The sequence below is a fragment of the Temnothorax americanus genome, unplaced genomic scaffold, assembly GCF_048541705.1.
Source record: "Temnothorax americanus isolate GAGA-0224 unplaced genomic scaffold, ASM4854170v1 Scaffold32, whole genome shotgun sequence".
Taxonomy (NCBI): Eukaryota; Metazoa; Arthropoda; class Insecta; order Hymenoptera; family Formicidae; genus Temnothorax; species Temnothorax americanus.
Window position 1 is genome coordinate 790,833 of NW_027509464.1, and position 72,089 is coordinate 862,921.

At 43.9% G+C, this 72,089-nt stretch overlaps 3 protein-coding genes across 3 annotated transcripts in view; all 3 read right to left on the reverse strand.

The window, feature by feature from the left end:
• The window catches only part of Ci (transcriptional activator cubitus interruptus), a 77,841-nt gene extending 74,477 nt beyond the window's left edge, over nt 1-3,364 (reverse strand). Inside the window, exon 1 of the mRNA XM_077413078.1 lies at nt 1,983-3,364. Coding sequence (XP_077269204.1) covers nt 1,983-2,242 — 260 coding nt within the window. The 5' untranslated portion in view covers nt 2,243-3,364. The remainder of the gene's footprint in view (nt 1-1,982) is intronic.
• Nucleotides 3,365-20,191: 16,827 nt separating this feature from the next.
• On the reverse strand, nt 20,192-35,528 carry LOC143901110 (uncharacterized). Its single transcript, XM_077413077.1, has 19 exons — nt 33,201-35,528; nt 32,081-32,358; nt 31,291-31,638; nt 30,882-31,205; nt 30,415-30,777; nt 29,969-30,281; nt 29,267-29,886; nt 28,806-29,183; nt 26,131-28,719; nt 25,501-25,787; nt 24,889-25,438; nt 24,514-24,798; nt 24,104-24,347; nt 23,656-23,999; nt 23,276-23,567; nt 22,855-23,166; nt 22,413-22,699; nt 21,925-22,323; nt 20,192-21,797 (listed from the first exon to the last, which is right to left on the reverse strand). The coding sequence occupies exons 1-19, from the start codon at nt 35,209-35,211 to the stop codon at nt 21,762-21,764; spliced, it is 10,260 nt and encodes a 3,419-aa protein (XP_077269203.1). The 5' UTR covers nt 35,212-35,528; the 3' UTR covers nt 20,192-21,761.
• A 166-nt stretch (nt 35,529-35,694) lies between these two features.
• On the reverse strand, nt 35,695-43,802 carry LOC143901159 (uncharacterized). The gene is made up of 2 exons (XM_077413193.1): nt 43,787-43,802; nt 35,695-43,236 (listed from the first exon to the last, which is right to left on the reverse strand). The coding sequence occupies exons 1-2, from the start codon at nt 43,800-43,802 to the stop codon at nt 35,972-35,974; spliced, it is 7,281 nt and encodes a 2,426-aa protein (XP_077269319.1). The 3' UTR covers nt 35,695-35,971.
• Nucleotides 43,803-72,089: the final 28,287 nt, after the last annotated feature.

Consider the following 72,089-nt stretch of genomic DNA (forward strand, 5'->3'; position numbering starts at 1 on the left):
TTGGCAAACATTACGAATCCGTCTGTGCACGTGTGCGTGTCTAAATATTGATATTTACATTGTGCCTCATTACACGTTGGTAAATTTAGGCAATTCTTAAGCGGACAAGCGTAACTCTGCGCGCGGATAATAATCGGTACAATTATACAGATCAATATTCTACGCGCGATCACGCGCAATCTCGCGTCCCCAATAAAATTGTCGACCGACCGAGGATTTATTAGCCGCTCGCGCTCTATACTACCTGTCCCTTTTTATCGATACGATATTGCGGATGATCGAGAGGGTGGCAACTGTTGCAATTAAATGCTTAATTGGACCGACATACTGGAGCTCCGGTGATTGCCGTACGGGACACCTGCTACAGTTGATGCCTGATTTAATGCTGCGGAAGAATCAACGCCGAGTTTTACAACGCTCTTAAAATGCACCCGTTTTTTTTCCCTCACTTTGTCGTCCCCGTTAAAATATTCATGTCGTCCGAGACGATCGAGATTAAGCGACTGACTTTTTGCATAATTGTCATTTTAATTGTGCATTATTAATTGACCACCGAGTCGGCGAAGTGTGACGCTGATTAACCGCGATGTTCCGTTAAATTAAAATGATTGAAACATCCACTGTGTAACAAATGTACATTTCGAGCAACTTTGTTACTCGTGCCTCATTTTCGATCTGAAGGTATTCGTGAAGGTATTCCGTATCCCTCAGGGATACGTCGTAGCACCTGAGATCGAGAATAATGGCGCGGTCTCTATTAGGCCTTTCGACGGGGCACCGCAATTCCACGGTGAAAATGAAGCGCTGAAAGGACGGAAACCGCGGCTTTGTTCGGTCCGCGTCGAAGCGTCTAATTATTGCGTCGCTCGCCGCGCGCCACTCCGTTTCCATGTCCGAGAGCGCCTAGCCTCGACCGCGGCGAGGCGAGGGTGTCGGGAGGAGGTAATCTCGTTGCGTGCAATCGCGTGTCGTGTTCGCGGAACGTGAAAACGTGCGAAGAGGCTTTAATTAACTCGATTAAGACGTTAAGCGGCTATTCCACCGGTAACGCGATTCTCCGCCGAGCTCCTCTCTCACCCGTGTGTTCGATTCGATACTCGGAGCGCGTCGCATGTCTTCCGATCACGTCGATTCTCCCGTTGAGAAGCTTCTTGTTAACGCTCCTTGTTAACGCTTTTTGTTTCACGCGCGCAATAACGCGACTCGTACCACCACTCGCCGATCACCGTGTATGCAAATGCAAAGTAAAATCGTTGATCTCGCGCTGTTTTCATTAGATGCAATCATGTTACGTAAAATATAACATAGTCAATTTGCGTCGGTGTACTTCGTATTTCCAGCATGTGCAAATTATAGGTGATTACGCATAAATCAACGTCTTTTCGCTCGCACGGAACAGCTGGGAGATTGTGAGTGAACTAATTATTAACAAAGTTCGATCGAAATTCCGCGAACCGATATTACGGGCTTGCCCCTTACGAAAGGGTGACGTATAATAACATGCAAACTCCTTAAATCTTAATTCTAATCGGTCGTGGTGTGCGTCGAGTTGAAAAGTCGTGTGCGCTCGGTGGATATATCGCATATCTTGATCCATATCTAATGACTTTGAATTCTACTTAAATATAGGTAGGAACAATTGCGATCACGAATGATAAACACCGAACAGCAAACACGAGCAGTTTCACGGTGAGACAAGATAGTACACAAACTAATTCCTTTATAATGATTTAATGAATATGTTAAACCGAAGAGATTTTTCGTTATAACATTTACGTTTAAATGTATATCACGGGTTCTCCTTCATGGATGTCTTTTCAAGTTTTTTCTAACGTTTCTAACGTTTCTAACGTTAAAAGACGCTGGAATTCGGTATCAAGCTCGAGCTTATAAAATAGTTTCTCGATACAACTCGCTCTCGACATTCGTCACAGCACGTCACGTATATGGACAGTTGAAAGTGAATGTAAATAAAAACTCACGGGTGATGTGGCGGTGGGTGGAAAGCTACGGCCGCGGCGGCCGCGGCCGCCGCCGCGTGATGCTCCCAAGCGGCGGCGGCCGGATGCGCCGGATGCGGCGGCGGTGGTGGCCCGTGATGCGGATGAAACGGCGGCGGGGGTGCCGCATGGGGGTGCGGATGGAAGGCCGCGTGGAAGGCCGAGTGCGAGTGATGCGGCGGTGGCGGCGGCTGCAGCAACGAGAATGCCTCCTGATGATAAGCGACCTCCTTCTCCGGCATCTTGCCGGCGGCCGCCGTCGCTGCGGCTGCTGCTGCTGATGCCGCTGCTGCCAAAGCCAGCTGTCGCGCCAGAAAATCGCCGCCCGTCGTCCCTTCCAGGATCAAGGCAGATCGCACGTCGTCCCGGCACCCTGCTTGCGGCACCGATGATGGCGATGATACAAACGACGGGCGACAATGGCGGACATAGTCCGTTCGCTTGTCTTTGAAAAAAGACACCGGTGCGATGAATGTGTCACCGCAATTGCCTCCTCGTTTGTCCTCGATCGAGATGATCGACCTGTCTCGTGAGGCGCGCTCTTCTCCACGTCTACATTCTCGTTCTCAGAGTTTGAATAGCGAAAACGTGTCCTGCGTCGCTAGGCCCGTCGGCGCTTCCGAAGGAGCCCAATCCTACGGAGTTTTCAACGACGCTCACACACAACGTTTCTCGCAGATTCTCCTTGAAACGTCTCCTTAGGATCGATCTTGATTTCGTCTGTGACTTGATTTGCTTGCGGACATTCGAATTATCCAACGGCTATTGCTACCGACGCGCGCGCGAGACTCCTTTCACTAGGCCGCCGAATACGGTGACTCAGTGGTTCGTTAATCCACGCGGGCCAGTTTCGATCGGTCACTGATTTGAACGAGTGGCAACGCGTACCGGCCAGGTCACAACGCGTATTATCGTCGCACGAACGATTCCGTCGTCGAACAGACAGATTCGTGAGGCGGTGTCGATCGATCACCGTCGTCGCGATTAACGCGCGACGACTTCCACTGATCGCACGAATCGGCAGCACGTTCACCACGATTAAACTGCTTCTGACGGCGCGTCAGACGTCCTTGCGATCGCATTCCTAACCACTACCCCCCCCTCCCCCGACGAACGAACATACCGGAGCACCGCGGGCCGATCGGCAAATAACACGCGCGACACTTGATTTATTCCAAAATGGAAACACTCTGACATTAGGTTTCACCGTTCCTGTGCCCGGAATGCAAATAATTAACCTCTTCGTCTAGGTGCACGATAAGGCCGTGTCTCCGACGGCGGGCGCGGGGGTGACGAAGTTGTCTGCTTTGAGAAAGACGCGAGTTGAAACGTGCATGCGGGCTCTGTCACGGTGCTTGTGCTTTGGCGGGTATGGCGGTACTGAAACTCCTCCACTACTACCACCACCATCACGGCCATCAAGAGGGAGCATGGTCGAGAAGGAGAGAGGTCGGGCGTGTGGCAGTGGCTGTAGCGTGTGTTCCCCGGGTAGGCGTGCGACAGAGAGGCTGCGAAGACTCGGAGAGGAAAATTCGATGTAAGAAAAGGGTGGGGAAAAAGAGAATGAGAGAAAAAGAGAGAGCGAGAGAGCGAGAAAGTTGCGAGAAAGAGGTACAACGACTTTGTGGGATGATGCGGGATAGAAAGAGAGGCGGATCGCTCGCTCGGGAATAGTGGGAAGAATCGTGAGGAGAGGGGGAACTTGTGGGCTGAAAGTTAAAGGGAGACGACTGGCGCGGCGATGGCGGAACGAGGAGAGAGAACGCGTGTCAGCTCGACAACTCAACTAGCACCAGCCGTCCCTGACTCCCACCCTCAGCCCTTTCCGATCTTTCGTCTCGTTCCCGCGCGGCTACGAAGGGAAACGCGTGGGTGTATCGCGTGTATCGGAAGAAAGACGAGTCATTCTCTCTCTTCTTCTCTTTCTGGCCTTCGGCTTTTTTTTTCTAAATGCGCTTTCAGATGAAAGTGGGCACCGAAAACTATCGTGCAACAATTAGCGTAATTGCGCTTTGACTTTTTCAAATTATTCGCAGATGTTACATCGTAATATTTTGTCGAAATAAACCACACCACGTTGATGTTAATATGACACCAAAAATTAATCATCACGAGAAAATCAATTTTAAACATCCGCTCAATATATCGCGTTATTTAGTTAAAATCCAATTCTATGTTTGTCTATAGATTATTATTCGTACCTGAATTCAAATTCCTAAACATTAACAATATGTTTCGCTCTTTCTATCTTTTCTATATATTGCTTTATTTATTTATTATCAGTCTATCGCAATCGATACCTGATCTTATTTTCGAAAAAAATTATTTTACAACTTTAATTTAGTTTTACACATTCTATCCACAATATCGTTATTCGTATTACGTATATTAAAATTCGCTTTTCCATCGAGAATATTGTTCCCTTATCGATCTCGAAAAAATTGTCGGAACACCATCGGCGATACGTGTGCGAAACACATGCGTCTGACGCAACTTACCAAAGTGCTCAGCTTCCGGTGACCCCGCCTGAATTTTCACCATATGCCCGGTATCGAGTGTTTTCCTCTTAGCCGGCCTTGTTTTAGAACGGCCCGCGCGGATTTCTCGAACGCACATAATGACGAGGAAAAAATTTGGTCACCCAACGGCGAGAGTTCTATGGACCTCGCCGCCTATCTTGCCTTTCTTCACGTTTTCGACCCTCCGGTTTTGTGTTCTCGCGCAGCACGTGTGAAACAACCGAGAATCTTATGCGAGGGTGCGGCTCGCATCTCATCGACTCTTATAACAACTCATTTTTTCCCGAGATTAATGAGCGCGCGTCTCGAAAAACCGTTTACTACCCTATCTGTCTTTATTACGACGTCAAAGTTTTTTTTTTTACACTTAGAAGTAGTACATAAAGCTTTAGTCAGCATCTTCTTCTTTGAAAACGCCGTCGAGTTTAACGAGTCGTATTTCAATAGTATTCATTAGATGTCGTCTAATATCCGATTCTCGTGACACGATGCGATTTGATATCTACAAAGTTTCTCGAAAACAACCATGGAACCATGGTGCAAATGAAAACAAAAATCGACCATAAAATGATCGACGGATGTGATGGCATTTAATAATCGTGATTATTCGTAAATTGCGAAAATGAAGATGGCATCGTATCAATCTTGAATGAGATTCCACTATATAGGACAAGCGTCTCGATAATCACCGGTGCGAGAGAGTACAAATGCATAGAGAGTCATTAACTAGCCGTCGACTCGTTGTGGTTGTCCTCTCCAACCTACTCGTCGTTTGTCCCCCCTCGGCGCATCCATGTAATTCTCCGGCGTGGATCCTCCTCATCAGCCTCGAGCCGCGTTACGTTCGCGCGGCGTTTGCCGACAAACACCCGTAACTACTCATTATTTTGTTGACTTTGCTGGCCCGCCGTCGCTCTCTCGGCAGCGAGGGAGGAGGCGAGATGCGAGATTCCGTTCCGCGGGATCTAATTATCGTCAAACGACCGGCCAATCTACGGTAGGCTTTTAGGTATCGGCTCGGACTTGCTCGTTCTTGCGAATCAACGCCACTTCAATCATTCTGCTCTCCGACATTGTTGATAGTTTACTTTTACAAAGTGATACACGCGTAATATTCGTCATTTTCCTTTTGTAAATTATTGGAACGATATTTACTTAGCAGTTCCGCATGTGTTTTCTTCCGAAATCCTTTATAAATATTCGCAACTCGCGGAAGCTGATGAATGCTTATTACCTTGAATCGCGTTTATTCATCCTCGGAGAAAATACGAAATTAGGAAACATTAATGATCATGTGATCGCGAGTCATTAAAACGTTTATCCGCCGCGAACGTACACCTTAAGATATCGCGTGACAAGCATGACTTCCTGTCTCCTTCTCGGCCGTGTCCGATCGATACGTTTTGTCGACTTCTTGAATCGCCGTGGCCGACGTCGCCGGGCTATTTAGATGGTGGCGAGGAGAACGGACAAGAAATAGAATTGTCAAGCGAGATCGCTTTGTACGGCCGGCCCGGAGTGAATGGACCGTGCGGTCGTTAAAATCGACAGAGTGGCGATATGCGAGTGCGGCTACGTCCAATCGATCCGTCTTACAGAGCTGCTCCTGAGAGAACATGGCAAAAAGCAGTTACCTCGCTTCATGGTAGTCGTGTTATCCAGTGTAAACAAAAAGGGACGCGTGTTACATGCACTATGCGAGCACAGTCGAACCGGCAACAACGCCACGCTCGTTATGACCGGGGCATAAGAGAGGATCGCCTTCCGTTTCTTCCTGCCGTTGGACCTCCTTTCGCGTAGAAGGAATTTCCAGCTCTTCACCTTGCTCTTCATCTTTTTCCACGTATTGAATATCGTCAACGGCCGAGATATATTAACTTACGTTAGTATTCCCCATAATACTTGTCTTGTTCAAAAATTGTTCGCGAGAGATGGAGATTCTGCGCGCGAGATCAGAATGATCGATGACCGTTTCAACGCTCGTGCATCGAAAGTTTTCGGGTTATGATGAATGCTACGAACATGGAATAACAAAAAAAAATAAAATAATGGTATCTCGCGCATGGCATCTCGCAGTCTCGTTATTCGCATCTCTATTCGCTTGGAAGGAGTCTTAGCGGTAAGACGTTGGATGATTGTAGAAAGGGAAGACTGGCTGACTGGAACTGGAACCCTTTAGAGAGAAAGCCCCCACGTGGTAGTGGGAGAGTGGGCCGAGCCAATGATGGGACTGCTTATGGGGGACCTCACTGGGTACCTGTTGGTCAGGTGTGCCCCACTCTCGCTGCATCTTTCCTCTCGTTCTTACTTGCTCTCTCCCCTTCGTCGACATTTCCAATCTCCTTTCTCTCGCCGGCCTATCGGTCCGTCTCCCTTATTCCAACTGTAACTTTGTAAAGATTGTTCTCCATGATCGTTATTGATCTTTCGACACTCTACCGTTCCGAAGAAGTTTTCTTAAATTCTTCGAATAGGGTTTCGGCAGAATAATTCGTATCATCTTTATCTTTGAATAGATATCCGGTATTTTTTTTCTGTGTTTCACGAGTTTAATCTTATTGATATTTATTCTCTTAGAGATTGAGCCATCGTGCATCAAAGTACGGTGAAATCAATTTACATCTTAATCTTTGAATTATCAAGAATATCAAGATGTTAAAAACAGATCGAGGAATGTTATATCGCTTTCGTCCGATTATTCAAATAAAGATTGTTCGAACGTTGCGAATTGCCAGAATCGCAAACAAGGAAAACGGAATGCGTTCTCGGTAAACCACACGCGTGCCTTTGGTCTGACTTAACGACAGAAGGCGAAGGTGAGGTAAAGAAGTGGCGGCTTTTACGCGGGAAACGTAACACGAGCGGCCAGGAGGCTGTGTGATTCGTGACTTCCCAGAAAGCCGATGGAGCCCGTTGCCTCGCAGGCCCGTTTTCAAGCCCCCCGTGGTTCTAGCTCATTAACCAGCACCCACCCTCCATCCTCTCCTACCTCATCATCCTCTTCTGCACGTCGTTGGCGTGACGGCTGATCTCACGAACGGTGCGTGCGTGCGGTGTGCGTGCGTGTGTGTCCGTACGCACTCATCAGGTAAGAAAGAAGCCGCCTGTGCCGACACGCGGGGCGCTAGGCGTTGGGTCAGTTAGTTATCGGGGACGAGGGACGGTTATAGATAGAAGAAGACAGCCGAGGTTTCGTAGCGAGCGCATGGTGAGTTGTCCAGAGTGGAAGAAAGACGGCTGGCGAGGCCGATTCGTAGGTGGGGCGATCGCGGGGAGAGAGGCCTTTCTCGTTCCCTCGACGCCCCGAGCCAACGAGCGATCCTCTCGTCGCTTCAAACCGGTGTGCGTCCGTCTGACGAGATAATTTGTTCCTCGTTTCCTGGGATTCCATGAGCTGGAGAACTCCGATACACAACGGAGGCAGAGCGCGGTGGCGGCACGACGCGGCGGTGGGGCCCCCAAATAAGGGTCCCCACGAAACGAGCCATCGATGTATGTACGTTCGCGGTCGGTCGCAACGCGGCGGCGCCTCTTTATTATTACAGGGCCCCACAACATTTGGGCGTGGGAAAACGACAGGCGCGTTCACCTGCCAGTTTCGACCACTGCTGTCGAAGAGCGGCTCGAATCGAGATATTCGGTTCGGTTGTCGAATGAAGTAACTATGTGCCGAACATGACGCCCTGCACGCGCTACGGATGACTCGGGAACGTTCAACGATGATTGAAGTCCATCAACTTCAAGGCAATGACATTTATGGCGAAACTTTTTTTCCGGCCTTTCTTACATAAAGTCTGAATATTCCGAAATGTTGTTGAAAGAAAAACTCAGACCGATTAGCGACAAATAACCGAATATTCTTTGGCGATTACGAATAAGATAGAGGAGGATAAAAGAAGGATGACGAATAAAGACGCGAGAGGTGAACCTCGGGAGAATCGGCGCAGAGGTGGCGTAAAGCAGATTGGTCTGTTCGCCACCCGGGGGCGCCCCAAGGTGGCCGATGCTCGCACGCCGGGTCTAAGAAGAAGATGAAGCGAATGGACCCTTGTTAGGGGGACGAAGAGATGAAGAGAGCCGCGGAGTCTGGGAGAAACATGGTGGCCTCGCCTCACGCGAAGACCTCCCGAAGACGGAGCTCGAGAGCCGCGCTTACTCTTCTCGACAAGGCTGCCGACATCTTTGATAAAACTCTCGCGCGCGCTGCTGCACAAAAATTTGGCGAGCACGAATTGCGATTTTCGTTGAGATAAAAAATGTTAATTGAGAGCCTCGATATCTACAATAATTAGATTATGTTCGCTTTTTCTCTATAAATTTTAATTGTAAATAGTAATCATTTCTCTACCTTCGTTTCGGGATTTACGAATTAAGGACCGAGAAAAATGTAGCATAGAGGTAAATACGGACCGAAAGAATCCTCAATTATAACTTGAATAGAAAAACGTCAAGCCCGATACACGAAAAATTACTAGACGCGTTCTGGTCGATATCGGATTATCCCTTCTTAAGGATTGAAAAATGCACCTGTCTTTTATTTATGTATCCTTTCTATGGTCGTTCGTATCGGCATCTTTGTGGAGATACCGATGCCTCTGGCGTCATCGAGGTCCTATTTACGTCTTTCTTCGGACCTCTCTAACCGCAAGCCTAATCTCATCTTTATTTCACCTTCGCCCGCTGATGATGTCTTTTTCTTATGTTAACTCGCTCCCAAGGCGACGCTCGCGACACAGCTAATTCCGACGTTTCTCGTGTGGTCCTAAAATTACCATGAATTACGTTCTACAGGCAAAAATTATTGATACCTCCACCGATGGATATCTTTATTCGTATACTCGTCGTCTACCTTTTATCTTCCCGCTTAAATTCGAAGACTCTAAAAAGTGAATCACCCTGCGCTAAGGGAAGAGAGGCGACAGATTACGCAATTATCCACTTCTCGCAAGCGTGACTTGTCCTTGGTTGATCACTAGCGTCGCATAAATATCAGGTATTACGAGGTTGTCACGCGTCGAAATTCGAACCGACGCGTTTTGCCGCTGCAGGCTGTTCCTCGCGGATGAGAGGAGAAAGATAGAAGGGGGAGGCAGAGCGTGGAAGAGACCTTAATCTCGTGGTGGACGGCGTGGTGAGGGCCCCTCAGCCGGGCCCCCACCGCGTGCGTATGTCCTCTAATCATGGTTGGGAAGGCCGCCGCGGCTTGGGATAGAGACGTTCCACGGCCTAATTGCTATATATATGCCAAAAGGGGTTGGGGGGAGGGGCCCGGTCGGTCTCGGTCGGTTATGCCGGGACCCACGGTGTTATTAAACCCTCGGGGCCCCTCGCTCCACCTCCGTCACGGGGAAACGTTCGGTGGGGCCGTCGGTGGACCCGAATATCCGGCATGCTTGAAAAACTCAACGCGCCGTGAATCGAAGTAGCCGCGCGAGCAGAGAAATTCGCTTTGAGTTAACGCCGAATAATTACTGCATCGTGATTTACAAAATCGTACGGTTGCGGGGCGAGCCTACTTCCGTAATTAGAATGCCGCGGCAGTCTGGCTCCTGCATATTTCTCATAATATAATCTTAAACGCCGTTCTAAATTCTTAATGAAATTAAAACGAGAATTATAATTACATACATTAGCACGATCCAAATATAATATTATTAATATCCGTGCCTATTCATTAATCTTCTTATAGTTTACATTGATTGAGAAGCTATATGACACGTATGTAACTACGGGATCGAATTCTTTACTGTCCGCAACGGATGTTGGTTGAGGCCAAACAGCTCGAAAGCCATAACAATTTTTTCCAGTAAACTAAGATAACTAATGACCTCTAATATATAGCACCATCTTTCCCCTCCCTATCCCTCTTTCCTTCTCTCCTTCCCTGGCCAGGTACCACGCGTGTGTGTAACAGGTTTTGAGCTCGGACTTTTGGCTCGTATCCGAAGAAGTGTCGCGCGTCGAGGAAAGTCGGTAATAAACTTATAATGGGTCTGCCCTCCAGATTTACAGCCCCATTTACCAGGTTCCTCTCGTCTTTCTCATTGGCTCGGCCCGCGTTCCTGACTCTTGTTCCACGTTTGTTCCTTTTTTTCCTTTTCCCGTATGTATAGAAACGCCGGCAATATCAAGAGAAAGAAAGAGGCAAATGCCGAAGAGGAAAGAGCCGCGCCGAAAAGTCGACGGGGGAGCGTCGACCCGCTCGCTCCATTTTCATATCCCACGCGCGGCTCCACACAAAAAGCGGTGAATTACGATTTACGACGGTACCGTACGCTTTCCAGGACACTCATTGGACTCCACCGAAGCTCAAGTCGCAGAGAAAACGCTCGTGGTTCGGTTTATCTGCTCGGCCGATCTGCACAGTGGAAGTTGAGACATGTTCGCGCGCGCGGGCATGAGAGAGAGAGAGAGAGAACTCTCTATCTCTTTTCTGTATCCCATGGTACGCTGCGTCTCTGAAAGAGAAAAAGAGAGTAACGGTGTCGGCGAAGGGCGCCCGAAATGAACGAGGGAATGACCGAGAGAGCGAGAACTTACCACCGAGGTGTCGAGAGTTAGTAGCTTGCTCCCAAGTGAGATTCCGAGATAAGATCGCTCACGAATTAGCGAGAAGCCGAAGTCTTGGAGAAGCCTCGTGAAATTCACGCTCCATTTGATCCGCATGCACCACGAAATTTTAAACGACAAGTTCACGAAAACACGAAGAACGCGTTCGCACTTGCTTTCCAAATGGCATGAATTTGAACGGCTTTGTCTATTCTACTAAAAGCCGAAGATCCTTTTTCCTGATATCGCACGGAGATTAATTGCGAGAGGAGCTCCGAGGCGAAACGCAGAATCTCTGGTTTCTCGAGACGGAGAACGTGAAGGAGAACCCGTTGGTGCATCGCGACGGTAAAAGCGAGAGCAGCCTAGTCAATTTCTTGTTGTCTTCATGGCGAATCAGAGAGGCCGCGGAGAGAGAGAGAGAGAGAGCCCGAGCCTGATCGGGCCGCCTCATTGTTTTTCCATGGTGAGGCCCCTAGCGGGCTTTATGAGCGCTGAACGGGCCCCATGACGTTCAGGAGCGTAAGAAGTCGCCGTAGGGGACTTTCGCAAGTCACCCCGGAGGAGGCCTTTGTTCCTTGTTTGCTCTATCTGCCGTTGCTTCTTGTAAGGGTTACAATGATGACTATGACGACAACGACGACGACGACGAGGACGAAGACGAAAACGATGACAACGAAAACGACGACGATCGAGAGGACGAGAAAAACCAAAATTGATTCTTCTTTGCTTCTCGCCTTCGCCGCTACCTGCTGCCTTCGTTCTACCTACCATCGTCGGCACGATCATTACGTGCGCGAAACGGACCGCTAATCCACCGGAAAGTTAGGCAACCCGGGCACCAGCCTCGCCGATGAAGATAAATTATGACGTTGGGGGTCCGCGGTTGATTTCCTATTGGCGGTGCTCTCATCCCTCATTTCGCCGACTTCTCCACGCTCTCTCGTCCTTCCTTGTCCTGCTTGCGAACTCGATATCGTAATTATTACCCGCACGTTGTAGTAGCAAAAGGATCTTCACGCTACTTGCCGTCGCGCTTTATGACCGACTCATCTCATTATCCGTAGCATGCGAGCACAACAAACGCTTTTCGACCGTCGATCATCGGAGATTCGTGCGTCTGTCTGGTATCCGCAAATCGAATGAAAGTAAATCAATAAATCCTGCTCGAATAATGTATGGGTCTCTCGCTTCTCAGAAATCGCAACATTTGCATACGCGTAAAATCTGTAGATTTATCTAGGATAGGATAGAGTTCGTACAAAGCCAAGGATATTAGGAACTGTCGGTTTCCTCGCACGTATAATGAAAACGGATTATATATCGGAGAGAAGGGAAAGTTAGGGGAGAAATACGATTTTTCATTTTTGAACGGACGACGGCTGTGCCAGGATCCTGCCGTAATCATCTTGTTCCCGACACCCTGCGAATAATATAAAAGGACCGACCTGGCGCTAATTAGATCGCCATCCGCTTACACACGATACGGTGTAGCGGTTGTGGTAGGGACACGTGAAGGGAAACGTTTCGATGCCACTGTAACGAATGGGCCGGGTTGTAAGGTGTACGAGTCAACGTTCCGAGGAAATTATCACCGTTCGAGAATTCGAAGCGGTTCCCGGACCGTTGTGTCGTAACGATCCGGGCGTGAAAATCGAGGGGAAACGAATGGATCGTATAGATTCTGTCACGCCTACGGGCCCTACGATTTCCCGGCTAATCAGCCTCACCAGATACGCTTCGCTCTTACGTACGTCTTGCTCGCGACACGTTTCACAAGTTGGAAGGAGAAACAAGAGAGAGAAAAAAAAAGTAGGTAGTATAAATAGCGGGCACACGGGCCAAGAAATTCGACGTACACAAAATTCGTGAGGTGTTAGGCGTTACGTGACCGTGGAAAATCGGATTTCGTCGGTCTTTAATGATTTCATCGATGACATCTTTGACGAAGGACACTTGTCGCATAACATCGCAAGGAAGATTAACCTTCCCGATCGAAGCGTAGTTTATGCTATTCAAATTTTTTATAGCAGTTAAGGATTACACGGACATTGTATCTCCAAATTTTTCGTGCTCCGTTGTGTTATATTACTATCTGATATCTCACTGAATTAAAAACTATTTTATGAACTTAATTTACAACAAAACTCTTTATGGGAAACAAGATTTTTTTTCATTATTAGCGAGCGTTTTATTATAGCCTTTATGATCACGGGCTGTAAATTCGTTTCCACTACTAATTTATCGTGGTTGATGCATTCTACCGATTTTTATCTCGGCTAAATTTATGACGTTTGCGACCACGCGATAGATTTGTCGTGTTCGGTCTCGCGATGGAGGCTCGGGTATTTCCTGTTTCGATCGGTCGACCGACCGAAGGACCGTACAAGTTTCTTGGAAATCGGGCTACGCCGCCAAAAGACGTTCCGATCGGTTAGGCGATCGTCGACCACGGAATCTCGCCACGAATTTAATTAGGTGTGGGACAAAGTTTCTCCTACACGACTTTACGGCTGAAGCGTTGAAATATATTGACACGTTAATCGTCAGGATCATCGAGATTGTTTTACGATTTTCGAAACGTTACGATGTGAGAAAGGCATTTTATGCTTCGTTATACGTCTATTTGTGTTTATACACAGACAGCATCTCTCAAAATTTAACAGTAATGATAACAGTAGCAGCAGTTTACTTTATTCCTTATGAGTACAACAATATTAAAATTCTTAATATTTGCAGGCAAAATATAAATTAATAAATTTTTTCTATGATATTAATTCTTATGGCTTTTTTTAAATTATATCTTCTGATCACGAGAATTGCTGTAAGTAAATAAGTACTAAGTAAAAGTGATATCACTTCATGTTGCTACAGCTGTTTCGCGATTAACATTTTTGCGCGAAAAAATTGGACGAAGTTGACGAATCGTAGGGGATACCGATTAGATGTAATGTCCACGACGGAAGCGATGAATTGCGTGCCGGGGCGGATCTGTCGGCTTTACCGCTGGAAGAGGGGCTGCCATTTCGAGCCTGACTTGCGACGTTTCACGACGGGGGGAAGGACTAAATGTCATACGAAAAAAGACCGAAAGGCAGGTAAATCCCGCCAAATGACAGGATCCATCCGGCTAATGTCCCGTCTTTGTGTCATTCATCGCTCGAACTCCACTGTGAACATTCGCAAATTGTACGCATTTTCCTTTTGGGAGCTGCGCTATGACATGAAAAATATGTGAAAAATTTCGTCGAGCTCGTTTTTTATCCACAAAGTCCCTCAATGATACTGCATAGTAATGATTATATTTACACTAATACTGCATAGTGTAATACGACTACATTATTACGTACAGTAGATTCCTATACAACACGGGTTCATATCGATATAATATGACAAAAAAATTTTAATATTTTTTTGTTTTAAAGTGAAATCAAAAATATGTTACTGTTATATCTTTAATATTTATTTTACATTTTTTTATAATAAACCGTTACATCTTTTATAAATATGTGTTTTCTCATATGCATACATAATTTATATGTATAATATAATCTATGTGACTCGTATAACACGGAACATTCCCCATGTCATACAGGGGTTTACTGTGGTAATAATTTAATAAACTACTTTATTCTTTACAAAATCAATAAATCTAAAAATCGGTAAATAGTCATCATCAGTTCTCATTAGTCAGCATTTATTAAAGCATGCAAAGACTTTGTGTTTTGCATTTGACTTCGTCATGGTCATATTCCCTTTGAGACGCTTTTCAAGATCTTTTCAAGAGAAAATAGGCAACTTTGCCTTCGTGTTAAACAATTACACGGTCCTCATTATCTGGAAAAATCTCCAGAACACGCAACTTCTCTCGTGCCATACCACCTTCAATTCACGCCGCTGATTCTCAAATGTTCAGCTTCTCTTCGCCGGGGTCGTAACAAGCCGCACTTCTCTGTATATCCCGGAGCGACGAAATGGGCCTAATGAAGACATCTCGGTAACTCGGCAGAAAGAGGGAAGGCCTCTCCGGTCTATCCCAAGGTCCCAAATCACCCGCACAATGGCCGACTTCGCATCCATTGTCGACACGGCAGGGCCGCGACCGGATCGGCTCTGCCTATAATGGCAGGCAGCATCGGTACCCAGCATTGTGCCGCTTCCTGAAAAGAGGATAGAGGGAATCCGCCGTGATCTATGACCACAGGACCTCGTGCTCTCTCTATCGAATGGTCTCTAAGGACTTCGATACAGGGTCAGAGACTGTCGGCCGTCATCGTCTTCACCCTCGCTGAAACTACCCATCCGGCCGTCAATGTCGATCGTCCGCGGAACCAATCGCGTGAAAAGGATTTCACAGAAAATTCAAACACGAAAAATGTTGTCAGTTTATGGCTATACTCGGGCCGTTTAACCCGCGAATATATCACGATGAGCAGTATATTTCTCTCTTCTCGAATTTATTTTTTATTTTTCTAAAGGCATGCTTATTAAAAGCATGCGTAAGTCACACGTGAATGGATATCTTACGATTGTACTTCGATGTATAATTATTGTTTATTTAATCATGCAATTTATATAGAATGACGAATATATCATTCTGTCCTCTTCAAATAGGACGGAAAGATTTAGACATTCGTCATTTCAAATAATTTCATTATTTTTCATAATTATATCGATATAGGCCGTCCTTATCTCATTCAGTTACACATATATATCTATATTTGAAAAAGAGAGAAAGATAATTGTTTCGTCAAATTATGCAAGATGTGATTGATTAAGAATATTTATGCGAATGCCAATTTAACACTAGTTTTATGCATTCCTCTAATAGAATACCTTTCTGTTCTAATATTCTATGATAAATAAGCTCGATGCGGTATATACTTTGACGGGTGAATAAGCATAGCGCGAGATAGCAGGCCAAGACGATCATTATGAGTAGTTGATGGGCATGATCACGCCTGGTTTACAAACTATATGACTATCACGAGGAACGATATAATGGAGCGGTTGCGACCGCCGCGCCTCAAAGATTCGTCCGCATCGTTGTTGCTGCGTCGGAAATACTGGATCGTAATAAATCCAGGTGGTAAACATGTCGAACGCGAAGTCACGTGGTGCGTGATAGGTGGTAAACTGGTGACTGGATGACCCGATGATTTGTAACTGGTAGCCCGCCGGCTCTCGGCTAATCCCACAAAGCGAGCCGACCTTAGAAATTTCTGGACAATTTATTCCGTGGCATGCGATGCGTAAAAAGGACATCGCGTTCATGCGACCGGTGCGGGTATGGCGACATTGTGATCAACAACTCATAGAATCTAAGAGCTAAGTGAGGAAGCTTGAAACATGAACGTGTACAGAATTAAATGTAGTACTCCGATTCTCTATTGACCGACAAATGTATATAACGACTATTGTTTAGATAATATCTTTGCGGTAAATTAACCCAAGAAAGATGGTTTTTCAAGATCACAATAACGCTTCAAGTGTTTAATAAGAAAAGGATTGGAATTGCATTCAGTAGACGAAACATCTTTTCTTTTTAAAAATAGAAGTAATTTAACAAATATATAAAGAATCACTTCGCGAATGATGCACGCAAAGGCACAAATAAGGCCAAAGCCACCCGCGAAATCGACGTTCATTTATGTTATACCGCTCGCGGATGCGTCCCTGGCGTTAGCGCCGTCTCCGTCTTCGCCGTTGCCTCCGTCCTCTTCGCTATTTCTTCTTTTTTACTCCTTCGCCATCTCTCTCTCCCTCGCATCTCAATCTAGACCCCTCATCATGTTTTAATTTCACGGCCGGCTTTCCCCTCGCTCTGGATCCCTTCCGGCGCGCTGCCAGCAGCCGGCCGGTACCAGATAGAGAGATGGAAAGCAAGGGCGAGAGAGAGAGTGGGAAAAAGATGGAGGACGAACTCTCGTTGGTAACGAAGACGGGATGTAAGATGTGAAGAGGTACAGGCGCAAGGAAGATAGGATATTTAGCCCCACCGGTGGAGGACTCGCGTCCAGGGGGGCGTCACCCTGATCTCCCTACCTTACCGACAGAGAAACTCCCTTTATCCAAACGTCGATGACTCGGCGGAAGCGGCGGGGTACCGTGAGACAGGGTAAGGTGTCTTGAAGAGGGGGACCAACGATCCGAATGGTAGCAGCGGCTGGTTCACGCACGCCGCGAAAAGTTTACCCCCACTATTTCGCCCTCAACGTGTGCTGTGCTCCTATTGCGTTGCCTGTGGTCGCGCGTACTTACATTTTCTTTCGGTTATCCAAAGAGCCGCGATAAAAAGACGTTAAATAAAAAGCGTAAAAAGACCGCTCTGACAATCGAGATAAGAGAGTATAAAATTTTTGATTAAAATCCAAATTGATGTGTAAATCTTGACGACTCATTTCAACGGTATGTTTCTCATTTTAATATCAATACACGTGCTTCGCCAATTTTTACGTGATTATACGAACGCTCGTGCGACTGAAACCCCACTGTGAGAAACGTCTGTTTTTAATCTTGCTTGCAAACCGAATTTCTCGCTTTTAGCGCGCAAACCGGTTTTAAAACATCGAGGAAGACGTGAAATTTGAAGGAACATTATTATCTATACAAGTTTTCAACATCTGTTTCTCTAATTTTCTGATTTAATTATTTCCTTTTATATAATTCTTAATTTCTGGATATATAAAAGGGGTTTTTAAGATCATGCAATATTTATTTCTTTATAACATTTTTTCAGTATCTTCTATAAGATGTTTTTCTGTTTCTAGGTAATTTAAAAAAAACCTTTAAAGCGCTATCTTTCGATAATGTTTAATTAAAAATCGAAATTATTCTTCTTTTATCGAATTTCTGCCAAATTTAGAAAATCGTGTATCCAAAAATTAAGTTATATTAATTGGTATTCTTATTTAAATTGTTAGCCTCAGAAAGCACATATGTTAGCTGATGAGCTTTTCTTGTTTACCTGAACAAAATTTATGAACGATAATAATGGTACATGTCTCTCTTATTATCTTACCGCGTTTTGTTGACGAGTCGACAAAAACTTATTACTCCAGCACCCATCAGAGGATTCTTAAACACAGACGCGGAGCGATTATCTCGCGACAGTGTGTCGCGAGAGCGTCACGGTTGACGGACTTTGTGAGAATGACGAATAATAAGAGTTCGCGCTAAAAATTAAGTCATTTCAGGTCGTTGCGTGGTAAAGAATTCTTTTAGTCATTATTCTCTTATTATCTCACGTTTGAAAAGGTGACATTTGTATGTACTTTTCCGAGTGCGTTCAATTGTTCTTTTATTCACATGCTGATGAAGTACAATATTCCATTCTAGTGTAACGTAAACTGTATCGAATTTAACTCGAGACTTTTAACATATTTATCGTCTCGAAACATTATATAGTGTATGATTTCTTTAACTCTCTTTGTAAATTAATGTATACAACTTTATACATACGGTTTGAAATAAAATGTATATAATTTGGCACACCTTATATCGGGTTACAAAAACAGATGGTTAACCGAGAGAGCAGTCAACGTGAGTTGAATAAGACCGTGGTTGAATTGCTGTCGCGATTACCACGCTTGGAAGAGTTTTAATAAGGGCCGGTAGCATAAATAATGTCATTTGCAGTAGGTGCGCTCATAAGTTTTGATGAATCAAGTCTTATCAAGTCGTCCAGTATAGTTAACTGGAAATAAATCGTTTGGTAGTAGATTTAATAGCATATGCAACTTCTCGTTCACGCAACAAGACTCTTTGCAGAGTCTCTTTCTCTTTCATATATAGCTTCAATTTTTAAGTTTTCTTAGTTATACGGATCGTAACTTAAAGTAGACGATCGTTAATGACAATCGCGTGACAACGTGTCTCATCGGCTACAAGAGAGTTAAACTGTTCACCGCGCACTAAAGTATGATGCTCGGGAACAGGTTTAACTCAGGCTGAATTATTTTCCCGATGAATTCGCGATTACGACGCGGCTAGCCGCCCTAATAAGGAGTCCTAATAAGGGTTGAGAGTATAAATAAAGTCATTTGCGGCAGTTGCTGTCCTGCCCTTCGTCAGGGCCCTTCGACGAATTGGACCTTTCGTCGCGTACGGGGACGCAGAAATCGCGCAGCCAATGATCGCGTCTCGAATGGGACTACGGAGGATCGGTTTGTTTTGCGGATTAGGCTCATGTTTTAGTCGCGGCCCGCGACGAATCACGAAACGCGAACCGGCGCACGTCGCCGCTTTTTCTCTCAGCGAGAGTCGTCGGGCCGTCGACTCTCAATGCCACGACGGGGCGAGCCGCGAAGGGCTACGTCCGAAATTGCTTCCATAAATGTTCAGCGCACATAATCGAATTTGCGAAACAATAAACCCGCTGATTGGAAATTAATCAAGTCACCGTTTACGATTTTACGGTGAGCCGCAGAAATGCTCTCGCCGTCGACGAGTATGTATATGGCTGAGAGAAGGTTGAGACATCAAAACTTACACGTACAACGTTAAAAATTTATTATAAGAATAAATAATTAGTATTTATATTATCTACGAGATTTACATGTTTTAATGTATATAAAAACGTTTTAGAGAGTAACTTAAATCGATGAATGCCTATATGTAAAATAAATGGTAGTTCTTTACGCACAACGGTTAGAGATTAATCTGTAACATCTGTAACATAGCATTCGGCTAGTCGTACTTCATCATCGATGACGCTTTTATTTCTCTTTTCGTTTTCGATTGTTCTCTATTTTTTTAATATCTTTATCCTATAAAAAAAAAACAACATTTTTTCAAGCTTATTGTTAATGTTTCCAATTTATAACAATTTTCATTCTAATAAAATTCAGAGGACTTGACACATCTTTTTATATAGGATGTCTTATAATAATATGTTACAAAACTTCAAAGTTTACACAAACAGATGGAAGTTAGAAGAAAAGTTGGTTAAAGCAGATAATTCGCGCAATAGATAAGATCTCGGGATTACAATAATAATAATGCATAAAAACGCGGATAATATATCTAGCGTGTTGAAACATTGTTAATCATCAGATCAACTTATGTACTTAAGTTGATTATAATTTCTTGAGTATGACAAACAGGTACGTTTAAGACATGCCGTTATATTATTGACTTTTATTAAAAGTACGTATAAGTTTACATGCGCTAAGTGTACAAAATTACAATAGCATTACGTAGAAGAGGTTCCGGTGGAAAGAGTATGTACAACAGGGTAATATATCTATATTTATATGTATCTCTATGCGTATATGTATATATATGTATAAGGAAAGGTTCATTTTTGGATGTAAAGAGGACAAAGTTAGTAACGAAACTTAAGAGTATATGAGCATCGTCATCTTCGTTTCTTAAATCGGCAGAGAATTTAATCCGTCTCGTATAATCTTTCGATTAAGCGTGGGCTTACGAGAGGATCTCGATACACCTGTCCTTCGTTACACCTCCGCTTACGCTATTTATTGAGCTAACAGTAAATACATCGCGAGCTTAACGCGTCTCGTTTGCTCTTTCTCGAGTTTGATATATAGCGACGTTGCCGCGGCTTCGTCCCCGGATGAATTGGAAGACACAGTATGTTTCTCGAATGTAAAATGTTAAAATGCAATTCTCTTTTGCAATTTTTTTAACATATTAATTTTTACACTAATTGCTGAATTTATTTTTGTCAAAGTTACCATTGGAATTAGAATACATTGAAAGAGTACAGATTTAAAAATATTCTGCAATATGCATAACACAAACAATTTACATTCGAGCAAACATTAGAATAGAACGATACTCATCAGACGCAAGTTCGATCACTCTGAGACAAGTCTTGCAACGAAGCCAGGCAACATGACGTGACTTATCGGAGAATAGACTAAACAAACAAACAGTAACAACAAAAATAAAAAAAATATTCTCCTTTCGTGTATCAATGTAAGCATCGAGCTATCTTGTCGTACTGTCGGCACGACGATTTAGCGTCATTCACTATTTATGACACTGTTGCACCATGCTTGCATATGCACGGTAAGCTGCGATGATCGAAATATTATTTCCAAATTCGAATCTACATGTGTAATATTTTTCCATAAAAGTTTATCTGTGAAGAGATACTGAACTTGATATTCTCTTGATGAGATTTAATTTAAAATTATTCATTATTCGAATTGTTGTAGTTAATTTCTTTAACTAAATATTCTAATATTTCGATCAGCTGCAGCGACGAGTCGCTCGATCTCGTAAAAAACGATAGAGAAGACAAAGAGCTTCTTCGAATGTCTTCCCTATATCATTGGTTGTATTTTGGCACGGGGTTGAGTCACGCGCGCTTATTTTCCGCCTTGACGAAATTACGCGTAGAATTTTAATTTGAGAAATTCAGGTATCGAATTTAGAAGAGTTCCTCTAATAAAAGGAACGTCATTAATTTTTATGAGCATCAGGCTCTATAAAATCATTAATAAACACATGGCAAGTAAATGTACCGTAATAAGAATAAAAACTAAAAACATATAACAATCGCGATAAATAAATAAAACGATATGAAATGAAATATGTTCTTTCGCGTGTTTTGATAGCGCTAGATTTCGACGTACAATGATTCCATAAATCTAATCGGAGAATACCGTCCAGCGGCTTCGTCCACAATCAATCTTCCCGTCGTGACTCGTTCTCGTTTGAGTGTTTATAGAGAATCGAAGTTGGATTCCCGATCGCTAGTCTGTAAAAAGTATCAATTAATAACAAGTATCAGTTAATAACACCGAAATTGTAATTTCAGAAAGATGTTAAATGTTTGTGATCCGTAAAAAGTGATTTAAACATAAATTTGTGAGGCACTATCTTACCCTATCCGGACTGTACAATGGCGGGTGTTGCGCTGGAAGTCTCAATGTGCTGCCTAAGTCACGCTCAGCCATGGTGTGACCCTCGCTGGCGCTGTCTCTGGTATCCCTGTTATCTTTGACGCTGTTTCTTCGGGCGGCGGCGACTTTTGTCGGCGGTTGGATCGTCGTTTCGCCGCACGATCTCGCCAGAGTGGAACCAGCCTCGCCTAGGTCCAATCTAAGGAGCTTCGTCGGAGCTTGGATGGTTGTCTCGCCGCACGAGCGGGCCAGTGTCGAGTCGAGATCAACCTGAAGATCTCCGCTCCTCAGTACCTTCGTCGCTGGTTCCACAGTGGTCTCGCCGCATGAACGCGCCAGGGTGGATTCAGCGTCCATGGTACGAGTCACCGTCGCTGATACCTGTCGATATAATTAAAACTCCATTATGTACTTTCTTTACATTTTCCAAACATCTTAGATTTGTCTTTGAGATGAAAACTGAACTGTACCTGAAAACCAGCACTCACGAGAGCACCCGTGGGCATCATCGGGTTTCTCGCGCCTTGCAAATCAGCTTCCTTGCAGTCCTTCGTGCTAGATATACTTTGTTTCCTATTAGCGGGACAATGGCTCGCGCCATTGTCGAGATAGCTCATGAGTTTGTGTTCCTCAGCGGCGAACGTACTCATGATGGTCTTATTGTAATTTTGCGGTGATTGCGGCGCCGATCGATATTTCGCGCGTGGGATCATTACCGTCAAAGAGCGATCACGCTGTTCGTCGTTGACTGGCATTGCTGTAAACACGTAAAATTTATTGAACTAAGTATATGGCATGTGACTTTAATATGTTATCTTTGCAATCAATATTATACAAATGTTATAGAAATCGTGCACATGAAAGAGATAGTTTGGAATATAATAAATGAAAAGTATCAATAATAAAACATACCTGCGGGCACCATAGTAGCTTTTCTGGGTGGATGACGAGGTTTCGCGTTGATCTTACGAACAGGTCGTTTGTTCGGTGGCAAGGGAGCTAGCATTTGCGGCGGCGGTGGCAAAACGTGGGGTACGTGATGAGGTATCGCCAAGTCAGTGACGCTACCCTCGCTGCTGGTATCACCACCTGTTCCGGGGATCATTGCCCGTCTATCGCCGGTTTTCCGATCGCGTCCCGGATGACGGAAGCACGTCATTCCCACACAGATCGCTAGGAGACCCAGCAGAATTGCGCCGGTCGTCACTAGAGCTATTAACAGCACTGAAAACATATGGAAATATAATTGTTTAAAAGCTTTGTTTTTCCCGCAACATTGGTTAATTGACTTAATTGCAAAATTATTGCGCTTCATGTAACATAATTTCTTCACCTTTGAGATTAACTTGACATCGTTGACCGCTGTGCCAAGGGAAGCACTCGCATACGTCTTGACCGAGAGAATTGGTGACGCAATGACCTTTATTATTGCAGCCAGCACATCCCAGTGGAGCCTGTGAGCACACTCTTCCGGGATATGCTGGATTTTCCGATAAATCAGCCCAGCCTTCTCTACATGAACATTGATAGGATCCTCGTAAGTTGAAACACGCCGCGTGGGGCGAACAGTCGTGATGCGGGCCGCCCTCCTTGGAAGCGCATTCGTCAAAATCGGCCGCCTCGATCTAAATTAAATTACAGGACGAAATATTAATGACAGAATACCTTAAACACTATTGCAGTTATCAATTTATATATCGCAATTCAACTGACCGAATCAAGATTCTTTGAAGCGTAGACCTCTGTGCCACCTAAGCTGTAATTGCTTCCGACTAAATATTTCCGAAGGACCTCCTTCAATCTGGTCTCGTTAGCGTTATCGCTCAGCTGCACGTGAAACTCGACCTTTGTAGGATCCGGGATGAATCCAGCGATCTTGAGGCCTCTGTATACATCTCTCAAGTCGCTCTGCATTAAAGTTCTATCCAAAGCATCCTTCGTCGGAACTACCATACGTTTGTAAGTTGCCGACGTAGAGTCGTTTAAGGCGGTGTCATACGCCACGAATTCATGACCGATGCGATCCAGACCGACGCGCAACGTGTACGTGTAGGTCGCTAAAAAATTATTACAACTCGTTAACTCAAGCATATTTGAACCGAACAATATATTCGCGAAACAAAATTTCAAAAATTGTGTACAGATATATCTGTGAACTTACGTTTGCAAGGGCGATCCGGGAACATTCTCGCGAACCCTGGCCGACAGACGCACCTCATCTCGGTTCCTACTTCGGCGCATATCTCAGATTTGGTGGATTTACACTCCGGTGTGCATTGGTTCGCAAATGGCGTGAGAGGTACTATCGGCGCGCCAAGCACTCCACCCGACAGTACTCTGTGAATTTCGTTGCCCGTTGGATCCTGCTCGTCGCGAGAAACTTCTTCCCCGTATTCAGCCTCCACCTAAAATTCAAGCAAAAAATGCCGTCTATGTAATTTTTATATTTGATAAGAGAAGATTAACTCAAGAAACCGATAAATCTGTGAATAAAACGCGCTTAATGAAAGGGGCATTCTGTTTATTATGACGTATAGCATATATATAATATTATATTTTGTGAATCAATACCTCTTCTGCTCCGGGCGCAGGTGGGTTCTGATCGCTCATTACGACAAATATGGAGTCATTATCCGCTACATTGTCGTACGTCGAGGGTACTCTCGTAACGATTGGTTGTAAAATCGTCGAAGTTATCGTGGACACCACGCTTGTCGGACGCAGCAACGTTTCCGTCACAGTCTCGACAGTCGTCGTGGTCATCGTGTGCGTGAGTAAAAGCGTTCTCGTCGTTGGCGGTGAGCCCAACACCGATGTTTTAGTTCTCGTCACTGTCGATGTTTTGAATCGTGTCACCTAAAATTTATGAGCATTAATATATAATCAGTACTTGTGATTATTTAAGAAATAATAATTATCCTAAACTTCATATCGAGACACTCGTACCTCTTTTGGCTTCGTACGTATAGTGGCGTTGGATTGATCCCTGACGACGGTACTGGGGGTCTTTATAATGTTCTTCGCAAACTGCGTGGTCGAGTTGCTTGCCTCGGAACGCGTCTTGTTGTCCGGCATTGGTATCAACGTACTGGTTACTTTAGTGATCGAACTATCGACTCTAGTGACGACCACGGATGACTCTTTGTCCGCCGTTTTATTCACGATACTGTATTCGGTTACTTGCGGTCTTTGCGTCTTGACGTTCGATATCGTCGAATGCTGGTTTTTATCCGTTCCTACGATGAATGTCAAAGACTCGGTAGGCTCCACTCTCGTCGACGGCAGAACGCTCTCGTGGCTGGATTCCAAGAATACCGGATGTTCGGGTCGCTTAACAGGATTTGGTGGGATGTCCGAAACGTACGTTCTCGTCGGATCGACATCGCGATGGATCGTCGATGATCTGCTCGGGTGAATGTGATCTACTTGAGGTGGTCGCAGCTTTGTCGGTATTACTATATTTGTGGACAACGTCGATGTCGATTGAATGGGGATTCTAAAATGCAACAGTCGAATTATTAATTCTGCTCGTAACAGAGATTTAAATAATTTACGTACCTAGACACGGGTCTTGTATCAAACGGTCGCACGGTGTAAATGCTAACATGTTCGGTCCTTCGCGTTTCCACAGACCTGAGGATCTCGGGGACGTCGACTACGACTGGCAGGTCGACGGTGCCGTGAATAATTGGTATTTTTGATTCGATGTCCTGGATTACCGGGATATGAGACGTCGCGACGGCAGTAGCTATCTGTATGGAACCGGAAACCGCGACAGCTGGTCTCACAGTAGCAATCTCGAGCGGTCTCGTAGTTGTCAATATCGGTGGCGGCGGCACCATGTCCTAGAATGTAACACATATCGTTAGATTATGTTGTAAGAATAGATATCTTGCATATACACAGAAAAAAAAGAAGTGTCAAATCAACACTGATATACTTGTACATATGCAAGAATATATAATTTTATTATAATAATTTCAACTTTTTTTTCTTAATTGAACCATAAAACTTCGTTTAACTATATAAATGACTTCATTCAAGCAAGTTTTCTTCGTTTAACGCAATATAATCTCATTTCAAGATTATATATTCTTGCGTATATGCAAGTATATCAGTGTTGATTTGACACTTAATTTTTTTCTGTGAAATCTTATAAACCACGAATCAAAAATTTTTAAGTTTTACCTGCGACAGTAATTCTACGAGGAAAGGTCTTGTGAGCGACGGTCTCGGGTTGGGCGGAACCATATTTGTGCTAGGTCGTGCAACCGCCGTCGATTCTTTCAAAGGTACATATTTCGGCGGCTTCAAGCCTGACTCATCGGTCGTCATTAAAGCGAATCTGTCCTCTACCGGCACATGAGTTGTAGTGATGTCCACCGGGGGTGGCGACAGTCCGAGCACGTCGCTCGATGGCGGTGGCGGTGGTTTAAGTCCCTCTTGATCTTTTTTCTTCGATTGATTTGATTCCACGTTCAGAGGCGGCGGCATCATGGTTCTAGAGGGAACGTTCGTTTCCTTGATTTTGTCCTGCTCGCCTTGAGAATCCGAGGAGGCAAAGTTCGTCTGGTACGCCGTGTCCAGAGTTTCATCGTTCTTTTTATTATGCGGTGGATTATTTTTCGTGACTAACATACTGGGTGGCCGCTCGGTTTGCGTCTTACTGTCCACTTCCTCGCCCGTAGCCTCGACCGACATGGAGAACTTGTTCGGACGACCGTGCGTTTCCAGTCCCGCAGTACCGCTTGAAACGATTACCGGCTCTGGCACTTGAGGCTTCGGTTTCGTCAAAATGTAAGGATATTCCGGGTGCACCCTCGTGAACGTTCCATGCTCCGGTCGAACGACGCTTGGACGTTTATTGCCGACAGCAGTCGGACGAGATGTTGTTCTATTTTTATTCTCAGCTGTTTTCGTTTCGGAAATCCGGAAATCATGTCCGGTCGATATTTTCTGTTGAGACTTTCCAATATCCGGGACCGCTACGTCTACGTTCCAATTATGAAGATCATTATTTAATTTTATTCCGTGATTCAATGTTTGATTGACAAAAATTTCCGCGGTATTCGGTTTGACATTTTCCGGACGTTTTACACTGTAATCGGGTCTAACTTCTAATTTAATCGGCGGTTTCGTTAATATCTCTGGTTTGATCCGAGTCAAACCGGGTCTTTGATCAGGCCTAATCGGTCTAGAATACGGTCTTCCGGGCCTATCTACTTCAACGCCGAATTGAGGTATAATCGCCGGTGGCTTCAAATCAATAGTATCGTCGCGTTCGAGTGAGTTCAGTGTCGTGACTTGTCCGCCTTGCGTCTTCTTGGTCGTAGTTAGTTTTGCATCTTCATTATATGGAGCGGGTATACCGTGAACTATTTCGTAATCGGGTTTATTGCCCTCTTGTTGCTTGTATCCGTAAGGAGTGGCCGGATCCACGTAGCCATTGTAAACACCGAAAGGCTTGCCTTGTATTATGGGCAATTCGTAAGGTCTCGTGTTGTAGGAACCGTGAGGTCCTTGCAATAATGGTTTTCCGTTTGTTTCGCGGTCGTAAGTAACATCATGTTCTTGCCCGACTTCCAGCGGTTTGCCTACGACCGTATTGATGGAAACAACTGGTCCATATAAGGTTTGCGATTTCAGAGTTTGGTTAACGCTCTGAGAATCTATCATGCCTTTTTTATCCTGACCGTCGGTTTCTTGACTCCTATTTCCTTTTCCGTGATAATGATTCTGATAATTGACGTATTCCGAGGCACCGATGTCAGAATCCAATTGCTCTGTATTAGTCTGCCACTTTTCATGATTATCTCCTGGCTGCGTTTTTGTAGCGGATACTTGAGAATGTTTGTTTTCCTCTGATATCGGATTTGGATGTAAAGGATTGTGATATTCTATCGCTCCAGTAGGCACATGATCATTCTGCTCAGTTGACGAAGTCGGCGACGCGACATTACCTACGTTTTTATTCGGATAAATATGCGGTGGTCTGTTCTGATTGTCAGTCTGAAGATTGAACATATTAGACGTAATCCGAGTAGGTTCCTGGGATTGAGGACTCATTGGTGGGCGATGCGGTAACGCAAAGGTGTTGTGCGTTTTCACCGGAGGCCTCTGTGGTCCAGAATACGTTGGTTTCCTAATCGGCGGATATCCAGTAGGTCGTTCCACGAAGACGTGTCTATCTAAGGGACGATTGGTCGTCGGTCTCGGTCGCGGCCTCGGTCGATTATTCAGAGCGAATCTGATTGGCTTCTTGTCGGATTTCCAGTTGGTGCTTAGCGTTATCTCGTTTCCATCTGGCTTTCCCAGGAATATATATCGATGCGGAACTTCGGTCGGCGCGACTTCCACGCGCCTCGGTGGAGCTTGGTTCGAGATTTGACCATTCGAAAAATGGCCACGCACTGGCGGTTGGTGGGCTGAATGTGCATGAGAATGGGCAGGCGAATGAGGAGCGGATTGCGGTCGAACGTTTATTGTCTCCGGCTTGTGATGTACAAGAATTTCTGTATGAACGTGGCCTTGACCGGAATTTCCGGATCCGTCAGGTCGTTTGATCAAATGAATCTCCGATGGTCTCTTATCGGGTCTTAGTACAGGCGTCTCTGGCACTTCCTGCGGTCTCCCGCGTATAGGTGACAACAGAACAGCGTGCGGACGATTAGAGAATCCTGGTTTTGTAGACGAAGACTTGAAGTTGGTAGATGGTGATGGGGGAATCATGTAATGGGCTGGATTCTTCTCATTTGAATATTGAGGAAAATCTTCGCCCTAGACATATACAGCGGTATAAAAAAACGTAGTTTTATACAATGATATGCTAATATTATTAATATTAAATTCAATATCAGACATACCTTTTGGATACCAACGAAACCTGGTCCAACTTCAGGTTCTGGATAAGGCGATGGATCGTCAAAATATTGACCACTTATATGAGGTTCGTTAGTATCTCCGAAAATCAGAGCTTGTGTGCCGCCTTGAGGAATTACGACATTAGCTACTTGACTGGGTTGAATGTTGACTAATAAAGGTTGCCCCGTCGATCTATCAATGACATGCGGGACCTGATGGACAATCGGCTCGGTAGGAATCGGTTTTGGCTCTGAATTCTGTATGATGATAGAACTCTCCGGTAATAGAGGATCTTTTTGTGCCCATGGCGGTCGTTTTTGTTCTCCCGAAGGTATGATCGAAGTCGGATGTGGTTTTTCGTTTGGCTTGTCCGGATGAATCTTGAAATAAATTATCATTTGTTACGATGCGCACACATATACCGCGCAAATAAATGTATATAAATAATACAAATGGAACCTACTTCGTCAAGTCTCGTAGGTGGCGTTAAGGGATCTTTGGCGCTCCAGGGTCTTCTATATTTATCCGGATTCCATTCCGGAATTTTGTGATTTACATTAGGATTCGCGTACTGTTCTACGTTTGGTCTGTTGGGTGGCTTTAGCAAGGGATCGTTCTCCAAAATATCCTGTTTCGACGTGATTCTTTTAGGCGGTGACGATTGAACGGGAAGCAGTTTTTGAGGCTGCTTAGGACCTGTCGGATGATTCGCATCGAGAGGAATGGAAACCGGTACTTTCAAATGTTCCTCGTAAACCTGATGGGCCGGCAAAATCTGCACTTGCGCGTCTTGCGCGGTTTGTTGAGCTTGTACGTCGTCATCGTTCTCCAGGACCTCTAATACAGGATGTACCGGAATATTCGGTACCGGTATCGGCGGTGGTTTCATGCCGATGTGCCCTTCGTCGTTTAAAAACGTCTGCGGCGGTCTCGGCGCCATTTTGCCCGGTTTTCCTATGATAACATCGCTGTTTGCGGTGATTACTTCACCCGGAGATATCGGTATACCGTCGGCGAGACTGCTGGTCACCTTGTGGCGCGTCTCGGCGATATAATTATGATTGAGATTTGCCAGATGGGCAGCTAGAAAAGACAACCGCATAGTATTCGAAACGCGCTAAACCGAACATTAATAACTATTACGAGAAAGAAAGAGGATCGTTACCGATGTGTTGGCTTTCAGCGGTTTCTATATCACCGTCAGCAAATTCTGCGACGGGTATGTAGATCGGTGATCGTTGCGTTGTAACTTCCTGGATCTCTGCGACAGGCACGCTGTCGTTTCTACGAGTAGCCGCGGTTTTTCCTTGCAATAATCCGGCCATCGCTGTGATTACTGGTCCCAAAGCGGATAAGCTGTTTATTCCTAAGGAACCCAGACTAAGGAGAGGCTTGCTAACTGATCCATCGTCTCCGGATTGAGAACTCGGCCGCTTATTTTGTAGTTCGTCACTTGACAGCGTAGTACCATTATTATCCTGTATAAAAATTGCAAATCTCATTTACACGTAAAATATTCGCATAACTTGATATGTTTTGCTGTGATAAATATTTAAAAAGTTGCTTCTCTTAATTTACCGGCAAAAACTTTATATATAAAATAAAACATACCTTTTTATCAATTGAATCTTCTGACTTTATATCAGAGTTAGCATCCTCCGACGCCGTTTCCGTTGACTTGTCCACACTTGTCGTGTTCGTAGGACCTTTTTCGTGCTTTTTTATTTCCGCAGTAGAGGTTGATTGTGGAAGATTCGTAGTCGCGGTTGCATCGATCTGGTCCTCCTCGTCAAAGAAGATAATTGTCGAGCCCGTGACGACGTTTTTCACCGGATCGGAATGATGTGCGGTCGTCAATAGGGCGTTCATATATCCGGCGTCTAATAAACTCGGGGCTATTGACTCCGTCACAACGTTTTCAACGATATGCGAACGAGACGTCACGGTCGTTGACGTTTCACCATCTGGGCCAGCCTGACAGGAGAGAGATTTTTAATGTATGTAGGGCAAAAATATATTGTATTACAAGTAGTAATAATACAAGTAGTAATAAAATAATAAAGTAATAATAATAATACCTGTAGTAACGTCGTGAAGTAAGTGAATGTAGTAAGGTATGTTTTAGTAGCAAAGATCTGTATAGGCTCCGGCGTAGGATTAACCGGAGTTGTTTTCATGGTCGTTTTTCGCACCGGCACTTTCTCCAGTACCACGTCGGTTGACGTGGCTACGTTCGTGCGAACTACCGTGCTACCTTTCTCCAAAAATGTATTAAAATACGTGTACGTGATGTAATACGTCTTAGTCATATCTGTCACGCTACCGTCGGTGTTATCCAAGGCAGTCAGGGTAGTTGTGACGCTGGTTGGTCGCGGCGGAGGTGCTGATTCTGTCACTATCAACTAAAAATAGAAATCGAAGAAGAAATAATATAATGTCGCGGTGAGAATACCGACGTAAAAGTTTGCGGTAGGAAAATAAGCTAACCTGGGTAATCGTGTCGCTGACCGTCTCTGTTTTCGTTCGACCTTCTTCCATAAACGTCTTTTCTAACACTCTGGTACTGAGATATGTATTGGTTTCCGGTCGCGGAGCCTCTGATGGCTCGAGAATCATGTCTAGGTAATGTTGCGGCGCGGTAACCGTGTTCGTTATGACTTTCGTACTACTTTCTAAGGCATCATTCACATCCGGATGATCTGTGTTCAAAGTCAGATACGTGTAGGTCGTTTTAAATACTTCTGTACGTAGAGTCGGAGACATATCCAGAGTCACGGCTGCCGTTTCGGAGCCAGGTTTTCTGTGCCGTTCTTCTGTCGCCGTGTTTGCTACCACCTAAAAGAAGTAACAAAATTATTATACCAATGAGAATTTTTGTATGATATTTCAAATATATTCATTGTCGACTACAATATTTCCATTATTATTGACGATATAAAAAAATGTGTGAAAAAAGATAATTAAAAAGAAACTCAATGTCATAATCAAATCTTTCTATAATAATTTTTCTTGATTTGAAGATTATCAGATCTTTTTAAAAAAAATTTACATTATATGAATTTTACTAAACCTAACGCATTGTATAATGTATCTTCTTTACACATGTAATATCTTCCATACAGTAATTTCTTTCTTACAAATTTATATTTTGAGCGATTAAGTTATAGACGAAACATTCTGTATAGTTTAAAATTACCAATAAATTGTAAGAGAGAGAAATAGAGTTAAAGTGAAGGTCTTATTTGGAGAATGTATACAGATATGTTTGCGTAAGCACCTGCTGCTCAGTGGAAACGGTAGTCGTTCCATCCTTGGTAATTGTGTTGAGGTACGTGAAAGTTGTTGTGCAAGTTTTCGTGACAAACTCGTTCGGTTTATCCTGTGGCAGGAGCATGACCATCGCTTCTGACAAGGTGAGGGTGGGTTGTGGATTTGAGTTTTCCCATCGTAGAGCCGGAGTCGGCCCGGCGACAATGACTTCCACGCCATTCGACATTACGCGGGTCGCTAAATTGAACCTGCGCCCCTCTTCCTCATCCTTCGCCACGTATTCTCCTGTCGTTACAATTCCATAAACAACGATTCGCAACTTGTTGCAGACATATATATATATATATATATATATATATATATGTGTGTGTGTGTGTATAAAAGAAACTTGCTTCGCAATAATGATTTTATTACTATTTTTTTTAAGATATTGAAACAAAATTTCTTAGCGACGTAAAAGGTACTGTCGGGAGATTGTAAGCTTACCTGTTGTTGACGTTCTTCAAATCAACACTCAAGTAATATTTGTGTATTAATATACATATAATTAAATTAAGAAATAATTAAATATATTCGAATTACAATCGAATATAGGACGAATTTTTACAGAAACGATACAGTTGATAAAGTAATTAATAGGAAGAGATTAATATTCGTATATATATCGTACATAAAAAAAAACGCAAATTTAGATATGTACAGCGTCGTTTTGTCATATACAGTATTTACATTTCATACAGGGTTGTAATGTACAGGAAAAAATTTAGAATACCAGAAGCCAATTGACACAGTATTTAATACAGCATTTACACAGTCCAACAGTCCGTTTCGTATAAGTCTAACCGAATTCGCGTAATCAAGAAGTCTAGAGCGAAAAAAAAGTTTATTAGTCTAAGGATTATATTACATACGGCGATCACCGTGTGCACTTTACGTTGAGGAAATGGTCAATTATCTTGTTATTCTTTTCAATAAAATTACGTATCTCAGTCAATATTTCCTTGGTGAAATATGTCATATGTACATATTTCGCGTACACGGGTTTAAAAATTTCAACGTTCTTAAGAGTGTGCACGGTGCGATCGTCGTGAGAGAGAGGTCTCAGATGGGTAAAAGGTACTACTCACCGGCAACGGGTACTGGATTATACACAGATGATACGAAGCCGGCTGACCGGGCTGACGACTCCACGGTAGGAGTGACAGTCACCGTGACCGGCACCGTCAACGTAAGTGTCGTCACTCTCGGTCGTACGGTCGTCGACGATGTCACTTTAGTCTCCAGTCCGTTAAGTTGCGTCACCACATACGTATACGTCCTCAGTCGCGTCGACGTTACTACCGTCTCCGTGTAATAGACGCTCGTGCTGGGCTCCAACGCGAGGTCCGGCGTGGATTTGGTCTCTAGATCGATCGTGCTCGACTTCGACGGCAAGATCTTGGGGAAATCGAGACGAGACAACGACAGATAGAGATCATCCGCTAGCCCGGCCTCGATCTCCTCCGGCGTAGGCGAAGCGATCTCGCTCGTGACTTTCGTCGCGGGGACCGACGAGGACTTAGTTCCGCGGGTATAATTTGCGCCGAGGGGTATCACGCTTGGTACGTACGAGTCGTCGAGATAATTTGACGTAGCGGTGTCGCGTGATTTCGTAGTCTCGAGCGGTATAACGCTCTCGAAGCTGGGCGCGATCGCGATATCAGATGGGACGACCGTTCCGATTGGAGAAATCTGGGTCGAATTAGAATCAATTATGACATCCGGTTGAATGGGATGCACGGTCGGTATCTCTTCCGGGTTCTCACTGATCGTTTCGGGCATCACGTTACGTTCTGTAGAATCTTCAGGAGCTTCGATTGATTCTTGTCCTTTACTTTCTAACGTTTCGGTAACTGATGAAATATGCTCTTCCGTCGTAATGTTTTCTTTATCGGGGAGGCTCGTCGATTCATCGGACACATTTGTAGTGATGTCCATGAAAGTAGTTTGCTCTTCAAGAGTGGCAATGGTAGTGGTTTGCTCTTTTGCTGCTAATTTATCGTCACCATCTTCTTTAATACGTGTAAGTTCGGTAGTTGGTACCGATTCTGTTATACTTATCGACGCATTATCGGATTCTTGAAGCGTTTTTATTGTCTGCTCCTCGGACGGTTTTGCTGACGTAGTTTGGCTGATCGGTGTCGTTACAGTAATATTGTCACTCTCAACATCGCTCTTATTAGACACAATATTGTCTTCGTCCTCGGGAGAAATTGTGGGATGCTCGTCTTTCATTAAAACTGTAATTTTATTTGCATTTTCAGTCGTGGTACTTGTGTCATCTTCGTATTCTTCATCTTCCTCGTTGTCAGACGGAGGAAAGAAGAAATTGTCGGTGATAATCACCGGCGTGTCTGATGTGCCTTGTTTAGATACGGCAGAGCTGGCATCCAACGATACAAGACTCGCCTCCTCGTCTGGTTTGTTGTCAATAAGGTTCGGCGTTTCTTCGAGACCGGGCGTAACGACGGAATGATCTTTTTCTTTAACAACCTCGTACTCTTCTTCATTTGAATACTCATCGTATTCGGAAGAAGGCGCAGTGAAGAATCCAGTAGTGATAACGACAAAAGTCGACGTCGGTTGTATCGGACGCACCGCGACTAATTTCTTTCTGGTAACTCTAACTTTATTTTTGCTTGACATCGGCGTAGATTGAAGCTTTCTACGCCTTGTTATGGTTACTTTGTGCCTTCCAAAACCAGTAGGCTGGTAACTTCCGTATTCTGCCGGTGCGTCGGTCGGATAAATCGAGCTGCCCGATCCGAGAGTTCTGACACGCGTCACCACGATTCTTCGTGGTGCATGCGTGGTAGACGTGACGCGAGGTGTCAAGGGTCTACGTCTAACGACCGTAAACTTATGTTGCCTGGCAGTTCTGCTACGCACAACGGGTACTCGAATTCTAACACGCTTTCGCGGTGCCTCTCCAAGAGATTCGTCATCATCGTTGATCCTTCCGTTATTTATATAATCCTCACTTGTGGACCATGTGTCAACGATACCTTCTCTGTTGAGTTCCATATTCCTACTTCCGTATTGCACCGATTCACCGTAGAGATTACCTGCAAAGGCGTTCCGCTCATCTGTTCGAATCATATCTCGCCTTGTATTTAAGTTCACTCTGCGATCTAATGAAAATCTATATGATCAAGCAGCGATAAAGCCATTCCTGGATGTTGCTTTCGTGATGCGTTAATCGATTGGAGTTAATGCTCCCATCTCGTGTTTTATTTTTTTGTGTGCTCGTCCGATTAGATTTTGTCACTTTGCGTTTTAGTAACGTTACCGGGCGGTTGTCTGTTTGTAATGTTGTTGGCGAGACGGAAGAGTATCATGTCCGATTTTGTCGTGTGGGCGCGCGTGCGGCGGCAGATTGAGGCTGTGTTAGTAAAAGGAAGATGTGGGACGACGCACGAAGAGGATACTTTTAAGAAGGAAATAGAGAAGATATTCAAGAGAGAGAGAGAGGTCGGGAGAGAGCGAAGTGTGAGCAGAACGGACACACAAGACGGCCATCCTCGCGAATGGTTCTCGTTTCACTGAAGCTGTCAACTACCCTTCCTTTATACAATTTCAAGGAAAGGGATTCCGGCAGTCTCTCGGGATTGTCTATATTACATACGCAGCAACTTTGATTTTCATCGACGTTGCTCGTTTTTTTCCCCACTACGACGTGCCCGAAGAAGCTGGACCGACGCTCTCCGGATGAAAGAGATTTGGGAAAGGCGGTTAGCCTCTGGGGCGATTTTAAGTGGGTTTTAATAAAATTATGGACTTATAATATAAGGACGAAAGAGAGAGAAAAGAGGGTGAGGAGCGCGGGGAGGGATTTTTGTATAACAGAGAGGGGATAAGATTAGGTATAGATGGACGTGGAAATGTGCCGTCCGACGTCACCCACTACGCTCTCGAGACTTTGTGTTGGTGCGTGTGAGTCGATATCTTCGCTTCCCGCCAGAATGGCAACGGCTACCGGTCCGGCGTGCAACGACGGCGGTACGGAAGGTCGGACCTCGACCGCTCCTTCCGAAGCGTCTCTTCGTCTTCTGGACGCGGTGGCGGAATCGTCGATTTTCACGGTACTCAGAACAGTGCTGAATTCCCCGGGTCTGCGGCCGGAAACGTAGAGCGTCACCACGCTAGATTCAGCTTTTGACTTGGCTGCGGAGGCCTTGGTCTCCTTCTTCTTGTCGTTTGATTTACCGCGCCCGCGTGGCCTGGATGACTTCTGATAGTCTTCCACGTCGTCCTCCTCGTCATACTCGTAGCTGTCGTGCCTGTAGTCGGAATCGGCCGGCTGATGTCTTCTCTCAACTTCGCCCGGTAAGGTGTTACTCTGCGTGAACGGAGCAGCCGCGAACAGAGGATCCAGCAATGGATTGGAGTTCTGCGGTTGCGTCTGCGGTTGTTGCAGCAACAACAGGAGGGAATTTATGTTGGCCGCCGGTATCGCGACCGTTGGGGTCACCACGACGGTGTCCGTGATGAATTCCGTCGCGGTAACGACGTCGGTCGAGGAATCGACCAAAGTCGTCAGAATCTCCTTTCCGCGAAAGGTGAGGGGAATGATAGTGCTCTGATGTTTCGTTATTGTAGTGACGTAGGAGGTGGTGCGTGTGTTATACTGCGTGGTGGGTGTAGCTTGGGTTTGTAACAGAGGATTCGGTTGACCTAATTGACCCAGAAGTAATTGCGAGAGAAGAATATTGGCGAGGGGAGCGTTGCCGGGCAAGGAAGGCTGTACCGTAGAAACTATGTTCTCCACGGAGTATACCGTCGTGGGTATAATAACCGATTGAGAGACGCGACGGCCACCGAGGCTCGTGAGGGTGTGCGAGATACGAGTGGTGGGTGTCTCGTGCAGCAAGAATCGTGTAACCTCGGCCTGGCCTTGAACATTGGTACCCGTTACTTCGCTAACGATCACCACGAGCGGCTTTCCGTCTCCAACTGTTACCGTGCTATACTGAGAGGGCCCGAGGACTTCAGTGCTAGGTTGTGCCGTTACAATATTTCGATGTTCCGTGACGCCGTTGTTCACCACAGGAATTGTTACCTCTGTCGGTACATAATGCGTCACAGTTATGGTGCCGTCGTAGTTCGGATATACGGTAGGCGCTTCCCGAATGTCCTCGTAAGATCCTCTACCTCTTGTAGAAACCCTCCTGTTGTTTCCGTTTCTTCCGTTCGTCGATCTTGAGCGAGACGACGATACTCTTCGAGAATTCGTTGACCCCGTTGATTTAGAAGATTCATTTCGGAGTCTCGGTGGCCTCACTCTTCCGTTTTCAGGTTTACTTGTAGATCTACCGTTCGTTCTCGGACCGGTAGTTGGCCTCTTGTACGCTGATCTGTTCAAAGATGAGTCTTTTTCCCTTAATGTAAACTGTCTTCCATTATTCGAGGCCGGTGATGGTTTTATTCTAACAGATCCATTTCTATTTCCATTAGGCTGCTTTGATCTAGTTCTGGGTTTACTCTGCTGATTCGATAACTCCGACGTTTCCGCTGTTTGGTCGGGACTGTTAGATGTCTTCTGCGGTTGTAGAGACGTTAAACTTCGCGCGCGATTATTATAACGAGCGGTAGGTTTTGCTACTTTTATAGTGTCTTCTTTATTAGCTGCGACGTCAAATGAATCAGATCTCTCTTCCGCTTTTGCAGAAGAGGACTGAGCGGGTCTACGAAAACGGCTGCTGTATGCCCTCAACTGGCTAGCCTGACGACGAACTCTTCTTGTTCTAGCTCCGAAAGGTCTAATTTGTACGACAGGTCCAGCAGCTTTTCCAGAACGACGATTCACATTCGCGTTAGATCTTCTGTCTTCATGTTCCGATCCTTCGTAATCGTTGTCCGATATTTCTTCAACCGGCTCGTCCTCGAAACCTTCGTTACCTTCGGTTTGTCCCTCATTCGCTTCGGTTGGCTCTTCGGTAGCTACTTCTTGCTTTCTGCCGAGAAATCCACGTGGTGGGAACAAACCTGTATTACTCGGTCGCGTTCTCGTAGATACCGGAGGAGTTGCTCTGGTATTCGTTCGTCCATTGGTTATTCTAGGAACTGTTGGCGCGCTTGGCCTATTTAAATTTCCCGATCGTCTCGGAGTTGTAGTCGTCGGTGGTCTTGCGGTAGTTACCGTTCTGCCGTTGCTGTTTAAATTAATAGGTCTGCGGAATCTCAGGAGCGGATTCGTCGATCTTCTAGATGATTCTGTCGTAGTTTGCAGAGGAGTGGTAACGGTTTCACCTTCGAAGTCTTCTGTAAACGGCGTCTCATCCGTTACGAGCGTGGTCGTGGTGAATTCATTCGCGTCGTTCTCTTGATCGTCGTGTTTGACAGTAGGTTGCCCTCTCAGTAACGTCGACGACGGTCGAATACCTGAACGGTATCTCGACGAGGCACCGGGAAACGCGGAACTCGAAGCGCGAGTTGCAACTCTGGAGGAGGATCCTCTCACCGACGTGGGACCGCGTCGATTGCTTTGAAACACGGACGACGGGGTTATTCTGGGTTGTACTCTGCCTCGGGTACTGCCCGCTGGAAATGCCGAGCTCGAAGTAGTAGTGGCGGTTCCGCGTCTGCCTGAAAATCTTCTGGAAGAACCTGACGGAGATAACGTCGAAGAGTACGGGCCGATTGGCGATGTGACGCGACCCCGCGATGATGCGAACCTGTTGCCCTTACCGGCCAAAGTGGCAGTTATTGTCGGAGTTATGTCCGTTCTGGTAATAGTCGTCGCGGCTTGCGCGCCTTTGCGTTTCGGATTGAAGGTCGGTCTGTTCCTGGAGGCGAACGGCCTTATCACAGGTGTGAAAGTTCTCTTTCTCGTGGAGAATGTCAATCGTGATTTCTTTTTAGAACTTTGTCCGTCATCGTCTTCCTCGCCCTCCTCATCATCTTCCTCATCCTGACCGGAATCCTCGTCTTGATCAGCAGAATCTGTGTGTTCTTCAGATAAAGAGGATTGAATAACGGCGGGCGAAGGTGATACTCCCGGAATACCTGTCGATTGACTCGGAGGTAGCGTGGAAGTCGGCGCGATGTTCGCCGTGGAACTCGGTACAAAGAAGCTAGAAGTACTTTCGATAATCTGAGCATATCTTCCCTCGATGCTCGTGCCAATCACTTTTGATTGATAAAACGTGGTGGTACCGTTATTCTCCATCTGGCCTTGAATCAAGCGTACGAGGCCAGTTCGGTGACCCTGAGTCGGCGGAATACTCGCTTTTCTTTCCTCGTCTATCTTCGTGCTTGACGTACTTTCGATCACCTTAGCGTAGGTACCCTCGAAAAGCGTGCCGATTTGCTTAGTCGTAAAGTAAACGGTGGTGACTTCGTCGGCATCTACCACGCTTCCTTTATTCAAAGATAGAACTCCCGTAGGAAGAACTGGCGTGGCTATCGACGAAGAAGATAACGGCGGAGTTTCTAGCCTCGTCGAGCTCTTCACCACTCGAGCGTAATATCCATCTATGTAAGTACCGTATACATCTGTCATGTAGTGAGTCGTGGTATCTTGGTGTACTTCGCTCGAACGTATCGTCGAAATCAAGCCCGTTTTCAACGAATCGGCCACCTTAGACGGTTTCACGGTTTTCTCGTCAGTATTTATTGTCTGAATCGACGGATACACAGGTCCACCGATCGCGCGGCCAGTCGCCTGTTGCGTCGCAATGTCTGGTATCGATACGCTAGTTACTGTCTCCAATCTACTGTTCAAGATCGTCTTATTTCCGACGTAAGATGTAGTGAAGTAAGTGAATGTAGTGTAGAAGGTCGTGGGTTCGGGCGAAATTGACGAAGCGTTCACGGCGCTCTGGTTATCAGGTTTGGTTGCAATCGGTTCGTTCGTGATAGATTTTTCAGGCGCACCGTTGCCCAGAGGTGTCACTTCGTTATCAGCCGTGATCTTGGACTCCTCTTCGTTAGCTGATTCGTCCTCCGATGGCGAATTTACAGTCGGCATGTAAGTCATTATCACGCCGAGCTCCACTGTAGGTGTGGGCGAGACGCCCGAGGTGACAACGTTGCTGACTGTCTCCTCGCGACTAGTGGTTATGGTATCACCACCCTTGTAGAACGTCGTCCAATATGTAAAGGTCGTGAAATATGTTACCGGCAGTGTGCTGGTTGGAACCGGCACCACGAGGGATGGCCTCAAAGTTTCCGTGACGACATTCGTAACTGTTTCCAAACGACTGGCGACATTCGTCTGGTCGCCCTTGTACATTGTCGTGAAGTACGTGAAAGTCGTGTAACTGGTCTGCAGAAGCAACGTCGGTGCGGGCTCTACCTCATGGTTATTAGACTCCGACAATTCCTGATCCTCAGGAACGATGTTTCTCTTGTCCACGTCTAAAACAGTGCCACCACCAGAGCTGGAAGAGGACACGACGTCCGTGATCATGGAGCCCAGAACTTCTACGTCGGTCGGAGGATTGGGCGTTACTTGTGCGCCTACTTGGAAGTTGCGGAACAGACGCTCAGTGGTGGGCCGATCCTCCAAGGTGGTAGGCACCTCTGTCGTAGTCTCGGTATTGCTTTCAGTAGTTTCGTCAGGACGCGTTACTTGATCGGTGTTAGCTTGCTGGACTTTTTTGGCTAATAAAAGTGCCTCTTCTTGCGATTTCTGACGTTGAAGAGCTTCTAGATAAGCTAAAATTTCTGGCGGAGGTGCAGGCTTATTTTCGGCCGGTTCAGATCTCGGTGACGTTGGCCGAGCCGTTTTCTGCGGAGCCGATTGAACCTTGGTTGGTGTTATAGTCTCCGTAACGACGTTAGTGAAGACTTCGGTTCGCGTCTCGATTTCTGTCTCGTCGTCCACAAAAATAGTGGTAAAGTACGTGTACGTCGTATAATACGTCTTCACCTGTTCCTTTACCGCTGCGCTCGCCATAGCTGGAGTGGGGCTCGGTTCTAAATCGGTGGTCCATCCATCGGACGTCTCGTAATCATCAACAGTCGTAATGGATTCCGTTGGAACGTTCTCGTTTACTGTGGTATCCTGTTGCTGAAAAGTAGTTAGACCTCCTTCCGTCGTCTCGTCAGGCTCGGTGCCTTTGTTAAACTCTTCAGGAGTACGAGCGTTCGTTATTACCGACGGCAAGATATTTTGCGATATCGTCGTTGGCGATATTAGACCGGATTTATCTTTTCCGAAGAGACTGGCGACGACAGCGGAAACACCGTTTGGCCCAACAGTCTGCGTGATAACGTTAGTTTCAACAACTTGCCGACTAGACACGCTAGATGTATTTTCTTGGAAGAACGTCGTTAAATATGTATACGTCGTATATAGGGTCTTGAAAATAAGCTCTATCTCCTCATCTTGTTTAGTAGTTTGCTCTTCTTCGATTTCATCAGGCAGGCTCGGTGTTCGGTGCCTTGTGCCTGACGGCAAAGAAGTAGTAGAACGAATCAAATTTTTGGTCGAGGTAGGTCGAATTAATTCTGTCAAAAAAGTTACCTCGGAAGAGACCACCTCCCGAGAACGTATTGAAGTCGTAGTCTGATCGCTGTCGCCCGGAATGAAGAAAGTTGTGAAGTACGTGAATGTCTTGTAGACGGTGGACGGTAATAATTTAGTAGTTAATGTCGTTTTCTCTTCCGCGTCTGAACCAGATCCGTGCTTAAGTCCGGGTCGAAGATTATTTTGAGAAGATCCGCCTTTGATACTACGACCCTGAGGATCTCCTGGCACGATGTCGTTAGGAATTTCATCGTCTAAAGTCGGTAGCACCGATTCGGTCGTTCCCAATACTCTTCTCGCGCTTTCTAAGATGTCCTTCAATGTCGTTAAGACACTATCGGTCGTGCCTCTCAACGGCGTAGTCAGTTCATTCATCTCGTCTTCGCTGGTCGTGATGGTCGTCGGCGTGGTAGAAGGCAATTCGACCGTAGTATCCTGATCGTCGGATTCCGTTTCGGTCGTACCGTAATCCACGGTTGTGTCATCACCGTACGTTGCGGTGGCATCATCCGGGAAGAAGTACACGTTCGAAGATGTGTGAATGATTTGCGCATAATTCGTGCCAATATACGTGCCATAAATATGGCTCTTATAATGAGTCGTGGTACCGTCCGACGAGGTAGTGGAATCGACGACTTTCAGAAGACCCGTCGGCTTCAACGATCCCGTCTCGACATCGGGCACCAGCAGCAGTGGTTCCGTGGATCTCTTGGACGATTCGGCATCGATTTCCTCGGTGACGCTCGGCTGAATGTTGCCGCGATTGATGGCGCTCAGAAACTGATCGTCCGAGCCGTGCTTCCGATCACCCTCGTAAGGCCGATCGGTTCTCGCATGTTCCATCACGTTGGTAGGCCGGATCTTCGATACCGCGACACCGTCATCCGGACGAAGCGTGGCGTCGCCTTTGATCGTGGTGGCGGGACGTCCCATGGGCGCCGGCGACGTGCTCGGTGAAAAAACGATGACGGTGTCGCCGACCGTGGTCGTGAAATCCGCAAAGCCGTGGTAGGTCACCGTGGCAAGAGGCTTTATATCCAGCTTCCTCGGCGGCGGAGTTTTCACCTGCGGTTTAAAGATCTTCGGCACTCGCGGCTTGAAGGTCTTCGACTGCGCATCGTCGAGCGAATCAAAGTTATTCGACACGTATTCGTGTTTGACGGTGTAAGTGGGCAGATTATCGGCTGGTCGAACTTTCGCCGGTTTAAATCTCTGCGTGTCCACGTTCAGCTCTCTTTTATTGAATATGTCATTTTCCTTGGACAGTTCGTCCAGTTTCGAGGTATTCCCGGTTTCCTTTTTCTTTTCTGCGTCAATGTCGCCACTCAGCACTTCGATCTCTTCGATAGCTCTGATTGGCGCGTTGTCAAGGGCCACTCGAAGCCGCCAATCATTTTCCGGCGCCCTCGACGGGTAAACGATGTAGGGACTCGACGGATCCGGCGCCGATTCTCTATCATAGAACACTCTGCTGGACGTAGATAGAATTCTCGCGTAGAGGCGACCGTTATCCAATGTCGTGCCCAGAACCTGAGTGGCGAATTCTGTACTCGCACCATCTTGCACGAACGTTCGTGCCGTTTTTGTCAATATTCCAACAGGTGATACGGACTTTCCAGGACGTGCCGGTACCAAGAGGACCGTGGTCACTCCTAAGTAGCCAAGTCCGAAAGCAATGTACGACGAGTAACGTTATAACGGCACAGAAACACGTCGCGTCGATGATTTGTCAATAGAATCGTCGGAAACGAACAAACGAAGAAATGAGGGAGAAGCGATTACATTAACAAAACGGGACATCGAAGTTATCGAAATGTGATTGAGTTGGAATCAAGCGTAAATGTGTGCATCGAATTCGATTCGTTCAGTCGCGTTTCACGTTTACAAGCCCGTCCGTGTCATAATCGTCGTACCGAGTATATACGTCAGCGTCGTTCGTTTGCGTCGGTGGTCGATGACGGTTCGCGTCGTAATATTTTCATTTTTATTTTATTTTTTTTTTGTTATCGTAATGTAGGTCGTCGGAGAGACGGAGTGGCGGACGGACGTTGGAGGCAGACGGCATCCGTTGTTGAGAAGAGTTGAAGGCGGGGAGCAGACGGGAGCAGTAACAGAAACAGAAAAAAAGAGACAGACGATCTTAATAGACGAGCCTTCTTCTTTCGTAGCCTAGGAAACTTGTTGCAACGCTATCCGCGGTACCCCGCTTAATTTGCATCGTTACCCTACTTCTCGGAAAAAAAATGCTGTTCCTAGAGAATGAGAAAAACTAGGCATGCGTACGAGAAAAAAGAGAGAAAGATATTTAGCTAATAAGTTGCTTAGTTACTTAAGATATTAGTTAAGTTGCTTATGTACAACCCCTAGGTCCTGAAAATTCTAAGATCACACACATTGAGCGGTATTTGCTATAAAAAAAGAAAATGAAAATATTTAAAATAATATATTCAAATATAAAATAGTTTTTTTTTATTTTAATTTATTGTTACTTCATTATTTTTAATTTTTAAAACAGTGCTTAAAATGTCTAAAAAGCTTTCCGCGCAGCATGATGAATTTTCATGGCCTGGGGAGGAACATCTCGCAATCAATCGTATGACAAACCTTAAAGCCAGATACCACCGAAACAGAGATGACACATACATATTGTAGTCAACTCGGCGACAGGAAAATGTATTACCCGCTTGAGAAATGTATTTACACGGCCGCACCTCGCGTCAACACGCACATGGATAATTGAGATACGCAAAATGATGTATCGCGAGAAGAGATAAGTTAGAGAGCAGAGACAAAGAACAAAGCGGAAAGACCATTTGATGTTACAGATTTGCACTCAAACTTTAACGCACAGGAGCGTTAAATCTAAACTACAAAAAATAAATATTCGAGGAAAAGCTTAATTTTGAGTGCAATCCTTGTCTGCGTGTATCGGTGTGATTCAGGTGTCGTAAATGTGTCACGACTAGCATACATTTGTTAGACACGTTACGTAAACATTTACGAAGAGACTTACCCTCTAGATCTCTTTCTATCCTGGAAGCTCTAACATTATTCGATAAAAGTCCATCTGCAAGAAAAGAAAAGAAACATTTTTTTAACGCGCATGTTTTTAACTAATTAATTTAATATACCTAATTTGCATATGTGAGCGAGACACAAGGTCGCTTTGATGCGTTCGGCAGAGGAAGCGTGGGTGGTGAAAGGAAATTATTGAAGGATGTCACATGATAGTAGGAGCTTCATTTGGTCATCGTCATAGTTCCTCGCGAAATAATTGCTATGCGTCATACGGATGTCATCATATTGATTTTTTCACATTCGCAGAAATTTTTTTATAGCAACTTCCCTTTCGATACGTAAAAACACAGATATGAAAGTTTCAAGTATTCATAAGGTTTTTTCGGGGATCTCAAAGGCTCAATTGCGCGTTTATTCGCAATTCAAGGGGGAAAAAACCGAGAAGAGACAAACAGGAAAAAAAGCGAAGGCAAATGTCGTGTCTAGAGAGGTCTGCATGCACCTATGGGAATGGGCATAGAGAGAACTCCAGACGCCGATGACACTGAAGATGTCGTCCGGAGGCCGGGGCGTACAGTTATCTGACCGACTCCTTTTCTCTACGTCGTTTTCTTCCCGTGTGCACGTGAGCGCCTGTGCACTTGCGTGTGCACGTGGCCTGCACACGCTGCATGTCGATAGATATAGCTATGAGCACCTTTCCGTATTACAGCATATATGATATATGATTGTGGCAACAGGTTGATGCACGCAAAAAACAGTCAACAACAACAAATTTAATACATCGTGCGTTATTCTTGAACACTCTTTTGTAGTGTACAATCGTTTGGAAACATTTGTCAGGGAAACATTTCCACTTTTGAGAATGTCGAGCCCATACATCGCGACCATTACCCAATGATCCAGTGACGTTGAACTCGCGGAGCTGACCGGGGCAGGTGACATCCGGTTTATTCGACGACGGGCATTTCTCGGTATCGTGGCAATCGGGACCGACGTACCGAGGTCATACTTGTCCCCCGGACACATTGGGTCAGCTGGTCGACTTCGCGCGTCGCCCTTCTTTCCCTGGCGTCTGGCCTCCAGTCAGCCGAGCCGTTTTGCGGCCCCCGACAAACCGGTCGTCGCGTCATGTTACCCAACAATCGGTAACGATCGCGGTCGCGCGCTGACGTACGTGGGAGAGAGAATTCGTGTTCGACATCGTGCACCTCGTGCATCACGTTATTTCAATGCGGCTTGAATTGCGTTATGAAATGCACCGACGTCGTCGCGATTACGCCAATAATCTGCCGCGTCAGCTCATCATGCATATTAAGTCTGGGATAAGATTTCGAACAAAATTGTATAAATTTATCTTTTTATATAAACACATTCCTTAACGAAGCCTGTAACACGCTACGTAACAGGATTGGTACGTAGCAGAACTGTGAGCGAACGTTGAATAAGATTGCGAAAAAACGTTCCGGATGGCAGTGTGACATGACGTGTCGACGAACCATTTCTGCTACTTTCGAGTTGCATGGTGTTTCACGCATAATTTTCCCCGCATAGTTTCCCGCGCTCGCACGATATCGTTAAGTTACAGCTTCAGTGCGCGCGGTACTTATTCGAAGGCGCGTTTAACTCGCGTTTGTAAGTCGGTAAGGAGATACGCGGGGCCCACACCTGACGATCGACTTCCACGTACGCAGCTGCATAATCGCGGTTGCATAGGCGACGGCTACCTTGAGCTCGTTTTCTTGTACGATACGCGAGCGGGGAGAAATCCTCCGAAGGATTACGCTCGTTTCGTAAGAACAATTCGTCCATTCATGTCGCGCTATATACGACTCGCGGCTAATGCCCCGAAAGATTTTTTCTCGCCGTAAGAACGATGATTGGTCCCGGCCAATCTCGGTGGCGTTTAACGGCGACGACAAGTGGTGTGTTGCGCCAACGAGATTCCACAATGATGGATAGGGTCATCAACATTCCGCAATAAAAAAAGAGCGTTGCAAATCTATAAATGCATTCGATCTTACCACTTTTTAGAGATTATAACTTTAAAAATTGCGCCTTTACTTACGCAATTCAAGCGTATTTTGAATTAACAATTTTGATTGGATTACTTTTATATTGTTACGAAATTATTTCATTATCCAAAATAATGAAGAAATTATGGTGTATTTAGCGAACCTGTTCATTCGATGGATGTCCACGTTAACCCTGACAATACGTGTCGTAAGTTTTAAGTATCGTGCGTGAGAGCGACGCGGATATCAAGGTAACGCAGTCGTCGACCAATGCAAGACACGATTTTAATCTCACTTTCAATAGTGGGCGACATCATACATTACGGACCATACACCTAGCCAGAACAATACTATAAATACGCAAGACGATAAAGAGATACAAACAGAGACTAATGAAGATATATCTCTTAAAACATTTAGCGAAGATAAGCAATTGAGATTCTTGATTCCAAGTTAGATAAAGATTCTTTATGCTTATTTTTATTAAAATTTTTTGAATTTGCGTGTTTAATTTCGCGATGCTTACATCAGACAATGACGAATCACATTAACGTCGTCGTCACGTTTTCCGGTGAAAGCCCCTTCCCAAAAAGAGAGAACAATGTACGATGAGGAAGCAAACGGACCCACGCAATTTGTCGAAATCTGATTTTGCCGCGGCGCGGCGGCAGCTATGAATTAATTTCTCACGTTGCGAGCAACGAGTTAACTGGCCGTGTAATAGTCGACGCGGCCACTCCGGAATGTGTTTGCTTTGAGTCGAGACGCGCGTAGATACATGTGGTAAACCGAGAATAATGATGATTACTTTCGCTTGCTCAATGATTTCTTGCAATACCGACCCGGGCAATACCTGCGACGTTCCGCGTCGGTTATATACTTTCGTTCATCTTCTATCACTTAATTGCATTTAATTGCATTCGCAAAAAGTGCCGAGGACTCGAATTTCACAAAGGGACGATTTGCTTCTTGGTGTAAGCATGCGATTGGAAACCCAGTTGCTCCAAAGCCGTGTGCGCAATATATCTTCGCGAAATTTTCACAGAGAAGACGTTTCAAACGATCCACAACTCTGCCGGCGCTATTGTCACGCGTTAATTGAGAACGTATCGATCCTCCACGCTAAATCGCGTAAGCAACATAAAATCTCGCGCTTCAGGCGCCACGGAACGGGTTCGAGAGAGAAAGCGTTCGCGGATCGTGGGAACCGGTAACCGGTGGCACCAACGGATACGGTCTCGCGCAGATACGAATTCCTTAAATTATCACTTTGGCCACACGCCAACGGCGATTTTCGCGGGTGCACGTGTACGTTTAGAGCGATGCATTTTAGACAGGTTAAAAATGTTCCCGCTGTAATAAACGCTAATATTTCTTATGGAACTATTTTATACGCGTGACGCTTCTTACGCTTTTGCTGGAACGATCAAATTACCGCGGGAGAGAGAGAAAAGTCGGCGTCCTCCGGAAGAAACTTGCAGAAGAATTTGCGTAGTATAAATACTGGTTCGGTATTCGTTGTTATTCGTTAAAATCCCCTGTCATGCGTAACGTCGCGTTTACTTGTCGTTTAAGCGACAAGTCCACGGTGAGATTCGTGAGTTCAATATCCATCGGGTAGCTATGTCCAGTCAACCAACCGGAAAATGACAAGTTGCTTCCGCAATATCCGACGTCTTTCTTGCTCTTTCACATCGTATAAATGTCTCTTGACATGGCTAACATGGGTCGCGCTCGTGCGAGCGTAAAAGAAAGTAAACCGACGGGCGAGAAAAGAGAGGTACATTATTCACGTGTCATTTACATACCGCACAGATTATTTATTTTATTTAGTAAAACCGTGTTTCGTCTAAAATGAAATAGGAAAAGATGCGATCTATTTATTTAAGAAAAGTATATCTTTTCGTTCTTTATAATTATTTTACAAACTGTAATTATTAAAAAGTTATAGCGTTCAGAAAAATTAAAGTGTTTTTTCGGTATATTTGTTTTCTGAGAAAAAGAGATAATATCTTTATTTCTCTAATTCTCATTTCTATGTCTGAAGATTCTAAATTTCTATGACGCGATTGCATATCTCTTGATTCTTGATCAATGAAAAAAGAGAATATACATCGATACCCAGCTATCATCCCGCCATCGCAAAAATGATGTTAGAAACAAAGGCAAAAGGCGGTGGCGGCTTCTGCAACGACTGCTAGTAACGGTATTGCTTGTTACTCCATTTCGTATCTGCTTCATCGAAGCCGATAGATCTTCTTTCATGTCTCTGAAACGATCCGATGATGATGTGCAGCGTGCAATGTCGACGACATCTAGTTCACTATTCCATTTCTATCGTTTTTTAAATTCTATATGTTTAATAGTGTAGTAGTATCAATACGTAATATCAAGAAAGATACATGGGAGAGACGCATGAATTAATATTTATCACATATGGTGTATGTTTGTATATGTATAATAGATTCTTTAGGTTCATACTAGTATCATTTTTATTTCTGTTCGGAATTCATTTAACGGAGCAATCACTTATCCTGTTTATTCAGTGACATTTATGTCACAACGCCATTGAAATTTGCGACACAATTGCTAATTTGAATTGTAATACTAAAACAGAATTCTGAAGCAATCGATCGATACTGCATATATATATGCTTAAATGAGAGAATAGCTCTGGAAAAGACCCCGCGCTAAACACGTTTCAACCTTAAGAGAGATCTTTCATCGGTTGCATATGATACACTATACTTTATTTCGAACTATCATTTTCTTATCTCTGAGGCTAATGATTATTTAATTAATTTATTACATATTCACTTTCACATAATTTACAATTCTTAAATATTAAATATTTATTTGTTATTGATTTTCATAGAGAGCTCAGGTGATATTAATTTTTAATTTTTAATATTCGATTAATTATGTCTTTTGATATTTAAATTCTCTGTATATTATATCAGAACCAGATATAACTGATATTTACAAATCAGTTATTAATGACAAATTTAAATTGTCATATGCAAATTATTTGATTTTTTAAAATGAAATTTTGTGTTGATTAATTAATTCTTCTATTTAAAAAGAATTATTAAATCTAATTTAATAGAAAAAAGATTTGAAAAGAATAGCGTTAATTTTTTCTGTTAAAAATAAAAATAATTTTATTATATATTATTATTCTTTTTGTTTTTCTTTTACATTTTGAGAGGAATTAAATAGCGTGATTTTAACATTTGCATGTTTTTGAACCCATTGTGCTCAATTAATAATTACACAATTGTAATTAACTTCGTATTTCAATATTTGTTAAACGCGTATAGCATTAATTGACATTTGAAACATCGGTGATTCATTGAAACTTCTTGAGTTAACGTGACGCTTAACTGTGAGACATCGAGTAAATCGTATATAGCTTCCTGCGATCGTATACTTTTTCCGCATTCGTACTCTTCCTTCCGTAGTTCCGTCACAATACGGTAAAGCGTGTGGCATGCGATTAACGACGAGGAGTGCCGTGCAATTACCGTATTCTGGATTCTGCGAACATAACGTGACTAACGTGCGAACTTAATTAACTGTTTTCGCGATTAAGTGTTATGTAAGTGTAATGAAAAAACCTGAAAGGAGGGGGAAGCCTGGGAGGCATCGGGCAACAAAGTATAATAAATAAATTATGGTTTACATGTTATTTATTACTCGCAAAGTTAATCTGTTCCGATTTGAATACCCTCGTTATCTTTATACTCGAATTGTTTTCGAATTTATGTAATAATTATTTATATACACATTGAAAGATAGATTACTTGTGAAATTTCATAAAAGCTTGTACTTTATTAGCAGAAGATTTTTGGTCAAATATATATAATAATTTCATGAAGTGTTTACTGGGAAAACAAATATAGAAAATTCAATGCAATTATATTTTAAAGTATTATTTATTTTGGATGCTGTATAATTTATATTTTTTATTTTACAGATCAACGAATGTGTTACAACTCCGCTGCTGTGTGTCAGTGAGTACTGAATTGCCTTTTATTTTAATCTGAGACAATGGATCGGAGGCGGTGAATGATATTGCAGAATAAATGCAACATCTCTTTTATACAGATTCATTGCCTTGCATTAGCTACGGTAGATTAGCGTAAAACATTTTATCCTCTGTACATGAGATATGTCTATCCATTATGTATTATCCATGTCGGACGTGTGCTAACTAGCTAACTCATGTGCCAGCGGGCATGCGCTAGAAAACTTTTTGACTAAAAATTTTCAACAAAAAATGTAAGGAACGATAATATTAACAGATTTAAAAACACTCGCGATTTTTCTTTCCTACACCATATATTATATCATTACTTATTATTTTTTACTAGACGTATTCTGATTGAAAAAAAAATGGATAGATGAATTATGATTTCAAATTTTTTCATTGGAATTTTGGTTTTAATCAGTCTCCAGGAAATTGCTATTAAAATATTGTGCGACATAGTTGTGAGATACCATGTACACGCGCGTTATCTTCTAACGCACGCCTGCTGCCACGTGAGTTGGCAGTCGGACGCACGTGACCGACAGCGTGTCCGACAGCCAAGAGAATGGTCGGACAAACGGATATACGGTTCTTGCTGTTACAAGGACCACCTTTTACATCATTGTACATACTGCTTGATGCTTTGCGTCATATACCTGCGTGCGAAATATCGGCGATGAAGTAAGAAAAACGGACACCGCGTGTTCGAAACATATCTATCTAAACTTTGTATGAGAAAATCAATCCGCGCGCGAATTTCTAAAAGTCTGTTCGATGAGAGTAAATACGGAAAAAGTGAAGAAGTCACGTATCTTATTTGCTTTGTAATAAGGAGTGATTATATTAATAATTTCTCCGTTTCGTATACATCTCTTAAAAGGTGAAACTACACTTAAGAGAGACATATGAATCATCGTAACTGTATATTCATAAGAGCATCAGAAAATAACTGTAATTCTATATACATCATGCCAAAATTCGATAAATCATGAAAACTTATATGAATATCTATACCTTTTCGACAGTATTAAAAGGTAAAATAACGCAATATATCTCGTTATTATAAAATACACTTTTATTATTCTATTAGATTCCTTTCATGGCGACTATACTTAAAAAAAACGTTATTTATTACTCTATTGTTAATTTGTTACAGAACATACCATTTTCTATTGCTGTTTTTTATTAGGATATTAAGTAATACCGTAAAGATTGCGAAAATTGTCTAAGAATGTACTTCTTGAGACTTTTTCTAAAACATATAACTTTATAACGCAATAATGACACTTGTCTTTAAATTATAATGATTAGTTAGAATATTATTTTCCGAATGTGAAAGCGTTTCGCATTCCCGTCTTTCGCGCCGGGAAATTTTTATCGAATGAACGTGGCTATATATCGCGTCGCAGAGTTTTGCTATATATCATTACAATCAGTGCTAAACAATTTTATAAGCATGCATAAGTTTCAAAATTTATCTCAGAATTTTATTGAATTTAATCTTTACTAAATGTTATGAAACATTACAATTAGTTAGAGATAACGAATGGTTCATAAAATTAAAACTTTTTAATATTTGTGACATAAACAATTTTTAATTTCTAAACGGACTTGTTTTCAAACTACGAATGAAGACAACCAGTTGTGATGAAATGGAATTAATTTGCCGACGCGGTTAAGATCGTGCCTCGACTACATAGCATAGACACGTACAACGTAAACTCGCCCTAACACTCGAGTAAAAGTGTCGTCCATTCGAGAGTGAGGGTGAAAGTGCGAGAATAGCGAGAAGTTTCGACCCCGCCGCCTTCCCATGAAGGTAACGGGGAAACGTTTCACTTCGTTGTTCGCATATTAATTAATCTTTCGTCTGACATAGCTGGCGAGTATTTATTGCTGTATAATTATATAAGTGATTTTAATATTTCACATATAATCCCTTACTGCAAACAGTCTGAGAGGTCTTGATTTAGTATAAATTTTAAGAAAAGTTTCCTGAAGATAACTAGAAGACAGGTATTTAATTGCATTGCATACAAATATTAACTGCCTTTATCTACTTAGTACTCGGATTTAATTAGCAACTTGTGAGATAAAGTATAACATATGTTACCGCAATATTCATTATTATTAATACATTGTTGGCTTATGCTAACGATAATCCCCCGGTGAGGTGATCGATTAAACATGCGCTCGGCAATAATTGATCGCAATGATAATTAATACCGCAACATTATGCCGCTCTCGCGCGGTGTTATTAACACCGCGGGCTTTTTATCACGGTTATAAATTAATCATTGTGCTGGTAGAGTCGGTCTCTCCACGACCCAAATGTCGGAAATTCACTTTCTAATTCCCTAAGAGGATCCATCGCTGTTGGCGAGTCGCCGCGAGGGAGAGAGAAAAAAGCCGCGTGTGCACGCGGATGGCGAAGGATTATTAATGAGCCGTCTCGTCCGGTCGAACTTTGCCGCGGAGATCGCACTCGATATCGAACCATTGTTTTCCGGAGGCAACAGAGCCATACTCGATGTTTCTGTAGCAGTGAAAATCACCGATGTGTAATAGCTCCTATACCGAAGTACCGGTCAAGGCCGGTACCTAATCCATCCGTGGAGCGGGAGAGATTATTTTTATATTCGTACTTATTTATATAACAAACACACCTCTCTCTTTTAAATACAAGTAAAAACTCGATAAATGGCAAGTTACTAACACTGTTAGTAAATGGTATTAATACTTCCTCGTATATAATCTCGTAACTTTATGCTCTAACTTTGACGGTTTCGCAATTCAGATATGATATAAGCAGATATAATTGCGCGATACCAACGATCCAGAAGTAATCAATAACAAGTCCGGTCGATAATAATGATAACGTCTCTCGAGCCATTTTCTCTTTAATCATAATTCTCTTAAAGGGGAATTAAGAGCCCGGAAAAAGGAGAGTAAAAGGTGCCGTTGGCTCTAAGTTGGATACGCTATAATCTTCACATCCCCGACTATTTGTGTTTTACCTTCTAAACAGTATTACGTGCATTACGGGAAAATTAAAAGGTAGCATGCAAGTAGGCCGAAGTTTTACGCGCTCGTAACCGGCTTACAATAATTTTCTAACATTACGTTGGCTATTATACACATCGCACGGGTTAAAATGTTGGCACCGATTTTGCTGCATTCCAAATAAAATTCGTAATTGCACTATATCGGTAAAAAAAACTCAAACTAAACGATTCTAAATAAGCTTTGTCGGTTATTATCTTATATATAAACTCATCTAATGAAGCCAATTAATTAATATCGTACGTCTCAGTCTTTGTACGTCAATTTTTCGATCGTAAATGATAGCGATATTCAGAATAATTTAGGCTTGTAAAATAATTGCGCCTATTCTTTCTCCTTCAAAACGCATAATTGTCTCATTGTTTCATTGTTGCTCCTCGCTCGGAGGTTCCTATTCCAAGTGGATACACATAAACGGAATCCCGCTTCCGTCGTTGCACTCGGCACTCGTTCGTGCGCTGGATACGTAACGTACCGTGAATTAATTTTTCACGTGGCGACGAACGATGAAAAAAGGAGACGGCGAGAGAGACCGGGCAACGATACCGGCCAGAAAACGAAAGAGGAGTTGAAGAAATGCGCGCGCGAGGGAGATGCTCTCGAGCGATATTCACGCTCTATCGCACCGCCGCGCTGCGCCGGCCAACTTTGAAATAATTCGCCGTTAAGTGATTCGTTAATAATTTACTGTACTATAAACGAAGTACCGGTGATCGGAGATATACACTGCAGAAATTCGAATGCACCGTCGATATTGCGAGCCCAGCTCGCTGAAACGATCAGTGATGTCACTTTTTTTAAGATTATTACAAATCTGTATCATGCTATACATTCATATAACTTAATTATTATGATGCAGCATCTTAATTTTCCCTTCATTAGACACAGGCCTATCGTTCTTAAAAAAAAGTAGCCTGAATCTGCACGTAACAACCATATATTATGTATATAAAAGTCCTTTTCCTGCTACTAATGATATGCAAAAGCGAATTTTAATGTGAACTGTCTTATTCGACATATTCTCACAAGTTGCACGGTCTGATTCTCACGCGGTATACATCTAAAAATAAAAACTGACTCTCTTTTGCGAATAGTATTTACGGTTAATTTTATATTATTTGTAAATTAAATAATGGCATGAACTTGAAGGCTAACGTCGCGAAAGCTCCGGCGCGTTTTTTTCGTTAAGACGCCAAGTAGATAATTCCGCGAGTAGTCAGACAACGGATACAAATATATTCCCGCGCCGAGGCGACTTTCCTCGCTTAGAACAATCGGTAGCGTGTCGGGTGTCAACGAGCATGTAAACATAATGTTTAATGGGACGTTTACTTAACTCGGTAATTTCTTCCGCCTACTAGCCTACTCTCGCTAATTTCGCACGTTGGGAACTGAGGCCGGTTAGGCACCGAGCGACGAAACGTGAAAGAATACAGAATTTTAAACGTATGCATATGCGCATTTGGTCTTTCATCTGAAATGGCAAGAGTCACGGTCGTCAATAAAGCCGTGCGGGATCGACTTTCTTTATTGCGAGCAATTTAGTACTTTGTAAAAAAGTTCGAAATTGCTCGTAACCGGTAGAACCGCAATTGGAGCAATCATATATCGGTGGACATCGACAGATGTGATTGCTCCAATCTTCTTTCGGGCGCGGAAGGTGCGCAGATTAATATAAAACAGGCGGTGAAAAGACCGAGTGTCAGTGCAAGAAAATTCCGTTTCGCGTTTAATGAAGAAGGAAATATCTCGCCGTATCTCGAGTAGGATGTATACAGCTAATGAGATGTATCGAGGACAAATTCTGATATGCACGCGGGGAACCAGTTTATCTGGAAAGTTTCGCATATTGAGATCACCCCGCGATTGGTCTATACGGCGATCATCGCCGTTCAATGATTTAGGCCTTTCGGTGAACTGTTATCATTTTCCGAAATCGTCACTTCACTTCTCGTGACTCACTTGTCGAATCGTCGCGTGCCCCATTTTTCAGCGGAAATTTGGAAATAAAATAGCGCGTCTAGGTCTATCCGTTAAGATGATTGCAAAAACGAATGGACGGAAACTCGCAAACTATCCAATCGAGAGTTGCGAGAGTAGAATTGGAACGCAGAACGGAAACGCGAAGCGGCTTATTGGTCGCGTCTCGCGTGCATAAGTGTCGAGTACGCGCCGTGATACTGATCGTAAAAAAATTGATATTCGCAATACTTTTGCTTATCAGGAGATGTTAGATACGACACATAATCAACGGAAACACGCGTATAATGAAGTGGAACGTCGGATTGCAACTGACGGATAATGTCAGATTTTTTGTGGGTCTTTGAACTCGATACTATTTCCTATTACACACGACGTAAAGCGAGTAGATAACAGAATATCAATTTTTTTTTCATTTCACTTTCCGGACGAAATCATATCCTAATAGAATTCTAATTAAATTGATCAATATATGATAAACACAATTCTCGCGTCAACTTACATCGTCGACCGAGTTTCTATACCGTCACGGAATTAGTCTCGCGCGAGGTTGTACGGATGCTAATTATCTGTCGTCCCGCACCGCTCGAGAAATCGTCTCCATCTCAATTGAACGATTTTGCTTTCGATTCCGCATCGTACCGCGCCTGGACGCGGAGAAAGCTGCCGCAGAAAGCGGGGTCCCGTCCACGTGCCATGGATTACCATGCCGGACGTGGATCTTGGCGCGATCGAATTGATCTCTGGCCGCGATCTAGCATTTTTGTTAAAATATTACGATAGAGTCTGGGGAGAGAGCGCGTCGTATCGAACTGCGTGAGAATGACAAACGTTTATTCGTGCATCGGGGGGGGGGGAAACACGAGGAATCTTTTAGCGAGCTGCGATATGAGTGGGCAAGGTGTAAATATTGGCATAAAGCAATTACCGCGCGAGAAGGAAGCGTAGCCGAAGAGGGAGTTAGTGTGCCGATCCGTTATGGGCCTGAGGCTATCGGGAATTTGGTGGAACAGTCGGCCCACATCCGGGCCTCCCGTCCATCGTTGGATGCGCTTCATGAGCGCACGTGGGTCTTATGCAGGGCCGAACCGCAGTACATTCGATAAATTCGGGAAGGGGGGGTACGGAGATACGCGAAGGAAATAGCGATATCTTAAAGACGCTAGATTGTTGTTTCCGACACAACCAAGGTCAGACGAATCGCATCTTTCGCCGATGGGAGGAGAAGAGGTCGTTTGCATATACGTAGCGCCGAGCGCGTCTCTCATTCTCCTCCCTCTCTTTATTCCCGGATCCGATCCTGGTACAGGTGAATTGCCGGCGCGGAGGAATGGCCGATGGGCCTGCGAATTGGGTCAGCGAATCGAGCGGGTACTTAGACTCGTAAAAGAACAATAATCAAGTTCGCCGGGCCTCTCCGAGGCTTTCACAGCCAATTTTGTTCGAAAATTTTGCACGATGACGGCTCGTTAACGTCCTAATTGGATCATATACCAAAAAGATAGTATAAGGAAAGAATTGGAAGAAATTGAATCACTGTGGAAAAAAAAATAAGAGAAGAAAGGAAATCTCTATATCCCCTGCCTCTATATCCTCGCATAATTAACGGATAATTTTTAAAAAAATTTCATAAGACAATTATTAATACACAATTTTCTTTGATCGCGCGCGATTTGCCTTTAAATTGCGTAAACGTTCGCGCTTGTGTTGTTGAGTGCTGCTAAAAGAATGTTTAACTTAACCTGTAATTTTCGCAAATTTCTGAGTGAGCAAACCACATAATGTAATAGCCATTATCTCTAATGGCATTATCTTATAAAAGTTAGTCTTATAGAAGTTTAGTTTGCAAAAAATCACTTTTAATCTTTTGCAGTTAAAAAATTGTCCATATTTCAGTATTTGTAAAGAACAGATTAACTCTAATAATTGCACAAAGAATTTATAAGCGAAGTTTATCAGATAAACTCTATGCACATGAGTTTCATTATTATATTTTCTCATTCAAGCGCATTCTTATTCGCGCTCGTTGAAACCCCGCGGCCCGCGGAAAAACGTTGCGCATATAATTTCGCTAGGTTCGCATTAATACGCCCTTTTCACGTTTCCAGAAAGAGGCACGGCCAAGATGTATCTATCGAAGACTTTTCCACGATCCCCCTATGCTGTGTCTATGGGAAAGGAACGGACAAGTCGGTGTGTGGACTTTCATTCGTACGTTCCCAAGAAGAAACTCTTGCCTTCTCGCGCGCGCGGACGCAGGCGATGGCAACGTAATCAAGATGTATTTTCTCGAGCGTGATCCAGCCGCCGATGAAAAACGAGACGCTGTGCCCTCTTCTCCTGTCCCCCTTCGCGGCGCGTCGCGCGGGCACACAAGAGGCGAGAGGTAGGTGATACTTTTCTCGAGGCGCGCTGGAACCTGTGCCATTGAAACGCCGGGCCCGACAGGCAAGTTCGTATACGTTCGTTACTCGCGCGAGTAATACATCGGTGTAATGCAGCGATCGGTCAGAACGTAGAAAGGCGCGGTATCTGTGTCAGTGGGTCGTCCATGGACCAAGCCCATAGAAGTCCCCCGGCATCTAATAGCATGATCTCGAGACGGCGACCGATTGCCGGATCGGCGTCTCGAGATTTCCGCCGCGCCGCGCCGCGCGCCGGTGGAAATTTCTCGCCGGTCGTAATCGACAATCTCACCCGGAGATGTTTTATTTTTCCGGAGCGGAGATTAGAGGACAACGAAAGCAGTGAATGCGCGGAATGTGAGGAGCGGAGAATATTCTTCGGAATTTTTTTCGTGAAATTACGATCCAATAATTAACACACATTTAAGCGCCATTTAGATTCTCACCGAACGGAAATTCCGAGATCAATGTTTACGAGACATTTCACGCAATGACGAGCAAAGTGTTTTGCTCCAGCGAGGTGGTATCGATAAGGATGATGTTGCAGGAATGTATAGATTCATCGGGACTTCCGCCCGCGCGTTTGCAAGCTATAGTGTATATACAATTCGAGAGTGATGCAAGGCGGAAAAGTGAAAGAGTCCATAATTTTGGATCCCGGAAATAGATGTTTGCCGACGATGATTTTCCGTTATATCGTTGCTCTTGTCCGAGTAAATTGCCACTTTCGCGTATGGCGCGGCATGCTCGCATGAGCAATGCACACAAGTAAGAAGTTCAGCTACATTGACATTTGGATCTGAGAAGCATGTTTCCACTGAAATAGAGATTCGTTTTAGAGATAGCGAACGTCTCTTCTATCTCGTTAAGGAAGCCATTTTCTCCGCAATTTTAAAGCGTCCGAAGACTAGTCAACCAGTGTATACGGCGGAATAAGCTCCGAGACCGTCGATTCTTTTTAATTAGAAATGCTGGTGGCCGAGCTTGGCGTGCTCGATTTCATTATCATGACGTGCCGCGGTTGTGCATATTAGCCGAGTAAACCGTGAGCCAAGCACTACCAGAAGTGAAAACGCTTTCTATCAGGAATCATTTAAATTCCACGACCCGGGATCCCCCGATCACGGTGTCCGTCCTCTCGACGGAGCCGCGATCTCGGCTGCGAGGTTTTTACAAAACAACCGCGTCCTCTTCATAGCCGTTCTCGGTTATAAACGAAATTCATGGCATACATACTCATATTGCTTGCTATAAAGTGTGTATTTTTAATGAACTTGCGTACCGTTAGTCACGAACGAGCCGATAAATTTACTCATAAACTTAATGTAATTTTTATATATATTATATATTATATATTATATATATATATATATATATATAATATATATATAATATATATATATATATATATTATATGTTATATATTATATGTTATATATTATATATTATATATTGTAGAGATTATATATATATTAGAGATATATATAATATATTATATAATATAATTGTTTATTATATTTTTTAAATATATTTTGGTATGTGTGTTGGTAAAACTAATATATTCACCGCTTTCTTTACTGTGATTAATCGGACATCAAATTTTTATGAATTAATTTAAAAATACGCCATATTCTATGCAGTTTTACAGAAATGCATTATCACGGATATAATTGTGCAATCCAGCTTTATGAATTTTTGTGTGAGAAGCAAACTGTAAAGTAGTACGGGATGCATTCATGCTTAAGTTTTCTCTCCTGTGTACACCGCCAAAGGTCGTCATTTCTCACGGCTGAGGAGATCGATCCTCGTGACGATGCACGTGCTAAGGTACAAACCGCAATCATTAACGGAATAAAATGTCAGACGTGAGCGATCAAGACGGTTTTATCTCGCGACCACTTCTGAATACCGTTCGTTTTACAGATCACGCATTACGAATCAATATCAGCGGAATTATTTACATGCATTGAAACTGATTTATGATGGACGTCTGTACAAAGACCTCGGAAGAGGCTTCGAATTCTCTACCGAGCGACGTTCTCCATGTCCGCCTATACGAAAAATTCCACCGGCGCCTGTTCTCCGAATAGCTTTTTTCTGAGATAAACATACTTCTTAATAGCGAGAAATCTCAAATCGTGAAGATGTCGCGTCCATTATCCGTCAGCAAAAGTTTTGTTCGACTCGTTGCTTTCACGTTCGCCCGGAACTTTCTCGCTGGTTGAACTTTGTCTCGATGCGACGTCGATGGCACACGATGTGCACATTTGCGTACATCCGAGTATGAGATTCTCGTTGATACGACAGAAAAGGATACAGCTGGTACCACTCGTCTCGGTTGTATAAGCGGTGAATATTTTACCGATACGCTGGAATATCAAGGCAGAGAAACATAGTAATTATCGAGCAGATGAGGGGCAATGTCTTCGTTGACAAGACGTGGGGCATGAAAGCGCGCGAACCTTCTCCGTGACGAACAAAAATCGTTTCAATACCGTATATAAGAAAACTTTGAAGGAGAGAAAGAGAGAGAGAGAGAGAGAGAGCTCTAATTAGAATTTAATTTATTAATTTTGCAAATCGAATTATTCGTGAATGTGTATTTGTTAGTCGCATTGTACGATCGATCATGAGACTTTTTGATTGCTAAATAGCGTGATAGAATATTCTTCCGGGAAGTACGCAGGTACAAATCGCAGCAAATTATGAAAAAAGAAAGTATATGCATACAACTCTTAATTAGACTAACTTGGACAAATACCAACTTTTACTCTGCACAAAACATGAGGTTCCCAATGACGATTATAATCTCCTTATACTTTTTTACATGTATATATATATATATTCTTATTTTTGTTTTCCACGTAATTTAATGCAACTAATTATAAGTCAAACCGCGCGCTGCGAGTCTCAGGAATACGAGAGCATAACCGACGACGTACGCCGTACGAATCGCGATATATACAGTTTATTGGAATTATATACAATGGTTATATCCATGCGAATAGGGGCGTGGACAGACAATGGGGAAAATTACGAGTTTTAGAGATCAGGCAATGTATTTTATATTTAACTCGCTCCCGGACAAACGTTTATGGCCCGGCAGTGGTAAGATCGATTGGTTGGAACACGGTGTAGAAGCCAAAGGATTCTGCGTTCTCAAGCCTGCCTCGCCTACGAAATCGAGTTTGCAACAACACTCGCATGGAATTCGTGACGAACATCCAAGTGAGAAATTCCCATTGGCGATTCCAGCGGTGAGCGGCTCGATGTTGGTGAAATATCAATGCGTCCGGCGATTTGTAAGCCACAGATCTTTTATGACCCAAAAAGCCGTCATATTGTTTATCTTCAGTTCTTTTTGAACAACATTATGCGTACATTGTGTTAATTTTTTCACGGTGCACGGTAGTAAAATATAACTCACGTTCAAGAGTTGCTTATATATATATATATATAAACAACGGTTTACTTTCAAGTTAAAAAAAGTTTGTTCTAAAGGGGGGAATTAGGGAAGATGAGTCTTTCTCTTCAAAGAGAAATTCCGATTAAAGTTGCATTAGAATGTTACTCCATTATGCCATTTAATATAGCCTCTGTTAGCGGATCACTGATCGAGTGTAAAATCATGCCACCCATCAGCCGACTCACATTTATACGCCGTGGAATCAGAGGCTATATCACGTTCACATTTCGCGTCCGCGAGAGCTCGAGATAGACGATGGAAAATGTCAGTGGCAGGGCGTAACAACGTGAGACGCATCCCCGAGGATCGTGCACTTGCACTTTCGAAACGCATACTTGCGAGAACACGTAAACCCCTTATTCTATATATCTTTCTGCGATTTCAGTCGAATGCCTCGCGTAACTGCGCTACAATCGTCGTCAATTATGATACCTCCATTGTATCGTGCGCCGCGCATATGGCATATTATCCCTGCCCGGGTTTCTAATTTAAACGCCTCGAGCGCGGTAACGGGAATCGGCGCATCGCCGAGTTTATCGCGACGTTTGTCATCGTCGTGTTTTCCACCGAGTCAAGTTTTCAAATATAAAGAGAGATTGAAACGGACATTCAACCCGACGTTCGCAATTGCCGAACATTTGCAGCAGCGGTGCCTTATTCGAAGAAGGATGATGCCTCGAGGGAAAGCCACGGAAATTGCGTCATCTCGTCAGCTGCGGATCCTCGCAGTTTCCCAGACACTTTCTACGCGATCTTTCATCCCGAATTATGCGTAAGCTTCGCATGATTAAGGGCCCGTAATAATGCGCGCGCGAAGACGCGGGACAATTCCATTCAGGAGGGGGAACATCGGATTATACCTCTCTCTAAATTAGCTTAATCTCCATTTTTTTACAACGTAAAATGATAGGTCGAAACGGCGGTGGAAGAGAAAGGTATAACGTTCGAGCGAACGTTATACCATTGTGTTGTTATGGACATTTCACACGTGCTAAATGTATTCGCGTTAACAGTAATGAGATTACTGTTCTCCGAAAAGGTAATATTCGAGAGCGTTACGTCGCTTGAGGTAACACCGTGCGTATAACTGGAATACTGAATTTTAGATCAGTATTATTGGTTATGCGTTGCACATAAAGTGCTTTCGCCCCGGTGGGGTAACCAAGCTGCGTGACATAAAATAAAAGATTGCTCGCGGCGACGTGATTGTGTCGATCGCCCCCCAATCGAACCGAGCATTTCTCGCGGACACACAAGTCGCGAGACTTTTCCTTATTAGGCTCGAGCTCTTTCATCCATGAAATTAATTTACTAATTTACGCCGCGAAATTTGATTTACAAATTTAATTCGTTATTTAATTTTATAAGCTAAAGTATTACATGTAAAGTAATTATAATTAGCAGTTATTGATGCATTGATTCTAAAATATATATAGCTGTAAAATACGTTAGACAACAGAGGGAAAAGAGAGTATTTCTAAAATATATTTTATTTCTAAAAACTAGAGCAAGAATAGTTCGTTGCGAAAATGGTAAAAGGAATTATGCTCATCGCGCGCGCCTGAGTGAAGATTACAAGACTGGAATGCCTGCACAAGCAACGGTACGTGATGTAGCGGCGATATTGTTTGCGAAACGACTCACCTGCGAAACTATCGAAATGTGTATCATGAACATCGTATACTTTCGAAGCTTCAAAATTATGCTTATCACGTCGGGCAAAAATTTGTTGGATTAGATAACTCCGTTGTGGTAATACACGATATTGGACGTTCGCACGCTTAGGCACTCACCGGATGGAATTTAAAACAATGAGGTTTCGCAATTATAAGGTGTGGTACTCACTTGAAACAGAGAGAAAGAAAGAGAGAAAGAGAGAAAGAGAAAGAGAGAACGCATCTTTTTAATTAAAATGGGTTATTCGACAACAATGCGTTATAAGAAAGGCAGTTTTCATCCAAAAAGAAAGATCTCACGGTACCGAAATGGTGGCTGACGTATCGGGGAAGCCTATAAGAAAAACGAAAGGAGGCGCGGTGATGAAAATAAAAGGGAGAAGCTGCGAATTGCGAGGTACACGCGTAGCATGCGATCTCGTGTTTGCGTGTAAAACTGTATTTACACGGCTCGCGGAGCACACGCGGGAGTATCTCCGCGATCTTATCGAATTCATCGTGCCGCGCTCGCGATCGTTGCGCTTCGCGGATTTCTGCACTGATAGATCGGAGAGAAAAAAAAGAAAGAGAAGAGTCACTACGCTCTTCGCAGTCACTCTTTTTCGTTTCCTTCATCGCGGAAGCTGTCCGTCTCGATCGATGGTTAATCGAATTGATCGAGCAGATTGATAGACAGATTTTAAGAACGTTACGAGAACGCGCCTTTCGAGAGAAAGCAGCGCGTTTCGTAATTTCTATTAACGCATGACATTTCTCCGACATGTGTAAGGAAAAAGTATGTCGGAAATTAATTTCTACGTATAGAACTTATTTTTAAATATATTCATAGGCCGGTATTCATAGTCAGATCTTATTTCAATACCGTCTTAAGTAATATCTTAAGATGCTGATACGACTCTGTGGCCGGTATTCATAGTCGGTTCTTATATATTTAAGACTGTCTTAAGTACAATCTTAAGATGTCATTAACCAATCACAGAGCCGTATTAGCATCTTAAGATATTACTTAAAATAAGATCCGACTATGAATACCGGCCATATAGTAAAGTAAAACTTTTTGTCCTTATTATCGCAACAGTTCTTGTCCAAAGTCAAGTGACGACACACAGTTCGAGAGTATTTCTTTTGAAGTTTGCGCTTAAATTTTGTATTTAGCCAACAGATTTGTGGAACAATAAAATTTCCGAGAAAATCGTCCTTCTTTAGAGGTTTTCCAGATTCACTGAGAATTCTCTGTTGAGTCTGAACCGAGCGGAGCATCAATGGCTGCGAGCTCGTTGCAATAATCCACGGCGTTTCTCGCGCGCGCGACGAGGTAACACGCGTTGTTGAAATAATTGTCGTAACCCCACACGAATGGCAATAATCAGTATACACATTGTATAATGATCAATTGTGCCGGTTTCGTGGCGAGTCCCACGGTACCAGCCCGAGATGGCTCACTCATTACGGTCTTTCGAGCGAAGAAGAGCGTCTCTCTGCGCGCCACGTAACCGTTATTATTTACTCAGTCAGTCGCTACAAGGTACTTTCATCCTTATGCAACGGGCAACGGGTCTAGATGCTATCTGCTTTCCTCCGCTTCCATCGCTCGCGCCCGCTTTGCGAAATCGCCGACCCGCTCCTGGGAACCGCGTCCGCGGATGCTTCATCTTCTATTTTTCGATCTAATTTCCAATCGTACAACTCGATCGCGAGAGCGACGATCGCGAGGTGACCTTGCATGCCTGCAGCGCAAATTGATTCGTCGAACCAGGGTAATACTCTTCTTATGCTAGATTTGATTATATATACGTGCGCCATATAACGCAATCGTTATTCCGAAATTGATGGAAACAGGTTGATCAATTAGTCTTCGTGACTGCCGATCGCGACTTTTTTTTTGTGAAGTAACTATAATAATTTTTCTCAGAGTCGAGGAGACACGTATCCGTCTCGATTTTTACTCCGTATGTATTTATGTACGTTAAGGAATATTTATTCCCTTATATTGTGCAATAATCTTGATATTCTTTGCGTGTCCCTATTTTCTGACTGACATGACTTTACGATATACGCTTATCGAACGACACGACCCACTGGCTTTGGCGCAATAATGCAATTTTTACCAATGCCGTGCCAATGTAGAATAAAGGCTCGGTCCGGTATCTAATTCGGTATAGCGAGCGGTTTTGCCGCGTGATTTTTGTCAGCCGTTAATCGGTTCGTTGCCGATTTGTCCGCTCACGTACGTATATAGCTGTCTCGAGGCAACACCCACGCTCGCCCAGACCAGGTTTGTCGAGAAGTGCGTTAATCATCGCGTAAAACACGCCCAAAGAAGGACAGAAGCGGCACATTTCTCTGTGCTTTCACCGGTTTCCGATTAGGCTTCCTGGTAAGCGACTTAATAACGAATAATACATCCATTACGCGATTCTTCGACTATCGTTTCTAACTGCATGAGTAAACCTTCACGCTAATGCGGTGCAATTTTATGCTCACTCGCCGTGACGCGCGCATTCACGTGCGCCAGTGTTCAATTTGCTTGGGAAACGAGAATTTTTTCGTCGAAATGTGTTCATTTAACTCACCACAATCACATAATTGAACGATCGGCACTTTTGTTCTAATAATAAGTAATAAATTAGGTTTGTTTTTCGTAGAGACCTTACACAATAGATTTTCTAATCGATGCTGTTAAATTATATAAATTTGAAGGCGGAATATATATCTTTTGAAAAGTTTCGGTTTATAATGTATGAGAAAGAGAAAGAAACACCCACAGATTAACGGAACTGGACGCTGTTTAATTTAATAGATGCAACATATTTAATGATCCTGCTTATCGAATAGGAACTCTAGCTGATTTTTATTCGCCGCTCGTCCCCGGAATTCTCAGCGAAGCATGTCGCGAAGGTGCCTTAGGTGGCCGGGTTTATTTTTCCTCTTTTATGAGCGCCGCGCGCGTAAGTGGGCACGCGTGCACGCACATACAGGTGCCAGCGTGTATCGTCGGCTATGTACTGTTAGCTGAATGTGGGATACGAGGTGGATATACTCACGGGTAAAACTGCCGGTTCCATTATCGCGCAGATGCTCTAACAGCCGATTTCTAACGCCCGGCGATATTGCCCGATTACCCGGGATTGCAATTCCCCGATCGACGCAATCGATCCTCAATTCACGTCGTCGCGCGCGTGAATGAAACGATCACGATCGCGTTCGTAATGAGATTATATCTTACGCACGTATAGATTTCGCATCGCACGCTGATGGATGTTAATATTCAGTTTTCCAGACGGTCGATATACGACGATCAACGCGTGTATTATGAGAGAGAAATTTTAGAGTACGCTGCAAAGTGGCAATTCATTAATCTCGCCGTGAAAAGGCAAATCACGATCAGATGTTGGAGCGTACCAAGTATGTGGGGTATGATGGAGTTTCCTATGCCATTACGCTCTTGTGGGAAACGATACGACATGCTGTATGACTCGATAATACGTCGACGGTCTAGAAAGTGGTTAACATTTTGGCCTCGTTTTTACTGCCGTGAACCGTGCCGGTAGAGACACAAACCTGTCGGGCTTGTGTGTGTCTCTCGGTGTGTGCGGCATGTGTCTCTTTCCCACACGCACACACGCCGTCTACTTGCGGCGCGTTAATCCAGACTGTACATGCTCTCCGTATCTCGGTTAATTTTACATCTGTTTCCTCGGGGGGGGGGAGAGGGGAGGCCTTTCTAAGATAGGAAACTGTTAGAAACGAGTACGGAGCAGACAATGATGTCTTCCATTTTCATTACAATTAATTACCCTCCTTCGCAATCCGCGGAGTATTAAATAACACCTCGATGTTGATCAGTGTAATTTTACACAACGATCACGCTGATTTCGCCATGGGCACAGGATTATGCAAGTTATATATTGTAATAATCAGTATTGTGATAATCAGACGTATTTAGATATCGTCACTGCAGTTTCTTGCTTTCAATAAAGTCGTAACACATAAACTACGTAAAGTTATGTAAAGTATTATAGAATACGTTAGGAGAGCATAAACAGTGGAAGTTATACCTACATAGTTTCTGATTCACATTTACACACTTTATTCATAGTCAGTAAATATTTTCTTTAATATATGTACGCGATGAAAACATTATACGTTGCAAAGTCGTTACGATCAAATCAGGCGGAACAAAAGCCGATAAATATCTGTTCGAAACGTATCGGCTTCCGAGTTTGCGACTAAATCCGCGGTCGGATTTATCGCAGCCGCTCTAAAAGTCACCGGCGCGCGACTCCGGCGGTGACTTGCGTAATTGGGAGAGACCAGTGCCAGCTAAGGAGAGATTTTGACTCCTGTATGGACGTTTACATAACGGCACGAGATGGAATGTCAACCTGCGGCACACAGTATGATTGCCATACGTATATCTATGCGTATGTCTGCAACGGTAACGTTTGCGCGGAATGGCAGCATCACGAAACCGTGGAAGAGAAGCGTGAAAAAGAAACGATTTTCCGCAGCAAACAATACGACATCGATATATATAAATTAAACGTTTCGGATTCTGAGCCTGTAATTTGTTTCGTCGAAATCCTACTTTAGACGAACTATCAATATGAAAGTTATTTGAAGAATCGCGGAATACATAAATTATGTATAAATTATACAAATTATTTAATATATCTAAAAATACACACATATCAAAATGCGCAGTATATAAAATCGCAAGTAGAACTCTATTCTGAACAATGAATGATAGATGGTGTAAAATAAATTTATATAAACGGATGTTAATTATCGTCTTAGCTTGCTTACATTCTGAATCATTAAAATTTAAATTAATCCGTCCTAGTAAATCAAAATTGTAGTTTTGAATAATAACGGATTTTCAATGCAAGAAATATGAGTCATATAATATCGGCTCTTATAGAATTATTTCTCGCTAAATAATTGTCGAGTCTTGTCACGTAAGCAATAATTGGCAATAGACGTCTATACCGGTCAGACAGAGTGCGAAAAGCGCTCTGCGTTGTCCTACTTTTGTGTGGGACACCGCGAATCATTAACGTGAATTTACCGCCTGAATTGACGATGTCGAATCGATGTCTGGCACAAGGACCAGATTCTGGATCGGTTCAGTATGTTACTATAACAGACGCGTGTTTTCACGTACGGCAAACGTTACGCGTCCGCAGTCGACGTGCGGAATATAAATTATATTCAACGTATCAATTTAGTTGTATAGCAACAGGATCAAGTAGAATTATTTAACAAGACGAGTAGTGTGCATTTAACAAGATGTATGACTATTTTTTCAAGTAATGTACTTTGAGTTTAGCATCTTGTGTAAATAAATTATTTTTCACGTTTATCAAATATCTCTTAATCTTTATATTATAATATTACGAAATACAAATGTCAGTCTTCTCACTGCATTCTTTCTTGCTTCAAGGCAGCGATAAATACGACATTCATTCACAAATGAGAGTGTCGCTTTTTACTACCAGTTTTATCCGAGGAAGGTCTGAAAACCCGCTTTGGGAGATTGATTGTGTAGATTTCGTACATACGTGCGTCTGAAGATAGCAATCGCGATTAATTCTCAACAAACGTATAAAACTGTCAATAGAAAAGGTTAAAGTCAATCCGCTCTAACCAGCTCCGTGATATGGTCGACAAAATTATTTTTCGACCTTTCCAATTTCCAAAATGGGAAAGTTACGCGAGAATACACAAGTCGCGCAACATGTAAATGACCCAGGAATCGATTCGGCGGTTTTCAATTCGAGCGTGCGGTAGTCAACCACAAATGTCAGAAATCCCAATTCCACGAGTGGAAGATGGAAATTTAATGACACTCGCCACGCTGATCTCGCGAAATGTTGCTCGTTCTCTTTTAATGGGGTGCTTAATGTATAGTAATGCAAAAACGTGCGGAATAACGGTAATTAACCGCAATTACATAAGACACTCGCTTAAACGCAGAAACGCAACGCCGTCGCCGCTAATCGCGATAATACGAGCCGCGGCGCGAGAAAACCTCTGTCGAAAGCCATCAAGCGGCGCGTCTCAGTTCATCTTCCGTGATTACGTGAGAACGATGACATTACGTGTTGTTGGCGCTGATAAATTCGCGATTCGCGATGATGCGCGTCGCTTCGAGGGTACGGGCGCGCGCGAAGCAAGATTCCCACTTGCACGAAGCACGACTCGACGCCTTCAGTACCTATTATAAATCGCGTTCCGCGACGATCGTAATGCTGTAAGACAATTTCGAGAAACAGTAGTACCGACCTCCGTACTTTGCGGTCGCCGCAAAAATTCCTGAGAGAAAAGCGGACAAACAACGGAAGCGACGCGGTCCGTGACTCCGCGAGGTCGTTCACGACTTACATCTGATGCGACTTGGTAGCGGTTGCACCATCGACCATCGGACGATCGTGCCAAGCGAGATCAAGTATAGATCCCTTTCCTCTCAAGTTTAATTCGACAAGTTGAGCTTGATCCGTGCGATAATTATATCGATACATTAATATCTTCGCTGATCGTACACGGAAGGGAAAATTCAAGCGGGGCGAACGTTCGCGATGCGCACCACGCTGATAATTCCGTCTTTATAGTAAAAGCCGTCCGGTGCCGCCTACCCGCTCGGGAGAGAAAGACACGGCCGGCGCATAATGGACAATGGCGAACGATTGCATCGGTCGCCGCTGCGTTGTGTCGCGCGATGCGCTCCCAAGCAGGAAGGCAAAAGCAGAATGCACACGCGCGTGTGTGTGGGCAGGTGAGATGCCAAGTAACATACCGGGACACGCCCCACGTGCGCGCATTACGTTTCGCTATTATTGCAGACGTCCGGCCCGGTATTTTCATTCTGTTACAATGGAGCGAGCGACGCCGATTCCTCCGGAGAGCGCGCGCAGCGTCCAGGCTATTCGTGGCTGAAAGTATCGAGAGGTATCGGGGCCGTTAGCCGAACGTTACGCAAGGTTGCGTTTACGGAGCTGTCTACCTGATGGTTGTCGCAAGCTCAGGGCTTTTCCGCGAATCGCCCCCCTGCGAATCAATGTAACAACCTGTTCGATCAGCGTGATAATTATTTGTCGAATGTGGCAGGTGGTACGGGTACAATGGAACAAAACGACATAGATTTTAATTCAGCTTTATTATTGGCATAGAATAGAAGTTTCAGTATCGATATTGGTCTTTTAGAATTCAAATCGTTTCCTTTTAAAATAACATACCTAGATCCTGTTATAAAACGGATAATAAAACAATGCACGCGCGTAGATGACAATTGAAAGTTATTCTACGAGTAAACTGATGAACGCGGAAAGACTATTAAAATTAATAACGCAAAATATGACGTGTGCACGAGCGAGGAAGATGTGTTCAAAATGTATTCGAGTGAATTTTTCTCAATGAAAAGCTCGCAATTATATCCGCATCGTTTAACGTCCTAATTCGTGAGCGCGCGCGCGTTCCCCGTGATGATTTTCCTCGGCGTGCCGCGACGGGCGAACAGTTATGTCATCAAAACGCAGGTCGAGAGAGACCGGCATTAATTGGTGGTCTTTCGTGCTGTGCACTCGGGCGTGTGTATTATACACGTATGTTTTAATTAGTCGTCTGCACGTGAACGGGTGCAGTGATATTACAGTTATTCGCTCGCGGTGGCACGTGCCGGGACGCTAATCGTGGTATATATAGTTCGTTTATAAAACGGTGAACAAACGCGCGTCAGGCGTATTGAAGTTTAGCACATATTGAAGTTCATATTAAAGCCTTGAATTGAAGGCAAAAAAGTTCCACGATTTTTCTTCTATTTGTCTATCATTGAGATCTCGACGTTTGCCTGACGGCACGCTTCAGTGCGCAATTCACGCGAATTAATTTTGACCGGGGGCTACAAGAACTTAATAAACTCGGCAGGATACGGCAAGTAGGTAATTTGTAACTAATCCCAGAGGCGGCAGCGGTACGCCCGCAACCGGATGCAAATGTGCTCGCGATCGCGCGTGTTACCGATCCGTAATACTCTCGGCCTATCTCGCGGAGGTTTCGACTTTGTTTTGCTATTTCGCATTCCGCCGCAGATTGCTCGCTTTTACCTTTCTGCAGTCACGGAGGAGAGACCCTGTCTTGCTATCTCTCCCTCTTTCTCTTTCTCTCTTGCGTCTTTAATTATAATCGTTGCAAAGATGATATACTTAGCCGTTATATCGTTACAAAGCGGAAGAATAAATTGCGATGGCGGGGATTTTCGAAAATACACGGAACGCACACGGGGGCGAGCACGGGAAGATCCGTTACCGTTAAAATTACCCGGAGGAATGTTCCGTATAAGAGCGTCCGACTGATGCAAAACAGTGAAATTATTTTCATCCGCGTCTCTCTCTCTCTCTCTCTCTCTCTCTCTCTCTCTCTCTCTCTCTCTCTCTCTCTCTCTCTCTGGCCGGCAGATCACGGAATGGAAGGACGTGAATTACAATTACAAATCTGCTTTATGAGCTACTCAAAGCAGCGAAGGTATTTATTACCGCCTTACTTTCTCATTATGTAAATATACCATTGGCTACATGAGTTTCTACACAAGCAACGTTAATGATCATGCGTTTTAATCAACGATCACGCAAACCGGAAAGATTGCCTATAGATTTGTCGGGGCACATGTGTCATTAGAGTTCACGGATAGGCACTTCGCGAAGACGAGTTTTCCTCTCGCTGCAAAGTAATCGTTGTCGTCCTTGCCGTCGCGCCGTCCATTCCAGGAAGAAAAGCTTTCATATCCGACAACGCATCAGAAAATAATCCCTACGATGATGACGACGCGATTGCCAACGGTCATCGAAGACGAAGAG

Coding starts and splice junctions, on each gene's coding strand:
- LOC143901110 (XM_077413077.1), bottom strand. CDS start 35,211: ATGATTCGAACAGATGAGCGGAACGCCTTTGCAGGTAATCTCTACGGT. Junction 32,359..33,200: donor TAATCCAGTACCCGTTGCCG/GTGAGTAGTACC, acceptor TTGTAACGACAG/GAGAATACGTGGCGAAGGAT. Junction 24,799..24,888: donor TACGTACGAAGCCAAAAGAG/GTACGAGTGTCT, acceptor CATAAATTTTAG/GTGACACGATTCAAAACATC.